This window comes from Styela clava, chromosome 6 (genome assembly GCF_964204865.1).
Source record: "Styela clava chromosome 6, kaStyClav1.hap1.2, whole genome shotgun sequence".
Lineage (NCBI taxonomy): Eukaryota > Metazoa > Chordata > Ascidiacea > Stolidobranchia > Styelidae > Styela > Styela clava.
In genome coordinates this window covers 18,856,819-18,928,907 of record NC_135255.1, presented here as the reverse complement: position 1 = coordinate 18,928,907, position 72,089 = coordinate 18,856,819, and the positions used below count along the sequence as shown (strand labels likewise).

At 36.1% G+C, this 72,089-nt stretch overlaps 4 protein-coding genes and 1 long non-coding RNA gene across 6 annotated transcripts; 1 reads left to right on the top strand and 4 right to left on the bottom strand.

Annotated features, from left to right (window-relative positions):
* Window positions 1-27,447: 27,447 nt before the first annotated feature.
* On the bottom strand, window positions 27,448-29,593 carry LOC144424576 (uncharacterized). Of its 2 annotated transcripts, none has more exons than XR_013476794.1 (3): window positions 29,410-29,593; window positions 28,688-28,916; window positions 27,448-28,237 (listed from the first exon to the last, which is right to left on the bottom strand). It is a non-coding gene; the product is annotated as an uncharacterized LOC144424576 (long non-coding RNA). The 2 variants fall into 2 exon arrangements; XR_013476793.1 differs by lacking the exon at window positions 29,410-29,593 and adding an exon at window positions 29,083-29,248.
* Window positions 29,594-31,892: 2,299 nt separating this feature from the next.
* Window positions 31,893-32,657, bottom strand: LOC144424252 (uncharacterized). The gene has a single exon (XM_078113374.1). It carries the CDS (start codon window positions 32,655-32,657, stop codon window positions 31,893-31,895), a length of 765 nt encoding a protein of 254 aa, XP_077969500.1.
* A 19-nt stretch (window positions 32,658-32,676) lies between these two features.
* Window positions 32,677-34,518, bottom strand: LOC144424251 (uncharacterized). Its single transcript, XM_078113373.1, has one exon. The coding sequence runs from the start codon at window positions 34,516-34,518 to the stop codon at window positions 32,677-32,679; it is 1,842 nt and encodes a 613-aa protein (XP_077969499.1).
* Window positions 34,519-34,641: 123 nt separating this feature from the next.
* On the bottom strand, window positions 34,642-35,855 carry LOC144424640 (zinc finger BED domain-containing protein 4-like). Its single transcript, XM_078114115.1, has 2 exons — window positions 35,727-35,855; window positions 34,642-35,297 (listed from the first exon to the last, which is right to left on the bottom strand). The coding sequence occupies exons 1-2, from the start codon at window positions 35,829-35,831 to the stop codon at window positions 34,875-34,877; spliced, it is 528 nt and encodes a 175-aa protein (XP_077970241.1). The 5' UTR covers window positions 35,832-35,855; the 3' UTR covers window positions 34,642-34,874.
* A 24,146-nt stretch (window positions 35,856-60,001) lies between these two features.
* LOC144424607 (uncharacterized) lies at window positions 60,002-68,476 on the top strand. Its single transcript, XM_078114046.1, has 11 exons — window positions 60,002-60,100; window positions 60,610-60,661; window positions 61,020-61,102; window positions 61,850-62,115; window positions 62,584-62,745; window positions 63,377-63,550; window positions 64,202-64,387; window positions 64,866-65,042; window positions 65,380-65,544; window positions 66,992-67,165; window positions 67,473-68,476. Exons 1-11 carry the CDS (start codon window positions 60,016-60,018, stop codon window positions 67,491-67,493), a joined length of 1,545 nt encoding a protein of 514 aa, XP_077970172.1. The 5' UTR covers window positions 60,002-60,015; the 3' UTR covers window positions 67,494-68,476.
* The last annotated feature ends 3,613 nt before the right edge of the window (window positions 68,477-72,089 follow it).

Sequence of the window (72,089 nt, the reverse complement as noted above, 5' to 3'; positions counted from 1 at the left end):
TTGAAACCCTGGTTAATTAGATGAATTTGGTAAAAAATATCATTAAATGTTTGCGATATTGACGCTTCATTGAAAGAAAAAGTGAAAGTTTGGCGTGGGAATATTGAGTTCAAACAGTTTTATTGTGTCACGGGAGACATGCACATTTCTGCCACTTACAAATAATGTGGAAAAACAAATGGGGTATCGCTTGATCTTCAGGGTTTACTTCAAATGTTCTTGAATCGCAAACAAAGTCTATATGGCGTAAGCGGCCTTCGCCAAAAATCGTAAAATAATCTATGGAGTCAAATTCGCCGCAAAGATTTGTCCGTGATAAGTAACAACCTGTACAATAAGTGGGTTTTAATGCAGCAAAACTCATTGATTTGTTATTCTACAATATTTGTAAGTTGCAGAATGTGTATGTCATAAAGTCATGAGAACATTTATACGTAAATGCGACACTATGATGTCACATGCAGGCGTTTTACGAACAAATTCAAATATAACATCGGAAATCATTGGTCACACGAAGATAACTTTTAGCATAGTAGTTAACCATTTTCTACTCTTGCAACATGAAATATTAAAAGCACTCGTAAAAATGACGAAATGTTTAGTTAGCGTGAATTTCATATTTACGCTGCAAGTCTATAATATGGCAGCGATAACGTATTTAATAAGTTCAGAATAATGTGTTAATTGTAATGGTGCGGTAACTGTCTTAAAACGCGTTATTGACAAACTGTCTTAGCAAATCTTTTTAATGTGATGTTTAGCAGAAACACTTTCAGTGTGTTTTAGCTACAGTAATATCAGTGGAATACCAATGAGTGTATTAACGTATACCATTGTCGTGTTAGTTGAATTATATAGATATAGTAAAATGTATAATTTTTTTAATGTACGTAATGTTATTTATCATTCTAATAAACTATATTGTTTGGTAATCCTACTTTACAGAATTGCATTTTTTCAGCACACTCGCATGATTAAGGTATATCTATTGCTGTCGTTTCATCTACTATAGATTAGAAATGCAATTAAATCAATGGCTAAACAAATGAATGACATTAGATATTGTGGAAATGGCTCCAGTAACAGACTGTATAGAGAATGTTTTGAAATGTACCAATAGTCATTGAATTACTTTTTAAAATTCCTCCGTTTAAATGTTAAATTTAGAATTGAATTTACTCTTAAATTTTTTAAGATGTCGCAAATGTTGTTACAAAATTCAATTTTGTTTCATGTACATCGTACTAATGCTTGTTAAAATAACAAGACACTACATTACAGCGTTTCCCAATCTTTTTTGGTCGCGGACTATTTTCTCACCGGCGAAAACCATTGCGGACTAAAGGTGCGTTTATTGCAACCGTACTCTGTGTAAAGAAGCAATAGCACCAAACAGCATTTTAACGAGTTTTAAAATCGGAAATTCACCGCAATTACGCGTTCGTTAAAAGAGCCGACTTTTTTGGTGTATAATGGACTTTTCTGTCGCACTGTATTCAATTCATGACAACGACGAGAATTTAAAATTGGTTTCTATTTTAATTTAAATGTGTTCATCGTGGTAACTCGCGGTTAATAAATAAATTAATAAATTAGTGTGTTATAAGAAATAACATTAAACGACAACGACAAGATCAAAGCATTATTTTTTTTCAAATTCCACTGCCATCTGCAAACATAATAATGAGAGAATATATCGCCTGATTATATTCAGTTTGATACATATTTTTTGCGATCTTGTGAATTTGTTGTCGCTGTTAGAAAAAAATCATGCTATCTTCTATAAATTTCCAGAATGTAAAACTTATTTTAGTATTTATTAAAAATATATTTAAAAATTTATTAAGCATATATATTAGTAAATCGAAAATACATATTCATCGCCTTGAAATTCTCGCGAACAACTTTTTTGAAGTAATCGTCGCGTATACGTCACTCGTTAAAAGAGTCGACTTTTCAATGATTTTTTCTGTTGCATAGAATATTCAATCCATCCACATATGTGATTCTATTAATCTGCGGTTGTGTTGACGAAATAAGAGCAATTCTACAATCCGTGGACGCAAAAATGCGTCCGATTATATCTTGTTTTGATTCGTATTTCTGTGAATTCGACAAATCTGTGTGAATTCGGCATTACTACTGTGCGTACTCACTGTGCGGCATGACTGATATGGAGGCAGTGAAGCAGAGAATCCTAAAGGAAAATGCCCTGGTACGTATTACGGTAGCACCCAAAATTTTGCGATTTGCCATGTCTAAAAAAGCGTTTTTAATCGGTCGCAGACCGTTTTTCAAGTTAGAAAATTTGGGTTGACAACATTTACCCCTACCAGAAAAATAATTTATTCCTCGTTGTTAGAACTCGCGAGAAACACCTATTACGAATCTATCGAAGCGTGAACAGACTCTTGTTTTCGTCGGAAATCCACAAGTGAAATCCAATCGTTTGATAAAGCGACTGGCAAGTGACCTGTCGCGTCACGTGTTACCAAATTTTCGATCAGTAAATGTGCTATTCTAATAGTTGAATATTCGAATATATGCCCAGCCCTACTCGGTAACCAGTATTATTGACGCGATCAATGTCATGTGAATAAATTGCCTTTTTATGTTTTTTTTTGTAAATTCTAACGCAGATCCTAACTTGGCTAATGGGTAATTAAGTTTCGCAAAAACGTTTGCGGCCTGCAGTGAATTCCTGACTCGTTGCGGACTCATTTAAATGCTCTGCGGACTCATTGGAGACCGCGGACTCGGGTTGGGAAACACTGCACTAGAAGATGGTTTAAAAATAAATTAGTGTGTTATAAGAAATAACATTAAATATTTGTTATAAAAATTATATTATTCATTTCAAACCTCGGATGAAACTTGGAAATAGGCATATTGTGATAAAAGTGAAGTAGTTACATTTTATGTCTTACAAGAAGAGTTCAATTTTAGTATCGCTAGAACCGTATCTTGCATGTCCTCTAAAAATGTTCGATGAGCTTTTGTTAAAATTTTTTTACTCTATTGGTGCACAGTTTGATAGATTTAATGAGGAAGAACAGAAATTCATATATATAGCAAACAATATCATTGCAATTTATTGCGGCAGTTCATAGGATTGTAGTGTTCATTTAAAACTACAAAAGAATTGAGAAAGTGTGGGTATTTAGGCGGAAATCGCATTGAAAACAGATAGTTACGTTAATTAGCGTATTCAAATCAGAAACTTGCCGTATGCAGACGTTCAAAGATACTGTTTGACATTGCTAATAGAGAGACGTGTATTTGAATGCTGTGTCAGATTTTAAATGTGTTGAGGTTTCTATTGAAGTTGTATAAAAGAGTGGCTCTGCACAGTTCTGTCATGAACATGGCACTGAAATAGCTTCAATATATTTTTCACTGGTAAAAATCCGACTTATTATAATTAATGAAATTTTTGTTCTGATATGTCAGATTAAAGAGATATATGATAAGAGTGATAAGACAGTTAGTTGTTTACGGACTACGGACAGTTAGTTAGAGCGGACTTAAAATGAGTTCGTCACTCTTGAAAGCAGCCTATTAGTTCAGACAAGCAAAGAATCGCAGACTATTTTATAACATCTTTAACTAAGGTGAAGTAGGTATGAAATGTAGTTGAGGTACAACGTAAATATTAAAATATTAATTACAAATCATTCCGCAATAATTATTATGCAGGTTTGAGGAAAATCATGTTGAAAATTCATCTATTATCATATACCGCAGAACAACATACATACCTATATGCATCGATTGGGGAATTGAACTTTACTAAAACATTGCATCTTTGAAGGCTTTGCCATGTCGTTCAAGGCATTCAGCAATGATATTTACGTGAATTTCGATTAATTTGCATAAGTTATTAAAAGTATCATATTTTGTCTACTCTAGATTGTTGTTTAGTATCGAAAAAATAATATTGTATATCGGGGCTAGCATAATACATTGCCGGTATTCTGGTGAAATTGTAGAAGTATGTGAAAATATAACGCAACATTTCTTTGGCAGAATATATTACAAAGTATAAACATTTATGAGAATTTGAGTTATGATGATATGTATTTAAAGGAGATGCGTTGAAAATGGTTTTGAATATACGTATATCATTTACGCATTACGAATAAGATCCGTTTGATGGTGTTATTCATTGTTGTTTGTGAATTAATATTAATTAAGCCAAATCCCGGGAAGAACCAAGCATATGGTCAATATTTAACAATTTGCCTTGAGCCTGATTAACATTAATGATTTGCAAAGTTTCCATTCACACGAGAAAATTGTCATGCTTAGCCAGCGTGATAAATGTCCCTGCGCTGAAACGGTTGGAGTTCATGTCAACAGTTATAATTAACAATGCAACCCATGCATACAATCTTTAATTTCAGGTTAGTTTATTATATAAACAATTTTAAATGATTCAGCGTATAATAAATGTTTTGGAGATGGAAAGGTTCGAGTTCATGGGAAAGACCATGTAAATAAAAATATAACTCATGTGTACACTTGCACACTCGTTAATTTCAAATTAGTTTGTTTTGTTGCAAACTTTAACTAACTGATGGGCAATACACTGACTCATAATGAGCTTCACATGGCTTTTTGTACGACTTAAACAAAGCTATTGTATGGCATAGAAGCTCATAACAAAGCTGTCGTTAACCTAATACTGAAACAGCCTCATTATCGTCTGTTTAATGGACTATTATCGGGCCGCCACAATTAAAATAGACTCTAAAATTTTTTCCTCTGTTCAAAATTTATAAATATCACTTACTGACAGTATCCTTCTCAAATGAGAGATGAAATGTATATATATGATTAGACTGTGCAATCTGTTAAAGCGTTCTCAAATAAGTGTTTTATCTCATGAAACCAACTGAGAAGTTATTTTTCAGATGAAAGAGTCTATTCTAAAAGAGTGCAGTCTTTTAGTCAAATGTTAATGCGTTTGTGTATTATATTGCCAGTTCGAGAGATCGTTTTATTAAATTTGGCGGTTGAAAGTTCGAGGAAAATAATATTGAATTGAATAAAAAGCATTGACTGTTCATTTCTCACAGACGCGAAACAACATGCGTATGAATCAATTGACGAATGTAAGTTACACAAAGCATTGCTTCATTGGCTGTTTTAAATTATGTTCATGAAGCTCCTAAAGTTTCAGAATAACGGCAGCTTCGTCATGAGCTACTATTTTTTACAATTGCATGGTTTAGGCCGTATACGACGTAAACGGATATCATGTATAAGCCGGTGTGATTTCAAGTTTTCGACTATTTCAGCAAGTAACAGACCAAAACGACTTGAGATTATATTTGAGAGAGATAAAGAACGCAACACAAATTCGTTAATACATTGTTCTAAGACAGAGTTATATAAAGTGTTATAATTCATATAATTAAATAAACTTAATTCACTAACTGGCAATTACTTATGCGAACAAATGTAAATGTAAATAAGAACTTGTGCTTGATTGCTATTCTTTATAAATGTTGTATTACACTAGGATTTCAGCTCGAAACAAAGCTGTAATCGTCGTAAAACTTAACCAACTTCGAGTAGCCTACGGTAAGCTTCCTAAATGTAGTTAAGCTTCCTAAACATTTAAAGGGAAGTATCATAAAAAATCATGCCGTGGTTATTACGTTTGAGGTTTGAGGGAGGTCATGTTGAAAAGGTTTCATGAAGTACATGTACTAATAGCTTCTGATGGAAGCAACATGCCTATGATTCGAATGAAGAATTGCAGTTGACCTGTTATTTAAATGTCGTTAGAAATTCGTAGTTTTGCGTCGCCTTTTTTATTTATCTGTAAGACTTTGATTAAAATATAAAATTATGTTTATAGATTTTCTTAATAACACTTCAAATACTTACCTATAGCTATGTCTGTATTAATTATGGAGATGGATTTTCATGGATATGAGCACATACAGCAACTGGTTGATTCTGAGTACGAAGAAAAATTGTTCGAGGAAATAGAGAGTTGTCAAAGGCCGATGGAAGAGGGTTTCAAGATAGTAGGACAGATTCTTCATGCCAAGAAACCAAACAAAGCGTTAATAGCAACGACCGTTCAAGCGAAAAAAAATCAATCCAAGAGATATAGCCAGTCCAATGTGACGGTAAACTATTATCGAATGCTCTACCTCAGATTTGGACTCAAAATGGCCGTTCTAATGATTAAAGCAAATATGGAATCGATAGTCCTTCGCTTGGAAGAAAAGCTCCGAATAGGTCAACACATCATTGTGATTGACCCAACATGTGATAGCGAATGGAGAGGTTTGCCTGTTATAAAAACCGCACACCCTCTTTTTCCTGCAACAGCTCCTCCGGTTCCTATACTTGTTAAACTGCCAGTTGGGCTATTATCAGAGACGAACATGAAATCGTATTGTTTTGAAGTAGAAAAGATCAGCATAATTAAAGCAACTTTTGTGGAAAGCTGCGCCCACACTTACTGCGATGGTCGTTATGAGAGTGATTGCCCAGGAAGTTTCGCAGAGAAACGAATGCTTGTCGTCAAAATTTGGATTGACATTCCAGGAATGGACTATGATTGGCAACCATATAGTAGCAGGACATTGACGATGAATTTCTTTGATCTGTCGTTGCTAGCAGTGACCTCCTCAAGGAAATGTAAATATCTCACAATGCTGCGTTTCCTTAAAACTGAATTGAAACGCCACAAAAGCTTCCGAATACTTGGTTGGTTCAGGCCGGAACAAAGCTCTTCTGATACGGTAACCAGCAAATTTAAATTGCACATCAGTGATCTCAAGATACTGGGTGACAAATTACCACAGTTTCAACATAGGGACTCTGTGTCGGAAGAAATTCCATCTAAAAGAACTAGAATTGATGAGCCATCAACTTCGGGAAATGCTTGAATATTTTACTTTGCTTAATTTTTCTTTACACGTTTGTTCTATTATTGTATGTGTTTGACATTGCATTCTTTTTAAAGAATGTGTTTTGTAGTAATTTTTTTTGTGAAATAAAAAACTCATGCTCTAATGGTTATCGTTTAGCTAAGTTTCCGGGGCCGTAAAGCGTTTGCCCGAGTATTGGGAATTTTGCCAAGTATTTTTGGGGGTGGGTGCTCTGCCCCCACTTCCTCTGTGGTGAGAAAACTCGTGCAAAGCCACGCCCACTTAGGTCCTATTGTTTTTAGGCAATTATGAGGCATGTGAATAGGGTTTTGGGAAAAGTAATGCCTAATTCTTGAAGAACATAACTAATTGTAATTTTCTTTACCGAATAATCGGTGCTTCCACCTCCCAATCGCCATCCAGTGGCGTAAGAAGGTTGCGCACCTAAAAATGGAGCTATCGTGAAATAAAATAGATAGGTATGGTTGGAAAAATTAGTTTAACATTTTTTTGACGAAATTTTATTTCTTTCACTCCCCACTCACGCTTTAGTGATTTTGGCTTATTGCAGGCCTTATTAAGAAAGTAAAAGCTTGGGCATGTTTGGAAAAATTATTTGAATCCATTTTGAAAGGATTTTTTTTCCCCCGACTCCTCAGTCATGCTCCAGTGATTTTACGTTATATCTCGAGAATGGTAAAAGGTAGAGATGCTATATTTGGGTCATACATGGTAGTTGAGGTCTAGTTTATGTCAAAAAAATTTCGTCACGGTTGAGTGATCACGGACCTTAAAATTGGAAAAATTCGACTACGAATGGGTTTGTAACCATATCGAGGATGTCTATTGTTCAAGTAAACGATTGATTGTCTGACGAATTTAGCGGAAAAATTACAATTGAACGACTCCATGTTGACTTTGTCGCCGAATATTAATTTCATTGCCGTACATTTGGAATGGGATATTGCCGAAAAAAGTAAATGTTATGTCGTGCACCTTAATTTTGCAATGGTTTCAAGTGATTAATCACAGAGATACAGGAATTAAACTTAGTTTTTATGCGTAACAAACTTTTTTAACATGTTACAAAGTACCAATTACACATCATTCACACAAACAAGGTTTGAAACTTTACAATAGTTGAAATTGAATTTGAAAATGTTACTTTGACAATATACCAAGTCCGTACAGTCTTACTTTCCAATAAACAATGTTGTAATGTCAACGTTAAAGACTCGACTGATGTGCATTGCCAAAATGTGTAAATTGTTAGAGTGTTCTATTTAGCACTATAAAATGTATCTGATTTAAATCGCCCGTAAGGAGCAGGCTATGTTAAATATTCGTGATTTACTAAATTTGAAGTTTTAAATTATTAGTCATATTCGCGTGTGTGTGTCCATGCCCGCCATTTGGGTAAATCAGCCGAATTGCAATGACAGATTTAATTGAAAGCCTATGAAAAACACGCAAAGTAATTGTAAACAAGAATGAAAAATAGACAATATCTTATTTAATTCGCAACACTGATATTGTGCCACCACGAAACCACGACCGTCAGTAGGTAATGAAGCAAGAATTGCACTGCACTAAGCAATGACCAAAGATATATTGCGATTTAATTTGTTCGCTCTTTCTCTTTGTAAAAGCTTAGTGTATAAACGGAGCAAACGTATTAAAAATATTATAACAATTTCAGTAACATTTCAATTAAGAAAAGCTTTTTAATTGAAGAAGAAGCAGGCAAAATTATGATTTTTGCCTGTGTTGGTTTGAGTTAATGGTTAAGAGTTTAGGTAAAGTTTCAATCAGGCTTACAATCGTTTACTTTATGATTGTTTGTTCTGTTGACAACAAAACTTATCGACAACATACTGACTTGTAATGAGTGACATTCACTCCCCTTTACAACCGTAACCTTAGCAGTTATACAAGAGCCACTCACAACAAATATTTATTTAACCTGAAACTGAAATAGCTTCAATATCGCCTGTTAACTGATTACTATCGGTTTGACACAAATTAAAGACGGTACCTATATTTCAAAACCTATATATTTTAATCGCTGAAAGTTTTCCCCTCGAATTTCAAATGGAATAGATATGTAATAAGACATTTGCAGTATCTTTTACAGCTCAATGAAATGAACAACTATCGCAGGATGCAATTTTAAGGTTTGATGTATATCATATTAAAAGATTGTGAGATAACTTTATCGAATTTCACCGGTCAATTTTATTGCTGTGTGGCAAAGCATTGCTTTTTTGTATGTTTTGTGATGCCTAATCAAAATCCTAGTATAGTCCGAAACATTCAAGTATGGCAACCTATTCTAATGGTAAACCGACTGTCTTGAACTGCTGTTGGGCCATCAGTTACTAAATTTTAAGTTTTAAATTATTATGTATATTTACACATATTAATGAGCGTTAAATAAAAAAAAGATATTGCAAAATTATAAAATTAATTTATTGAAATGATGTCATCTGAAGCGTTTCATGGAAAAATTTACATATTAAAAATGGCACACAACCTGTTGATAAATGTAACAAATTGCAAAAATTGCAAAATTTACAAATATTTTATAACTGTGTCACAGGTGCCCACCACTAAAATAAATATGTAGAGCAGTTGTAGAAATATATAAATGGACTTGCAAAAAATAGAGCTGTTAAAGTGAGTCCCCGAGCCCCGGGTTGGACTGTTTTAGTTGACCCTTTCCCTCGCGAACTTTCAGGCATGGGCGACCCTTACAGGAGTTGGAACTCTAGGCAGCACAGTTCGTGGGTTCACTAAAGGGGATTAAAGCCTACCTGCCATGACAAGGCAACAAAATTTTAAACGTGCATTTGTCATAAACCTCAGGTCTGACTTTAAACTTTAAGCCATGTTGTTTAATTTAGAACGATCTTATCTTCGATAGTTCCTCGCGGATGTCATGTTTTCTTCTCCGGCATTCGGAGCATCGCTTGGAAGATATGATAAGGAAAAATAGACATAAGTGTTAGCATATATACTGCGTTTTAATAATTCAACAATAAAGCGGCTATGAAGTGCATGTTGACTGTTGAACTTCCCTTACAAGAAGGTTGGGAGATTTCAATCATAATGTTCAGATTAGAACCATGACGAATGTTGATAATTTAAAGTTATTTATACGCAAGGCGAGAGTTGTTGCAATTGTTTAAAAAACCAAGAAAGCGAATGCTAATTAGTTTATCGTCGATTCTATTTTTGATCTTACCAGTTCGTTGTCAACAGTAAATTTACGTTACAGATAAATGATAAATACTTATCTGATCGTATTCAACTATTATCTGATTTAGTTGTAAAGTTGAAGGTGAAACGAAAATATTACACTTTTCTTGTTGTTCAATATTTAACAAATAATATAGTTAATCGGACTAACATAATAGAGTAATAGTTTGTATTCTGGGGATAATGTTAAGGCGTCTGTTAAAGTGCGGAGTCAGCGTATTGAATGTCGTGGAACTGAAATGGTTTGAGTGAATGTTAAATACATTTAGTTTAACTGATCAATACGAACTGAATTGTAATTTACTGTATTTGCTCCCTTTACGACATTAAATTTAACAGTGCATAAAAAAAATGCAACATGAAACTGAAGTAGCTTTTATTTTTTATTTTTCGTTTAAAACCGATAAATTCTAAGCAATGAAGGTGTTATCCGTAAATTGCAGATAAAAGAGATATATTATAGGAGTGATAAAGTAGTTGTCTGTTGCAATTTTTTTAGGGATGTCCTTTTGATAAGAAGTGCATAAAAGAGTGCAAACGTCACATGGGCACAATATTTTATTTATTACAGGGATTAATAAAAACATGTCCATAACATTAAAAGACTTTAATTTTAGTGCTTTGTAACATTTTAAAAGTATAGGACACGATGGCTACTAACGGAATACATTCACATTATGGGCCATCGCGAACACACGCACTGCATAGGCGTCGGAAAGTAGTACAATTGCACTTTTTATATGTGAAAACGAAACTGAATAACAACTGATAACTGATAGAGTTAAGGTCCTTAGTTCAGCTTTCTGAAACCCGTCTGTTGGCACTCGCAAAATACCCAAGTATTGAAGCAAACTGCAGTTAGAAACTATTTTTCAGGATATCCTTCTGATAGTAAGTACTTAAGTAGTTGAAACGTCACATGAACACAATATTTTAAATTTTACAGGAATAAAAAATGTCCGTCATATTGAAAGATTTGAATCGTAGAGGTTTAGCACACGTTAAAAGTGCAGTACGCGATGGCTACGCAGAGGTTAGCTTGGACGACATCACGTTGCTAGATGAAGAAGACACAAAACCCAATATCAAAATTATCGGTGATATTCTGCATGTAGCAGTTCCTGCGGAAAGTTTAACGTCGGAAAGCGAACGGAAATTTGTGGGATCATCGGACACCAAATGGGAGGATGAAGGCTGTTATCGCTTAATCTACATCAAATTTGGTCATGACATCGCATGTGTCGTCGCGCAAACCTCGATGAAGTCTGTCACGCTACGACTTGAAGAAACGCTGTCAATTGGGAAAGCATGTATTGTTCTTGAGCCAATTTGTGTACGGTACTGGGGTTATGTTCCCGTTCTTCGAACAAAACATCCAATTCTACCTGCATCTGTAGAATCGAACAGTTCTATGTTTGTAAACTTACCAGTTGGCAGATTGCTGCGAGGAGTGATGAAACCTTTTTGCATATACCAGGAACGTCTTAAAGTTTTAAGTGTTGGGTTCGTCGAGGTTTGTTTACACGAATTATGCGATGGCCGTTATGGGAAAAACTGCCCAAGCAGCAGTTCTGGTGCTTGTGAGCTTGCTCCCGCGGTTACGCTAACATTGGATGGCACGTACAACACCGTCACGACTTATATAAGTAGAAAGTTAGGACTGCTAGTATTCGACAGAGAATATTTATTAAGTAGTTCTCATCTAAATCGAAATTACTTCGATATGGGTAAATTTCTAAAGTTGGTTTTGACGCAGCATTGTGGTTTTAAATTAACTGGATGGATGAAAGCCGAAGGCGATGACTCAAACAATGCCGTAATGCTGCGCCAGGTTAATATTAGTCTACTTCATGTTATCGGCTGCGAACTTCCTCGTTACAAAATGCAAGATGAGGCAACTTAACTCTTTGAACTCTGAATCCCCAGAACGACGCTACTCTCTCACCCTGACTTCCCACGGCGTCGCATCGATTTGACGCGTAAAAAAAATTGTAACATCCGTAATTTTAAATAAACATAACTCCTAAACCATTATTTATCAGATGGTCTGTAATATGTCACATAAAAGCTTATCTAGTCTTTTATTTTTAAACAGCTTCATTATCGTCTGTTTAATGTATTATTTTCGGGCCACCACAATTAAAATAGACTTTATAATTTAATCAAATAAGTTTTGTGAAACCAACTGAGAAGTTGTTTTTCAGATCGAAGAGTCTCTTCCGAAAGATTACAGACTTTCATTGCTATGTCAACGCGTTTGTGTATTATATTACCAGTTTGAGAGGTGGTTTCATTGAAATTGGCGGTTGAAAGTTCGAGGGAAATAATATTGAAATTAATGAAAATCTTTTAATTTTTCACATACGCGAAATAGAATGCGTATGAATCAATTGAAGAATATCAGTTGCACAAAGCATTGTATATGTTGGTGCGTCATTCGTTCGTATGTCATTCAAATGGTTTACCCTTGATATTAAGCCGTATTGTATCCATAAAAGCGAACGTTCAATATATCATTTTAATTTGTTAACGAGAAAACGTAGTTATCATCTCTCATATTTTCAGCTATTGGTCAGTCTTATCAAATTTTCCAACTTTTCATCTCAAACCAGACATATCAAAATGAAAGCAACTTCAAAAAACTCCCAATTATCAGAGAGGGAAAGAATAGTTAATGTGATAATAGTAATCGTTTATTCAAACGTGGATTTGCTAATCACCTCAGATATGCAGCAATGCCTTGGCCGCACTTTAAGCCATGTTGTTTAATTTAGAAAGACGTTACGCTCTTATTCGATAGTGCCCCGCAGATAATTTTTTTTTCCGGCATTCGAAGCATCGTTTAAAAGATATGATGAAAAGGAATAGAAGTGTTAGCATATATACGGAAATTTGTTATGTCCACATTATAGCGGTTATGAAGTGCCTGTTGACTGTATAGCTAACTGTACAAGAAGGTTGAGCTATTTCAATGATAATGTTTAGATCGGAATCATAGCGAATGTTTGTAATTTAAAGTTATTTCTACGCTTAAAAGACGACAGTTGTTGCAATTGGTTAAAAAATACGTATGCTAATTCATTTCCATCCATTCTGTGTCACGGAAATGCGCGATAATGCGAATGATAAATTAGGATTCAATCCGTCAAGTCTGCAATTATGAACTCGTTGGGAATTTAAATTAAACGATTTTATGTCCAAAGAAAGGGGAAGCCTATGGTGAACCCATTGTTTTATATTAGGTCACTCTGTGAAAAATGAAATTGCATGCTAAGTTTCCGCAATCAAAAGTCGTAAAGTTTTTGTTTTGCCCTTTTTCACACTACTTGGTCAAGTGCGAATAATGTGATAAATTGGAATTCAATCCGTCAAGTCTGCAAATGCGAAATCGTTAGGAAATTAAATTAAACGATTTTATGTCTAAAGAAAAGGGAAGCCCTGTGGTGAATCCATTGTTTTATATTAGGTCGCTATGTGAAAAATAAAATGGCATGCTGAGTTTACTCAATCAAAAGTCGTAAAGTTTTTGCTTTGCCCTTTTTCACACTACTTGTTCACAGTTCGACATAATTAATCGTGAGGCGTGGACATCGGTATATATAGTGTGATTTAGTAGTGTTTGGAAGTATAGTGTTTGTTTACAACTGGAAAAGGAATGTCTCGTACTAGTTGCGCAAGTATCCCTATTTATCGTTAACCGTTATTTAGAATAAGTATAGGTATATTAAAATAAGATTCTTATTAAATTCTAAGCTAATATTGAGCATTGGTGGTATAGTAGTGTATTTTTGGTACTTTGTTTTAATTAATATGTTATAAGGTTTTTGGTTCAAGTAAGGCACTGCAAATAATATTAATTCAATCAGTGTACCTCATATGTACATTATATTACTTACATTTTTTATGTACGTTTCGTTTTGCGGTATTATAATCTTTGTTACGTAGTTTTGAACGACAAATTTAGCGTGAGAAATTCTCATAAGAGTTTGTTTTATTGAATCAAAGTTGATGAAAGAAACACACGATCGGAGTAACATTTCATTTCAATTTGAAGTCGTCGATTGTTAATAGTTGGTTTAAAACCTCTCTATCTATTATAACGGAAAAGAATAAGTGAAGTAAATAATTTTGGGCAGTCATTGAACGTTCAACATCAATATATTTGTGATGTTTGTTAATTTACAATATTCCATATATGAATAAGATAAGTTGACAATAATTGAGTTGGCAACATATGTAGTAGGAGCAGATATTAATCCGGTTGGAATGTAAATTCGTCGCATACGAAATGGCGGTGACATTTTGCGTAGACTTTTCTGCAATGACATAGAAATTGAAGAAATATTAACGAAATGTTACGAAGAAACGTATTTGAATGAAAAATGAAATGCGTACATAGAGATCTAGCATTAGAATACGGTTTCAGAGTTGTTTTGATTAAGCAGCATTTTGAAAACGCGGTATCATATCAATAAGGGTTTTGATTTTTTAAAGATATCTTAACAAATTGTGGTGCTGTCAATGATTTTGTAAATTGAAATCTCTTCATTTTGTGGTGTGATAATATGTTATTTTTAATTCATCGATGTAATGTCTCCAGGAGGACACCGTATTGAAACGCGTAGTGCAGTTTGTTCGTATGTTCATATTTGAATGAAGAAATGAAATAATTCAGCTTTGAAATGTTGTCAACCCGCTTTTAAGAAATAAAACCGAATGATGTTATTAATGTGCGACATGAAAGAAATGCGTTAAAAATGAAATGAAGCTTTGTAGGTGTCGCACATACTAAAATAAGAATAAAAATGTGTGTGTTACACCCATAAAAAAAGTAAAGCACTAAATGTCGCGTTCAAACGTAAATAGTTTAATATTATTATAATGACTGGTTTCATTTAAGCGAAAACGTACGATTCTCGTGAGAAATAAGAATTAACATATTGTAAAACAAAGGAAATAGTGTGTATGTTTACTTATAAATTGATTAGGTTTATTGTATGATATGAGTTAGAAAATACTTTGAAACCCTGGTTAATTAGATGAATTTGGTAAAAAATATCATTAAATGTTTGCGATATTGACGCTTCATTGAAAGAAAAAGTGAAAGTTTGGCGTGGGAATATTGAGTTCAAACAGTTTTATTGTGTCACGGGAGACATGCACATTTCTGCCACTTACAAATAATGTGGAAAAACAAATGGGGTATCGCTTGATCTTCAGGGTTTACTTCAAATGTTCTTGAATCGCAAACAAAGTCTATATGGCGTAAGCGGCCTTCGCCAAAAATCGTAAAATAATCTATGGAGTCAAATTCGCCGCAAAGATTTGTCCGTGATAAGTAACAACCTGTACAATAAGTGGGTTTTAATGCAGCAAAACTCATTGATTTGTTATTCTACAATATTTGTAAGTTGCAGAATGTGTATGTCATAAAGTCATGAGAACATTTATACGTAAATGCGACACTATGATGTCACATGCAGGCGTTTTACGAACAAATTCAAATATAACATCGGAAATCATTGGTCACACGAAGATAACTTTTAGCATAGTAGTTAACCATTTTCTACTCTTGCAACATGAAATATTAAAAGCACTCGTAAAAATGACGAAATGTTTAGTTAGCGTGAATTTCATATTTACGCTGCAAGTCTATAATATGGCAGCGATAACGTATTTAATAAGTTCAGAATAATGTGTTAATTGTAATGGTGCGGTAACTGTCTTAAAACGCGTTATTGACAAACTGTCTTAGCAAATCTTTTTAATGTGATGTTTAGCAGAAACACTTTCAGTGTGTTTTAGCTACAGTAATATCAGTGGAATACCAATGAGTGTATTAACGTATACCATTGTCGTGTTAGTTGAATTATATAGATATAGTAAAATGTATAATTTTTTTAATGTACGTAATGTTATTTATCATTCTAATAAACTATATTGTTTGGTAATCCTACTTTACAGAATTGCATTTTTTCAGCACACTCGCATGATTAAGGTATATCTATTGCTGTCGTTTCATCTACTATAGATTAGAAATGCAATTAAATCAATGGCTAAACAAATGAATGACATTAGATATTGTGGAAATGGCTCCAGTAACAGACTGTATAGAGAATGTTTTGAAATGTACCAATAGTCATTGAATTACTTTTTAAAATTCCTCCGTTTAAATGTTAAATTTAGAATTGAATTTACTCTTAAATTTTTTAAGATGTCGCAAATGTTGTTACAAAATTCAATTTTGTTTCATGTACATCGTACTAATGCTTGTTAAAATAACAAGACACTACATTACAGCGTTTCCCAATCTTTTTTGGTCGCGGACTATTTTCTCACCGGCGAAAACCATTGCGGACTAAAGGTGCGTTTATTGCAACCGTACTCTGTGTAAAGAAGCAATAGCACCAAACAGCATTTTAACGAGTTTTAAAATCGGAAATTCACCGCAATTACGCGTTCGTTAAAAGAGCCGACTTTTTTGGTGTATAATGGACTTTTCTGTCGCACTGTATTCAATTCATGACAACGACGAGAATTTAAAATTGGTTTCTATTTTAATTTAAATGTGTTCATCGTGGTAACTCGCGGTTAATAAATAAATTAATAAATTAGTGTGTTATAAGAAATAACATTAAACGACAACGACAAGATCAAAGCATTATTTTTTTTCAAATTCCACTGCCATCTGCAAACATAATAATGAGAGAATATATCGCCTGATTATATTCAGTTTGATACATATTTTTTGCGATCTTGTGAATTTGTTGTCGCTGTTAGAAAAAAATCATGCTATCTTCTATAAATTTCCAGAATGTAAAACTTATTTTAGTATTTATTAAAAATATATTTAAAAATTTATTAAGCATATATATTAGTAAATCGAAAATACATATTCATCGCCTTGAAATTCTCGCGAACAACTTTTTTGAAGTAATCGTCGCGTATACGTCACTCGTTAAAAGAGTCGACTTTTCAATGATTTTTTCTGTTGCATAGAATATTCAATCCATCCACATATGTGATTCTATTAATCTGCGGTTGTGTTGACGAAATAAGAGCAATTCTACAATCCGTGGACGCAAAAATGCGTCCGATTATATCTTGTTTTGATTCGTATTTCTGTGAATTCGACAAATCTGTGTGAATTCGGCATTACTACTGTGCGTACTCACTGTGCGGCATGACTGATATGGAGGCAGTGAAGCAGAGAATCCTAAAGGAAAATGCCCTGGTACGTATTACGGTAGCACCCAAAATTTTGCGATTTGCCATGTCTAAAAAAGCGTTTTTAATCGGTCGCAGACCGTTTTTCAAGTTAGAAAATTTGGGTTGACAACATTTACCCCTACCAGAAAAATAATTTATTCCTCGTTGTTAGAACTCGCGAGAAACACCTATTACGAATCTATCGAAGCGTGAACAGACTCTTGTTTTCGTCGGAAATCCACAAGTGAAATCCAATCGTTTGATAAAGCGACTGGCAAGTGACCTGTCGCGTCACGTGTTACCAAATTTTCGATCAGTAAATGTGCTATTCTAATAGTTGAATATTCGAATATATGCCCAGCCCTACTCGGTAACCAGTATTATTGACGCGATCAATGTCATGTGAATAAATTGCCTTTTTATGTTTTTTTTTGTAAATTCTAACGCAGATCCTAACTTGGCTAATGGGTAATTAAGTTTCGCAAAAACGTTTGCGGCCTGCAGTGAATTCCTGACTCGTTGCGGACTCATTTAAATGCTCTGCGGACTCATTGGAGACCGCGGACTCGGGTTGGGAAACACTGCACTAGAAGATGGTTTAAAAATAAATTAGTGTGTTATAAGAAATAACATTAAATATTTGTTATAAAAATTATATTATTCATTTCAAACCTCGGATGAAACTTGGAAATAGGCATATTGTGATAAAAGTGAAGTAGTTACATTTTATGTCTTACAAGAAGAGTTCAATTTTAGTATCGCTAGAACCGTATCTTGCATGTCCTCTAAAAATGTTCGATGAGCTTTTGTTAAAATTTTTTTACTCTATTGGTGCACAGTTTGATAGATTTAATGAGGAAGAACAGAAATTCATATATATAGCAAACAATATCATTGCAATTTATTGCGGCAGTTCATAGGATTGTAGTGTTCATTTAAAACTACAAAAGAATTGAGAAAGTGTGGGTATTTAGGCGGAAATCGCATTGAAAACAGATAGTTACGTTAATTAGCGTATTCAAATCAGAAACTTGCCGTATGCAGACGTTCAAAGATACTGTTTGACATTGCTAATAGAGAGACGTGTATTTGAATGCTGTGTCAGATTTTAAATGTGTTGAGGTTTCTATTGAAGTTGTATAAAAGAGTGGCTCTGCACAGTTCTGTCATGAACATGGCACTGAAATAGCTTCAATATATTTTTCACTGGTAAAAATCCGACTTATTATAATTAATGAAATTTTTGTTCTGATATGTCAGATTAAAGAGATATATGATAAGAGTGATAAGACAGTTAGTTGTTTACGGACTACGGACAGTTAGTTAGAGCGGACTTAAAATGAGTTCGTCACTCTTGAAAGCAGCCTATTAGTTCAGACAAGCAAAGAATCGCAGACTATTTTATAACATCTTTAACTAAGGTGAAGTAGGTATGAAATGTAGTTGAGGTACAACGTAAATATTAAAATATTAATTACAAATCATTCCGCAATAATTATTATGCAGGTTTGAGGAAAATCATGTTGAAAATTCATCTATTATCATATACCGCAGAACAACATACATACCTATATGCATCGATTGGGGAATTGAACTTTACTAAAACATTGCATCTTTGAAGGCTTTGCCATGTCGTTCAAGGCATTCAGCAATGATATTTACGTGAATTTCGATTAATTTGCATAAGTTATTAAAAGTATCATATTTTGTCTACTCTAGATTGTTGTTTAGTATCGAAAAAATAATATTGTATATCGGGGCTAGCATAATACATTGCCGGTATTCTGGTGAAATTGTAGAAGTATGTGAAAATATAACGCAACATTTCTTTGGCAGAATATATTACAAAGTATAAACATTTATGAGAATTTGAGTTATGATGATATGTATTTAAAGGAGATGCGTTGAAAATGGTTTTGAATATACGTATATCATTTACGCATTACGAATAAGATCCGTTTGATGGTGTTATTCATTGTTGTTTGTGAATTAATATTAATTAAGCCAAATCCCGGGAAGAACCAAGCATATGGTCAATATTTAACAATTTGCCTTGAGCCTGATTAACATTAATGATTTGCAAAGTTTCCATTCACACGAGAAAATTGTCATGCTTAGCCAGCGTGATAAATGTCCCTGCGCTGAAACGGTTGGAGTTCATGTCAACAGTTATAATTAACAATGCAACCCATGCATACAATCTTTAATTTCAGGTTAGTTTATTATATAAACAATTTTAAATGATTCAGCGTATAATAAATGTTTTGGAGATGGAAAGGTTCGAGTTCATGGGAAAGACCATGTAAATAAAAATATAACTCATGTGTACACTTGCACACTCGTTAATTTCAAATTAGTTTGTTTTGTTGCAAACTTTAACTAACTGATGGGCAATACACTGACTCATAATGAGCTTCACATGGCTTTTTGTACGACTTAAACAAAGCTATTGTATGGCATAGAAGCTCATAACAAAGCTGTCGTTAACCTAATACTGAAACAGCCTCATTATCGTCTGTTTAATGGACTATTATCGGGCCGCCACAATTAAAATAGACTCTAAAATTTTTTCCTCTGTTCAAAATTTATAAATATCACTTACTGACAGTATCCTTCTCAAATGAGAGATGAAATGTATATATATGATTAGACTGTGCAATCTGTTAAAGCGTTCTCAAATAAGTGTTTTATCTCATGAAACCAACTGAGAAGTTATTTTTCAGATGAAAGAGTCTATTCTAAAAGAGTGCAGTCTTTTAGTCAAATGTTAATGCGTTTGTGTATTATATTGCCAGTTCGAGAGATCGTTTTATTAAATTTGGCGGTTGAAAGTTCGAGGAAAATAATATTGAATTGAATAAAAAGCATTGACTGTTCATTTCTCACAGACGCGAAACAACATGCGTATGAATCAATTGACGAATGTAAGTTACACAAAGCATTGCTTCATTGGCTGTTTTAAATTATGTTCATGAAGCTCCTAAAGTTTCAGAATAACGGCAGCTTCGTCATGAGCTACTATTTTTTACAATTGCATGGTTTAGGCCGTATACGACGTAAACGGATATCATGTATAAGCCGGTGTGATTTCAAGTTTTCGACTATTTCAGCAAGTAACAGACCAAAACGACTTGAGATTATATTTGAGAGAGATAAAGAACGCAACACAAATTCGTTAATACATTGTTCTAAGACAGAGTTATATAAAGTGTTATAATTCATATAATTAAATAAACTTAATTCACTAACTGGCAATTACTTATGCGAACAAATGTAAATAAGAACTTGTGCTTGATTGCTATTCTTTATAAATGTTGTATTACACTAGGATTTCAGCTCGAAACAAAGCTGTAATCGTCGTAAAACTTAACCAACTTCGAGTAGCCTACGGTAAGCTTCCTAAATGTAGTTAAGCTTCCTAAACATTTAAAGGGAAGTATCATAAAAAATCATGCCGTGGTTATTACGTTTGAGGTTTGAGGGAGGTCATGTTGAAAAGGTTTCATGAAGTACATGTACTAATAGCTTCTGATGGAAGCAACATGCCTATGATTCGAATGAAGAATTGCAGTTGACCTGTTATTTAAATGTCGTTAGAAATTCGTAGTTTTGCGTCGCCTTTTTTATTTATCTGTAAGACTTTGATTAAAATATAAAATTATGTTTATAGATTTTCTTAATAACACTTCAAATACTTACCTATAGCTATGTCTGTATTAATTATGGAGATGGATTTTCATGGATATGAGCACATACAGCAACTGGTTGATTCTGAGTACGAAGAAAAATTGTTCGAGGAAATAGAGAGTTGTCAAAGGCCGATGGAAGAGGGTTTCAAGATAGTAGGACAGATTCTTCATGCCAAGAAACCAAACAAAGCGTTAATAGCAACGACCGTTCAAGCGAAAAAAAATCAATCCAAGAGATATAGCCAGTCCAATGTGACGGTAAACTATTATCGAATGCTCTACCTCAGATTTGGACTCAAAATGGCCGTTCTAATGATTAAAGCAAATATGGAATCGATAGTCCTTCGCTTGGAAGAAAAGCTCCGAATAGGTCAACACATCATTGTGATTGACCCAACATGTGATAGCGAATGGAGAGGTTTGCCTGTTATAAAAACCGCACACCCTCTTTTTCCTGCAACAGCTCCTCCGGTTCCTATACTTGTTAAACTGCCAGTTGGGCTATTATCAGAGACGAACATGAAATCGTATTGTTTTGAAGTAGAAAAGATCAGCATAATTAAAGCAACTTTTGTGGAAAGCTGCGCCCACACTTACTGCGATGGTCGTTATGAGAGTGATTGCCCAGGAAGTTTCGCAGAGAAACGAATGCTTGTCGTCAAAATTTGGATTGACATTCCAGGAATGGACTATGATTGGCAACCATATAGTAGCAGGACATTGACGATGAATTTCTTTGATCTGTCGTTGCTAGCAGTGACCTCCTCAAGGAAATGTAAATATCTCACAATGCTGCGTTTCCTTAAAACTGAATTAAAACGCCACAAAAGCTTCCGAATACTTGGCTGGTTCAGGCCGGAACAAAGCTCTTCTGATACGGTAACCAGCAAATTTAAATTGCACATCAGTGATCTCAAGATACTGGGTGACAAATTACCAGAGTTTCAACATAGGGAGTCTGTGTCGGAAGAAATTCCATCTAAAAGAACTCGAATTGATGAGCCATCAACTTCGGGAAATGCTTGAATATTTTACTTTGCTTAATTTTTCTTTACACGTTTGTTCTATTATTGTATGTGTGTTGACGTTGCATTCTTTTTAAAGAATGTGTTTTGTAGTAATTTTTTTTGTGAAATAAAAAACTCATGCTCTAATGGTTAGTCATTTGCTTTTTCTTTGGGTGGCATATCGACAGGGATTTCAAACGAAAGCAGATTAAATCGTTAAGATATAAAATTTTTTGAAATAAATGTTGTCGAAAAGTGCAAAATTTAATGCAATCTAATGATTTCTAATGTTCTTGTCTGCCTTGAAATGAGTTACAACTCGAAATCTTTATTTTTGTTGTTCACAAACGGATCCTTATATGCTTTTTGGTGACACTTGAGGTTATTGTCAAAAAATTTTAGTCACGATTGAGTGATCACGGACCTTAAAATTGGAAAAATTCGACTCCGGTTAGTGGTGATCAGTTTATTACGTGGTGTTTAAATTTCTTAACGGACTAGAGGGATCGGGGGCAGAGCGCCGGACGAATTTCCGCCATTCGTCCGGCGCAACGACCCGGGTCCTCCAACAAACTTCAAACAAACATATGCTTCTTGATTTACTAAAAATATTTCAATAAATTTCCCCTCGCGGGTAGCGTAGCGACCTCCCCTGGATGGTCAGGCAACCCGAGAGCACTGAAAGTGCGTATGCACAGTATAGAATCAAATTTCGTTGCACGAAAGTCAATAGCTAAAGCTAACTACTCTAAGCGACCGTGAATCACTATTATCTGAAGAACCACAGGGCCGATCCGGACGAAACTTTGCATGTAGCGGGGACTAGTTACCAAACGAACACAGAAAATTTTTGGGAGCGATCGGGCCAAAGGAAGTGGGCCAAAACGGGATTTTAGTGGCCCGACGCTGCTGATTGGTCAATCGGCTGTCCGTCAAGTCACGCGAGAGTGAGTTTGGGGTTTAGAGGCCGTTTAGCTCCGTTTCCGGGGTCGGAAAGCGTTTGCCCGAGTATTGGGAATTTTTCCAAGTATAATTGGGGGTGGGGGCAGTGCCACCGCCCCCCCAGTGGTGAGAAAACGTTTGGAAAGCCACGCCCACTTAGGTAATATCGTTTTGGGGCTATTAGGAGCACTTGGAATTGGTTTTTGGGCAAAGTGATGCTCAAATCTCAAAGGGACCAATATATAGAATATTTCACCACCTCAACTTTGGGAATTCCCCCTCCCAATCGCCCTCCAGTGGCGTAAGAAGGTTGCGCACCTAAAAACGAAGCTATCGAGAAATAAAATAGATAGGTATGTTGGGAAAATTTAGTTTAATGCCTTTTTCAAGAAATTTTTTTTCTCCCACTCCCCAGTCATGGTCTAGTGATTTCGGCTTATTGCAGGCCTCTGAAAGGACCTGTTGAGAAAGTAAAGGCATGGGCATGTTTAGAAAAATTATTTGAATCTATTTTGAAAGAAATTTTATTTCTCCATCTCCTCAGTCACGCTCCAGTGATTTTACGTTATATCTCGAGAATGGTAGTAGGTAGAGGTGCCATATTTGGGTCATACAAGGTAGTTGAGGTGTAGTTTATGTCAAAAAAAATTCGTCACGGTTGAGTGATCACGGACCTTAAAATTGAAAAAATTCGACTCCGGTTAGGGGTGATCAGTTTATTACAGGGTATTTGAACTTCTTAATGGACTAGAGGGGTCGGGGGCACAGCGCCGGACGAATCTCCGCCATTCGTCCGGCGCAACGACCCGGGTCCTCCAACAAACTTCAAACAAACATCTGCTTCTTAATTTACTAAAAATATTTCCATACATTTCCCCTCGCGGGTAGCGTAGCGACCTTCCCCTGGATGGTAAGGCAAAAGGGTAGCACTTTAGTGCGTTATGCACAGTTGAAATCAGAAGTCTTTGCACAGAAGACAAATAGCTCCATTATAAAGCGATAGCACTGTGAGATTGACTATTTCCCAGAAAACTGGAGGGCCGATCGGGACGAAACTTGGCATGTAGCGGGTGGAAGTTACCAAACTAACACACAAAATTTTTCAGAACGATCGGACTAGTGGAAGTGGGCCAAAACGGGGTTCTAGTGGAAAAATTAAAGGATGCGCGACATTGAGCTGTCAATCAAGCCACGCTATGTGATTTTGGGGTTTAGAGGCCGTTTAGCTCCGTTTCCGGGGCCAAAAAGCGTTTGCCCGAGTATTGGAATTTTTTCCAAGTGTAATTGGGGGTGGGGGCACTGCCACCGCCCCCCCAGTGGTGAGAAAACGTGTGGAAAGCCACGCCCACTTAGGTAATATGGTTTTTGGGCTATTAGGAGCACTTGGAAGTGGTTTTTGGGCAAAGTGATGCTCAAATCTCAAAGGGACTAATATATAGAATATTTCACCACCTGAACTTTGGGAATTCCCCCTCCCAATCGCCCTCCAGTGGCGTAAGAAGGTTGCGCACCTAAAAACGAAGCTATCGAGAAATAAAATAGATAGGTATGTTGGGAAAGTTTAGTTTAATGCTTTTTTCAAGAAATTTTTTTTCTCTCACTCCCCAGTCATGGTCTAGTGATTTTGGCTTATTGCAGGCCTCTGAAAGGACCTATTAAGAAAGTAAAGGCATGGGCATGTTAAGAAAAATTATATGAATCTATTTTGAAAGAAATTTTATTTCCTCATCTCCTCAGTCACGCTCCAGTGATTTTACGTTATATCTCGAGAATGGTAGAAGGTAGAGGTGCCATATTTGGGTCATACAAGGTAGTTGAGGTCTAGTTTGTGTCAAAAAAAATTCGTCACGGTTGAGTGATCACGGACCTTAAAATTGGAAAAATTGGACTCCGGTTAGGGGTGATCAGTTTATTACGTGGTATTTGAACTTCTTAATGGACTGAAGGGGTCGGGGGCAGAGCGCCGGACGAATTTCCGCCATTCGTCCGGCGCAACGACGCGAGTCCTCCAACAAACTTCAAACAAACATCTGCTTCTTAATTTACTAAAAATATTTCTATACATTTCCCCTCGCGGGTAGCGTAGCGACCTCCCCTGGATGGTCAGGCAACAGTGTAGCACTTTAGTGCGTATGCACAGTAATGGTCAAAAGACTTTGCGCGTAGGGCAAAAATAATGTGACGAAGTCTCTTGGCTAAGACCCATCGGGTTACCATTTCCGAGAAAACTGGCGGGCCGATCGGGCCGAAACTTGGCATGTAGTAGGGGGCAGTTACCAAAATAGCAAATAAAATTTTTCAGAACGATCGGGCCAAAGGAAGTGGGCCAAAACGGGCTTTTGGTGGCCCAAATTTAAGGTTGCGTGACATTAATTATTTCAGGCTGTCAATCAAGTCTCGCAAGAGTGATTTTGGGGTTTAGAAGCCGTTTAGCTGCGTTTCCGGGGCCAGAAAGCGTTTGCCCGAGTATTGGGATTTTTTCCAAGTGCAATTGGGGGTGGGGGCACTGCCACCGCCCCCCCAGTGGTGAGAAAACGTGTGGAAAGCCACGCCCACTTAGATAATATGGTTTTTGGGCTATTAGGAGCACTTGGAATTGGTTTTTGGGCAAAGTGATGCTTAAATCTCAAAGGGACTAATATATAGAATATTTCACCACCTGAATCTTGGGAATTCCCCCTCCCAATCGCCCTCCAGTGGCGTAAGAAGGTTGCGCACCTAAAAATGAAGCTATCGAGAAATAAAATAGATAGATATGTTGGGAAAATTTAGTTTAATGCTTTTTTCAAGAAATTTTTTTTCTCTCACTCCCCAGTCATGGTCTAGTGATTTTGGCTTATTGCAGGCCTCTGAAAGGACCTGTTGAGAAAGTAAAGGCATGGGCATGTTTAGAAAAATTATTTGAATCTATTTTGAAAGAAATTTTATTTCTCCATCTCCTCAGTCACGCTCCAGTGATTTCACGTTATATCTCGAGAATGGTAGAAGGTAGAGGCGCCATATTCGGGTCATGCAAGGTAGTTGAGGTCTAGTTTATGTCAAAAAAATTTTGTAACGGTTGAGTGATCACGGACCTTAAAATTGGAAAAATTCGACTCCGGTTAGGGATGATCAGTTTATTACAGGGTATTTGAACTTCTTAATGGACTAGAGTGGTCGGGGGCACAGCGCCGGACGAATTTCCGTCATTTGTCCGGCGCAACGACCCGGGTCCTCCAACAAACTTCAAACAAACATATGCTTCTAAATTTACTAAAAATATTTCCATACATTTCCCCTCGCGGGTAGCGCAGCGACCTTACCCTGGATAACCAGAATTGGTTTTCGGCGTCTCCTTTCACCCTGGAATGCGGTCTTTTATATTTCCTTTATTTGTGTATGTATAATTCGTACTTTCAGCTTGGTGAAGAAATAAATTACTGATTACTGATAATCGGGCCCTTTACCACGCATTTTTGTGTCCACGGATTGTCATGATATTTTCTGAGTGGTATTGTTTTTATTTCGCCAACACAATCACAGATTAAAATGATCACAATTAAATCGTAAATATATACTACTACTGGATGTCCAACTCCGCTCGCCGTATAATAAACAAACAAAGGCGATGTTGCACCTCCAAGTGGTGGGCATCACGGTTGGTTTTGTTCAGACTAGATGCTTAACGACGACGACGCTCCTGCATCACAGCTCGAAAACTAGCCCTGTTCATTGATGACCGATCGAAATATTTGCTGAAGGACGAAGAAATTCGATAAAAATGAACAAATAATTGTGAAAATGAAGACACAGTCTGTCTTGCAAATGACCAGGATGATGTGACAACTTCCTTGTCAAAAGAAAGCAAGGCATCAAAAATGCGATGCATTGCAAAAAATGTCAGTCAGATGTAGGTAAAGTGGTGACAAAAATGAATACTTTGCACTTTATATAAAAAAAACGCTCAGTAGCACAGCATTTTGTTCTCACTCCATCTCAAGTATTGTAGCTTTCACAGAAGTTTTTTCTCCACTTGACATATAATCAGGGCTTCCACAACGTCCTTATTTTTAGAATTTGTCCTTATTTTGAAGGTCTTTGTTTTAGGAAATGTTTTTGTCCTTATTTCTAAGAAACGTCTTTATTTTGACGTGTGTCCGTCCTTATTTTTAACCTTATAAATGAATATACCAGTAAATTAAACTTTGAATTTAGCTTAGATCTAGAACTTCATAAGAGATAAAATGAGTAAACGTAAAAAATTTGCTGTGATTATGAGAAAGAATTCAACGGCGTCGAACGAAACGAAGGGCCAGTGATTTGCGCACTGCAGCTTTTGTGAATGTGACAACATTCTGGAATGCATAGGTAGAGCAGCAATTTCTGTTAATAATGCAACCCAAAAACACAAGGCTCTGCTCAAGAAATTAATCAAACCAATCTATAAATAACATTTTTAAGAGTCAATGATTATACAAAGGTTATCTCAACACATGCAAGCAGCTGAAATTTATTTCCATCATCACATCATTGAACATCTGACACTTGATATAAAAGAAAAATATTTTCAAATCATTCATGAGCGAATACCTATTAAACAATGTAACTGAATGTCAAGATGTAACAACACTACTTGAGAAAGTATTCAAAAAATTTGAGCAAATGTATACGCAAAGTACTGCAGCCAAAATAATAACAACAAGATGGACAATAGGACTCATGGAATACGAAACCAATTGAAGAAACACATCAGCTAGAACGAAGATTAAGATGTATGTGATTACTGATTACAGTCAAGTTTCCGTACTCCTGAAGTATGCGTACCAAGAAAGGAGGACACCGGAACGTAGTATGTGTACCACGTTAGGGTTAGGCCAAAATGTCCTTATTTTAGTTCTATTACGAGATCGGGGACTAACCAAGTGAGTTTCGTAGTATTTGTACCTAAAAGTATGGCCTAACCTGGTACACATACCATGTTCCGGTGTCCGTCATCTTGGTACACGTATTTCTGGAGTAACCAAGTTTTTTTCTCAATAATCCATAGGAATACAAATTATTATTTTAATTACTAATGTGAATAAACACTGAATATCAAGTTATATTAATAGTGGTATTGATGTTTTTAAGGCTTTGGGAGTGGTTCTTAGCTGGAGTAAAAAGGCAATTTAGGTTCTATCACGTGGACATTGCTACATATTTCTTTTTTTTTGCTGCTTTTCAATCAACTGGAGCACCGTTGGATTCCCTGCCACGCGACCTGCAAAATATGCATCTTTTAAACTGAAAATCTTTTGGCGATTCATTCAATATTTAGGGTGAGGCCCTACGGGCATAGCTGAAGATTTTGAAGGGGTGGGGGGGGAGGGGTCTGAAATCTTTAATTGACAAATTAGACCAAAACACCTAGCAGGTCTGATCGCAAATGTTAGTTTATAATAGTCCCGATGGTCTAACTCTAAAAAGTGTTTCACGCCACGAAAAATTTATATGTATGATATAGTAGAACAATTTGAAGACTTTTACCTCACACTTTAAGGGGGGTCTGACAGATGTTTGGTCTAATATGGTATATCACATGTTGAAGGTACCAGTATTTGAAGCCCTTCATACTGCAATGAATTGTTGTTGTTTTTTAAAAAGGACTACAGAATGTGTTGCATGTAGCTGTATAGCATTAATTTTGTTAAAAAATCCTTGAGCTAATCACCTGTTGTAGACTTCCAGTGTGTAACATAATTTATGAAATTTTAGCTGATCTACTGCAGTCTTTTGTCTCCAGATGTTTCAGAGAGTAGTATTAGATTTTTCATTTTTGAGGGAAGCCACGTCAGTAGTGCTGTTGCATATGTCAAAAAAGGTATTTTGCAGTTTGCAAAACTTGGCTTTGCTTCAAATTCAGACATCTCCGAAATCCTAGCAACAGATGCAGGAAGAACCTACAAAAAAAAAAATTCCCCTGTTCATCTGTTATTAATGACCTGAATACTGTTGGTAATTTTAGAAATAATAATCATGATCCAAGTATTTAAATGCTCAATAGAAGATAGATCTAATAGGAAAATACAAATGAATTAATACCCAAAACAATTCTTTATGCGATACCTGTGCTTAATATTTAACAGACATTTTTATCAAGCTATCGAGTTAAACATGTTGGTCTGTTAGTTTACATGGCTGTTTCAAATGTTTTTTTAGACATATCTTCATAAATTCCCTCTAGATGTGTTTCCATGCCAAAACCCCATCTGGTGACAGCAAATCATTCTTCAAAAGTAAAATTTACATTCCTCGACAAATCATTATTGTATTGGGTACCTATAAGAACATTTACAAATTACTCTTTTTTATGCTGAACAATCGTAGCACAAAGCGGCTCTCTACTAGACTACATCTACTCATGGGAGCTTTAAAGTGAATTTAAAATCTTACTGTCAATGTGCTTTCGAGTGCTGAACCGGTCCTAGGGCCTTCCCACTCAATTGATTGTTCCTCAATTTTGTTTTGTAATCTGCATTCTATCAGTTCTATAGCCAAGTATATCGTGTAATAATCCATGTGCACAACTAACTTGAATATCAATTTTTTTTTTTATGGGATAATATAATAAAATATAACTAAAAAGTATATAACCATTCGAGCGATCATAAGAAAAATAATCCAATATTAATTATTCATATGTCCATTCCATCAGTGTAAAGTTGGAACGTGAATTCCAATCCACTCAACGTTGTTGTAGTGGAGTCCTATTTGCACCCGCACCCGCCTTGAAGAAATATGCGCAATCTCCCAGCTTCTAGTAACTGCACAACCACAGTAAAGAGGCAACGAGATCCTTAGAAAACGAACTGTATTCATCAATCTCCACATATGAGTAAAATGTTGCTACAGCACAGAAACTTGAAGACCAACGATAAAACTGATAACGACACGGATGCACTATAAACAACCAATGAAAGAATGACAAAATAACATTCACAATGACAAGCAATAATAACCAATACTAAATAGGACCTAACTGAGCTAAATTAATATAACAGATTTCACGAAACCCGCACGCACCCCTAATGTAAACTATATCCAAGACAAATCTCAATACTAAACGACACTTTTGCAATCCCACAGTGCCGTATAGAACAAAGAATCAGAAAGCGTTATCTCAAAACCCGGGGAAAAGTTTCACTCCCTATTTCTTCACTATGGCGCAATAATGAGTCACCGTCAACAGGAAATCAAGATAATAAAGATAGAAAATAATTCGTCTGGGATTGTTAATATAATAGAGAAATATAAATGGACGAAAGTGTGAGGCGTGCGAGGTCAAATCTAACATTCCGGCCCCAGATAATTTAGACTTATAATTATCTCAATAAAAGAGGTGATCGAAGTAGCCGAACACAAAGCATATAAGTAAACCAAATAGGAAAATGATGAATACGAAATTGTGTATGGAAAAATGTGAAATGTAATATACAGAAACAAAATGAATAATCATCAATCAGACATTTAATCAAGTGAACATATCTTCCTAACATCACGCATGAACGTAGATTTAGAGGTTCGTACCTTCACCCTACGCACAATGCCTCCTAGTCTATCAGGATAAACCTCATCCACAACAGCCATTGGCCAACTACCACGGGGAAGTATGTCATCACACATAAGTACTAAGTTACCAGGCTTCAGGTTAGGGGAGGGATGAAACCACTTTGAGCGTTTCTGAAGCAGAGGTAAATATTCCCTAGTAAATCTCTGCCAAAATATATCCAACAACTGCTGGACATGTCTATAGCCCTGTCTATACTCATCAGCTCGCAGAAAAACATCAGGGGGTAGATCAGGATCTAATTTACTTAGTAAAATAGAATTAGGTGACAGGGCATAGAGGTCTCTGAGATCATTACTTACTCGGGTAAGGGGTCTGTCATTTAAGATGGATTCCACTCCAGCCAGAAAAGACCAAAGTGAATAATCGGTTAATGGTTTATCATTAGGGATGTCCGTATCCGAATACTAAACTATTCTAGAATGCTTCTGAAAAAACATTTCGAATGTCGTTTAAACTAAATTACTAGAACCAAAGTAATACTTCACAAGTGTTTCAGTAACTTTATTTCACAACATAAGTGGGTGAAATGAACATGTGACATAGTCTGTCAAACTAAATCTCCGAGAAAGTTATTTCTCTGAATTAAAAAAAACATACTGTTGCCTTCACAAGCTTCTAATCAGAGCTGGGAAGCTGATTCTTAATCATAGTGGCTTTGGCTACAGCTCCAGGGACCACAGTTCCTTTTTAGAGCTCCTGAAGTATGTGCATGGCTCACAACCTGAACCCTAAACTGGTACACATAATAATGTTCATGTTGTGCGGCACAGTGCCGTATGACTGTACTAGTACCGTAGCCTACTGGCACAGATAAACTCCGATTCCATTAGGCTACCGGTACGGTACTGCTGCACTGCTATTCAATCAAACGACACCTTACCGTACCCATCTTTACCTTTAAAACTTCCACCGTGCGTTATGCAGTTATGATAAACTCGCAATAGAAAACTAATCACTTCCATAACACAGATACCGGTACCGTACCGGTTGCCTGCACCGTCAACATCAGATTGTCGGCAATAATCGCACAAGTCTGGACATGCCCGTTTCGTCACGCTTGATAGAAAGCAGAGGTCACTATGGTTCACGCGACGGACGATTCAGCACTTTCATTCACTTACTAACGTACTTTGAAAAAAAAAATACCGAAAAAGATCGTGTGCGCGACGTCGCAAGTTTTATTCATGTTAAATTACGATTAGCCGAAATTGGAAAAAACTATTCGAATACAGCTCGAAACGAAAACGATAAGGACATCCCTATTTATCATCAAGCATATTCCTCAGAATCTTCTTAACTTCTCTGATCAATCTTTCAACAACTCCATTCTGGTGACTTGCAAGAGGTGGTGAAAATGCCATTGAATTCCCTTTTGTGCAAGAGCATTTTCAATTTGTTTCTTATTCCAATTTGTAATTCCATCCTTGAGAGCTTTACTTCCAGCAATAAAATTCGTACCATTGTCAGAGTACATGTGAGCTGGTCTTGCACGTCGCGAGGCAAAACGAAAAAAGGCTTGTAAAAATGCAGAGGTATCCAAACTCTCTGCAACCTCCAGATGAATTGCTCGAGTAGAAAGACAAGTGAATATAACTCCGTAACGCTTATGTTCGCTTCTGCCCAACTTGACCTTTATAGGACCAAAATAATCAACGAAGCTGTGAAAGAATGGTCTATTTCCTGTACAAAGCCTAACAGCAGGCATATCTGACATCCATTGTTTACCAGGTCTGGCAGATCGAATCTTGCATGGCATGCATTCTCTAAGAACTTTTGCCACCGCTGACTGAAGATGCAATATCCAATATTTTTGTAACAAATAAGCCTGTACTTGATTGCTTCCACAATGTCCATGTTCACAGTGGAAATGATCGATCAGAAGTTTAGTGGCATGGTGATATGGGGGTAAAATTACAGGATTCCTTTGATCAGGTTGTAATTCAGATTGACAAAGCCTGCCTCCAACTCGAAGTATGCCATCAGCCACATATGGATTACACTGCAAAAGTTCTTTAGCAAATGGCGATTTAAGTCTCTTTCTGTCAGAAGGTGGAGGGCCCGAACTCATCATATCTTTAAAATAGCAAAGCTCAGCAGACAACGAATCTGCTTGTATAAGTTTCACAATATTTATAGTTGCATTTTCCCGTTCTGCAACAGTAAAACAACCAGTAACTGGAGAACCAGAACGATGTAGCAATTTCCCAATCATGTAAGTCTTGAATCTTTGAAGCCATATCACAGACGAAACAAGTCTTTCCAAGTCTTTCAAATTTAGAGTAACGTTTCAACAACAGCATAAGTCCAGGTTGGTGTATTGTAGAATTCTTGTCCTTGTAGGAAATCTCATTATAATTAACTTTCACTTCAGAACATATTTTAGAGTCCTCAATTGTTTCAGAAATATGTGAATTTCTCAATGGTTCCTTGCTTCTCAGAAAAGAAGGTCCTTTAAACCAGCAATCAGCTTTGTGGCACTTGTCAGGCATTAGTCCACGACTGGCAATATCTGCTGGATTAGACTTAGTGTCAACATGATGCCATTGTCTAGGTTGAGAAAGCAAGTGAATTGTATTCAATCGATTAGCAACAAAAAATTTGAAACGTTCAGATCGACTGTTTATCATTCGAAGAACTGTCATTGAATCCGTATAGAAAAATACATCTGTTATCACTTCATTCAATTCCAATTTTATGCATCTCGCCAATTCTGTAGCAGCAACCGCTGCAGTCAGTTCAAGACGTGGTATCGTTACAACTTTCTTTGGAGCCACCCTTGACGAGCCTTTAACAAATGCAGTGTGAATGTTTCCTGCATCGTCAATTATTTTCAAATAAGCACAAGTTCCATATGCAAAAGAACTTGCATCACAAAATACATGTAACTGAAAAGTAGATGGAGTAAATCCTTTTGGTCTGTAGCATCTACAAAATGATATCCCATTCAATGAAGGTAATTTAGATGACCATTCTTCCCATTTGTCTCTAAGAGGGCCAGTAATTGTATCATCCCATTGCAATTCTTCATAACAAAGATCTTGCAGAATGATACGAGCTGCAAGTACAAATGGTTGAACATACCCAAGAGGGTCAAATATCTGCGACACCATTGATAATATGCCACGACGAGTAGGAGGACGTTCCTGAATTCTGACGATAACAACAAATTGATCAGTGGCTGCATTCCAATTCAATCCTAAAGTATGACTCACCGCATCATCGCCTAGTTCCAGAGCATGAGCAACGGGAGCCTTGTCTTCCTCAGAAACACATTGTAGAACTTCTGGTTCAATGCCTAAAAATTTAGTTAAGTGGAAACCTCTTGTTGCCAGTAAATCAATAGTTTGTCGAACTAGTGTAGAAGTCTCCTCTACAGTATCCTTTGAAAACAATCCGTCATCTACATAAAAATTAGAGCAAATGCATTGAACAGCGGTCGGATCAGCATTAGATAAATTATCTTCTGCAACCTTTCGTAGGGCAAAGGTTGCAATAGAAGGTGAGCAGGTAGTACCAAAGGCATGAGATAGCATTCTAAATTGAGAAACAGGTTTTGTAGGATAATGTGTAGGGAACCATAGAAAACGAAGAGATTGTGTATCTTCAGGCTTCACGAATATTCTGTGAAACATCTGTCGAATGTCACACGACACAGCAATGGGGTTCAAACGGAAGCGTAGAAGAACTCCAACTAATGAGTTATTGAAATCAGGTCCTGATAGTAAATTCTTGTTCAGTGATTTTCCATCAAACTCTGCTGAACTGTCAAAGACAACACGAAACTTCGATTGTCTTGTTGCATGGTGTGGAATGAACCAGGTTCTCTCTGTAGGTGCCAATTCATCTTCTGGTATCTGTTCAGCATATCCATTCTTTATATATTCATCCAGTTTCTCAATGTACTCTGTGGCAAATTCAGCATCCTTCTCCATTCTTCGCTTGACAGAAATGAGACGTTTGAGAGCTATGTTATAGTTGTACGGTAATTTAATATCATCATATTTCCATAATAAACCAATTTGCAATTGTCCGTCAACTAGGGCTGGGCATTTTCGAATACCTGATAATTTCAGAATCGAATCGAATATTTTTTTCGAATCGAATCTCGAATACTTATAAAAATTTCACCAAATTATCAACTACAAAATTACATGTGACTTTTTTATTGCAATGGGTTCTCCAGATACATGAAATCCTAAAAACACAAAACCTATCACTCAGTCATTTGCTAAGTTGTCACATATGATAAGAAACATGCTTCATCAATAAGTCAGTGGGAAGGAAAAAGTCATATGTCAGAATTGCATTTTAAAAATACAAGAGCTTCCACATGTGATCCGGTGAGGCTTGATCTGAGCTCAGTGGCAGTGTTTCCAGCTGCAGAAAATAATCGCTCACTTGGGGTTGATGTTGCTGTTACACACATATATTTGCCAACAAGCTTGCTCAAGTTTGGATAATTAGCGTTTTGCTCTTTCCACCAAGTGAGGGGGTTTGAACATTCAGAAAGTACTTTGGAACTAAAAAATTTGTTCACTTCATTGGCAACCACTGGGACCTCAGTATCTGCACTGTCATCGGACTCTGATGATTCGAAGGCAAGGCTTATGATGGATGTCGATTGCTGAACTGAAGAAGATGAAGGTTCAGCTTTTCCAACAACTGTCTGTTCAAATAAGACTGTGAGTTCCAATTCGATTGCACTTTTGAGCTGGAAAAAAAGTAAGCATGTCAAAAAAGAAAACAAACTTTAGCCAGATCAACTAGGAATCCTTATTAAGTATGGCCAAAACAAGCAACATTTGGATAAATTTGAAATTTTATGCATTCAATAAATGACAAGTTTTGAATACAGGAATAATTTAGATTAGTTTTCTTATGAAAATCTGCGATTTAGGAACCACAATTGACATCAAAGTCATTGTTCACTAATGTTTATTATACAGTGGGGAAAAAGTCAACTCTATATCTTTAGATATGGTCACTGCAGATATGTCATGAATTATATCTAATCCTGTTGATGCATTTGAAACATGAAGATACACGAAAATTCAATTTGACCTCATTCCAACCAAAATAACATGCTATATTGTTTGTCATGTAGGGCAACAATCTTATTCAGGAAGAAATAACGAGTTACCTGAAGAGACTCCACAGTACGAAGTCCCCGCAGTTTATATCTGGGATCCAGAGCCATTGCCTTCGAGCTGATATCATTAAGATCAATAGGAAATCGCTCCTCCATTTCGCCTTTTCCTTTTTGTCGGAACTGCCGGATTACCAAAAGTTCATCATCTTTCTCGCGTGACAAATGTTTTTTCAATCCCTTGATGTATGGATTCTTTATCGATATCGAGACATATTTCTCGCCTCCTCAAAGATCAGTAGCCTCTGCAAAAGGTTCAAGTACTGGAATCAACTGCTTGAAAATCTCCCAGTCCCCAGGCTTGATTGTAAGAGCGGAGGCTTTGGCGGCATTTGTGATATTTTTATTTCCAAGTATAGCCAAAATTGGCCATTGCAATTCCTGCAACCTTACAAGCATGTTGTAAGTACTGTTCCACCTTGTGGATACATCTATTATGAGTCTTTTGGAGGTAAGCTTCATTTCCTCACACTTTTTCCCCAGTGCACTGGTCGCCAATTCACTTCTCTTAAAATGTTGCACTAGTCGTCGAGCTGCTGCAAGAGGTTTTTCTATGCCGTTTATTCCCAATCCTTTGTTTAAACAAAGTTGGAGAGTGTGCGCTGCACAAGCAACACTAGCCCAACCAAATTTTTCATGAAAAATATCTTTGGCTGCCTTCATATTAGATCCATTATCGCTTACTGCTGCACAGACAGCGTGAGGACTAACACCAAAGTCATTGAGAACTTCTTCTACCCACTCACAAATATTTTTTGCAGTATGTCTATCATCCAAAGGTTTCACACTTAACACACATGAACACAGCTTAAATTTGGCATCAACATAATGGGCTGTAATGCCCAAATATGCTTCCATTTTCACACTAGTCCAAGCATCGAAAGTCAAGCTCATATGCTTAATGTTTTCAAGAACTCTCTTAAGCTCCATCTTTTTTTCACAATATTCTTCCTCTACACGTCGTGTTATGGTCCTCCTGGATGGCAGTGAATAATTTGGTGCAACATGTCCCATTAAGCGCTTGAAATGTGTTCCTTCTATTGTGCTGAGCGGGCGCATATCCTTTACAATAAAATCCACAACTAGAGAAGTAATCTTTTCTTGCTGAGCAGGGAAGATGGGACGAATAAGTTCCAATTTGGACTGTTTACTGGAGGACTCGTCCAAATCACTTCGATTATCAGGGTTCAAACAAATAGTTACATGCCTTCTTTTAATATGGGCTAATATATTACTAGTGGTAGCATGGTAACTAAGTTTGTCTCCGCATCTCTTGCACACGACGTACTGGCGTTCGTCATCGTCTTTGGCTGGGGGAGTAAAGTGGCGCCAAACGGGAGATTTCCTATTCATCATACTGTTGCCGAGTACCGGTATACATTATTCTAGAAACCCCTTTAAAAATACACAATAATTCTGCAAAAAAAGCACGCAAATTAGTCTTCTATACCTTCTCACTTGCAATGTCGGCAATCACAAAAACATACGCAAGTGTAAAACTGCCTGTCCTAACTGACGGCGCAACCGATCTTCCCGCATTCTGAACAAATTACGCGCCATAAAAGCGTGCGTGACAAAATCACGCCGGCGTAGCACGTGCGAGAGATAATATGAGAGAGAAGTTCGGCCGTGTGTCCTGCTCACAGCTGAGAGCAGAGAGAGAGCTTTGGAGAGGTGCAAGTCTGGACATGTTCAAACGCCGCCTACAGATGTGAGAGAAAAAAAAAAACAGCGATCGAAATGTCCCGCCGAGAGATGGCTCCACAAAAAAAAGTCGTTAAATCGCCTCGACCATTGGTGGACAGAAAAAAAAACAAGATGGCGGCGATTCGAAATTCCCTTCTGAACCGATTCGAATAATTTACTATTCGATTCGAAATGCCCAGCCCTACCGTCAACACGCTTCAAAGTATCATTCATAATTTGTGTAGCTCGTTCATCATCCAAAGAAGGTTGTGTTGTTAATGGATCTGCATTCATATCAGCAAAATCATTTCCACAAGTTTGACAGACAGCAATTTCACGGTTAACATCACTCTCATCCAGGATATCATCATGCAATGTGGAACAAATAAAGAAAAAATCACAACCATTCAATTTGCTGCTTTCCGTCCTCTGACAATCTGTCACTTCCGGCTTGGCAATGATTTTGCAATATAGTTCATGGTTGTCAATTGTAGGTGTCTGTGAATTATTACATGCAATTTCTTCCTCCTGCAAATTGTGATCTTTTTCTGGAAGACTTTGAGGTGACATGCAAGTATCGCATGAAGTGTCATTAAATGATAGCAATGGAAGAGTAGTAGAAATAAAATTCACAGCTACATCACTTTGTAAATTCTGTACATCAGATATCATAGGCACAGAAGTGTTAATACAATTCAGAGAATTATTATCAGATTTCATTGATGGATCTTTGCCAAAGAGACACCATCCAAGACATGTAAGCAAGGCTCCTGGAGTACCAGGAGGTCCGACTCGGGAATCAGTAAATGAACAATTACCCAAGGTATCTGCCCCAATTAATAGTTCAACATCGCCATCAATATCTGGGAACTTCAAACCATCCAAATGAGGATATTTGTCAATTATATCCGGCTTTGGCAATGAATCTCTGACGTCAGGAATTTTGTCAAAAGTTAAAGCATTGTGTACTTCAACAATGTTAGTATTATTCACGCCATTTAGGTGAAATGATACTCTTTCTCCAGTATGAACAGCAACACCATTTGTAGTGCGGATCATGCAACGCTCTGGTTTACCAGAAAGGCCAATAGATTTCGCTAGACGAGTAGAGCAAAATGATCTTTGAGATCCTAGATCCAAGAAAGCAATTGTTTTCTTCTTATCACTTGCGTCAGGTAAATGTATTTCAACAGCAACAGCCATGAGTCGAACAGGGCACAAAGTGTTGAGTACAGACATAGAATTCACAGAAGTTGTTTCAGTTTGAGGTGCAGGTAATGGTTCCTTAGAACGCGACTGATGCAACGCAGGCTGCTTGGCTACCTGCTCCAAATGTAACAGAGTGTGGTGAAGTCCACCACACCCTTCTTTTAGACACCTCTTCTCTGAAGGACAACTGCTAGAAAAATGTTTCTTGGATGACATGCAATTGAAGCAAATAGACTGGTCCTTTACAAATTGTCGTCTGTTAGAAATGCTCTTCTCTTTGAATTTGTTACAGCGCATCAGAATGTGATCGCCTTTACAAAGATAGCAAAACAAAGCAGATTTGCCATTCTTGCCAGAGTTATTAGTTTTGTTGTAATTTTGTTTGAAGTTAGGTTCCGGTTTTGGCGTACTTAAAGTGGTAAATGTAGAAAACTTCGATGGACGCTTGTTAATGTATCCTTTATGACCAGATGATTTTGTCGCCAATTCTGCCAGAGTGCGACCATAAAATGTGTTGTACAAACGAGCTCTAGACTCAATAAATTTCAGCAAATGATTGAATGACGGGATTGTGAATGAAGTCCATGTGCCATTCATGACATAGTCAGTACGCATATTAGGAGGTAACCGTTCAAAGATAGCAACAAGATATGCTGGGGCATCGAGTAAATTCCCTGCATTCCAATTGTCAAACACAATAGAACAGTTACGCATCTGTGATGATAGTTTGCAAAGTCCTTTGACGTCATTTACACGAATTTTCGGTCCTTTAGTAAGTTGCTTTATAAATGTGCTGATGATCAGTGATCGATTGCCAAAATGAAATTCTAAAGTATCCTTAGCTGCATGAAATGCTTGTGCTGGGTCATCAGCCATTCGCAAGTGCTTAATTACTTCATATGCCTCACTTTTGCAGTGAGCAAACAATTGTGCCAACAATGTAGAAGGATCAGATGTGAGACGTCCAATTGTGTTATAGAAAGATCTTATAAATGCATGATACTCTAATGCATAGGTTCTCAAAGTGCTCCGTACGGAGCCCCAGGGCTCCGCGAGAGAAACCCAGGGGCTCCGCGAGCTATTCGATTACTCTTCAAAATACTGACTCAAAATTTTGTAACTGTTCAAAGAAGCAATGACAGCTTTGATAAAATCTGACAACAATATAGTCTCGGAATATATGGTAAAGAGGCGGAATTAAATAATGACATTATTTATAAGCAGTGTCGCAGCCAGGATTCTTAAGAGGGAGGTGGTCTAAAATTGGAATCGGAAATTTCCGCGCAACATTCTTCGCGATTAAAAAAACGGATAACGAGATTTCTGTTGCGTAAAATATTCAATCCATGACCGATGGAGCATTTAACGTGTCTCGTCGTTATAATGTCGTTACTCACGTTTGATTCGAGATTACTATTATGATTACTAAAATGAAAGAATACTATTCTAAAATAACATAAAATATGTCATAAACTGCCAACTATAAATAAATTGGGGTCGTATTTTTGCGATCTTGGGATTTGTCAAACTTGATTGTTCTTTCGCACTTGAGATTATTTTTAAGCAAGATATCGCCGTTTAAAAAATCACAATGTCTGGGCAAAATACGAACAATTGAAAATTATTTTATTGCATTCAGCTCCGTCGGTAGTTTCAGAATGAAAAAAGGTACACCGCGGATCGCGCTCACAATTGATTGCGTGCGGCTGCGTCGGTAGTTTCAGAATAGGGAAAAAAAAAGGAAATACGTGGGAACAATTGACTGTGTTTCGATTTCGCAGTTACTACGCTTACATAACACCAACTTTTGTGATTTACAATGTCTATAAAAGCGTTTTCAATCTGAGGTAAGTCTGCTGAAACCTGCTGTGTCTGCTGTGATCTTCCATTTTAAATTTCAGTTGTAATATTTTAGAATGCCATTTTTCAATCAAGAAATTTGAGTTGTGGATTTACCTCTTTATTGATTATTATTTTTAGCATTTCGTCGCCGATGACAATAATATGGTAACATGTTTTTCACATTGAACTCATAATTCCCCATAAGAACAAAAAAGCAATTTTACGTCGTCATTGTGTAACAATACATGTATATGCCGAGGGAAATATTTGATTTAGGGAGAATAAACACCGGCGTAAAGATGTTTAAAACACGCCATGCTGACGAAAAAAATCGGCGATTGTAACAAAATGAAATCGCGAACGTTATTAACGGCCTTTTATGTCTTCCAAAAATGTCAAAAGAGAAAAGATTCGACCCCTAATTTATTAATATGTTCGTCAAGTGTCAAATTTACAGCTTTAGTATGAAATTTAGATTTATTTATGACTTGTGTTAACCCTATTAAAAAAGGTTCAGCATTTAAAATAAGTAAAGTACATTTAACTTGCTCAGGAATATTAATCTGAAAGTAACAATTTTAACATTTATTTTGGGGCTCCGCGAATAATATTCAACCTTTCAAGGGCTCCGCAACATCAAAAGTTTGAGAACCCCTGCTCTAATGGATCACCAGCAAATTCTACTTTATCCAATGCTGGCAAGCGGAATTCTTGTTGAATATTTCTTCCCAGAAGGTACAAATCATCTTTGCTGGCAGCTTGATGATGGATAACGTTAGGGGAAGGTAAGGAAGGTTGTCTCATAACGGTAGGATGAGGTAATTGTGAGCTTGACATATAAGGAGGTATGAAAGATGGAATTGTGGCAGTATTTGTGCACGAGGCATTTGAAATGGTAGGATGAGGAAAGTATGGTCCTACAGGTCTTGTTAAGGGAGGTAACACTGATGTTATCTGCTGAGATGAGTTTGTATAAACAGGGCCTGGAGGCAAACTACTAACAGTGGTAATAGTATTTGGCCCAGCCTGTGGAAAACTACTACAAAATGTTGAAAAATAAGCACTAGTATGGGCCTGCGATACAACAGGCATAGTTACATTAACATGAGAAAATATGTCTGGCCTATTGTAATCTAAAGACATAGTATCAGCTGGCGCAATACGCCGCTGTGGGACAGAAATTATAGGTTGTGAATACACCGGCCCCGTAAACCTATCAGGGACAGTAATAACAGCTGTGCTAATCACAGGGGTAGGTATAATGGCAGAAAAATTATTGTCAACAAAATTAGGTGCACTGTATGGCAACTGTGAAATATTTGCATTAGAAAATTGGTTAGACTCTACAACACTGCATGGGGTTGAAGACTGAACTGCATTAACAGTAGAGAAAGAATAAAACGATGGTTGTAAAACATTAAAAGACGAATTCAAATAAGAACGTATACCTGAATTTTCCAAATTACTGTTAGACAAAAGTGGAACTGAACTAGGTCTCTGACTCACTTCAGTTGAATGTCAAAAAGTTACATCCCGTGCTGAGATGACGGTGTCAACATCCAAAACCGAATTGGAAGTGGAAGAGTCTCTGTCACTTGCCAGTTCATCAAGCAGTTGAGCTTGTTGTTCTTTAAACTTTGCTTTCATCTCTGCTAATCTTTGCTTTTGCGCTGCTAGTTGTCCTTCTTGTATTGCTAGTTCTTTTTCTTGTAATGCTTCAAGTTTCAACATTCTTGATTTCTCCAATCTTCTATAAGATGATGAAGAAGATTTAGTTTTCGACGAATGAGATATTTGTCCATGACCCTTCTTTTCAACACTGGCCTCCCACTTCAGAGCACTTCGATGATAATGCAGTGAAAAAATCTGTACCAAAGTTGCTGGTTCAATTCATTAGTTGGATTACTGGGTTAATCTCTGATCCTTTTTGTGTAGAAGTAGAAGAAAGAATGTCAAAAAAAAATCTACTCCATCTGCCAGGATATTGTTTACCTATCCAAGGGCGGAAGAATGCACATGCCCAAGCACATGTCACTTGCTATGGCAGTCCGTCATTTGACTGGATCAGCCTCGTTGATTACCCTCCTCAACGGTCTGGGGCACTGTGTGTCCAATACTCTTGTTTTAGAATACGACACTGCTCTGGCCACCTTACAAGAGCTGAAGGGTCCCATCTCTATTCCATCATGTATCAAATCGGCCTGTGACGCTTGTGTGGGATAATAACGATTTTGGGGAAGAGTGGAAAGGGCACCACTCATAATACTAATGGTATAATAGTACAGAGAACTATTCCTGAAGGTGAACAAGTATCTGGGTATTTGGAACCTACAGCAGGACTTTCACGTGATAGAAAACGCTCATTTCAGCCTTCATCTTCTGGTCTAGTTGCATATCGTGGACAAAAGAAAGCCGCACCGCAACAGATTGATGAGAGCGTAGTGACAACTAGATGCAGTTTTGTGGTACAGGAATATGCCCGAAAGCTTGACCAGGCCTATATTCTCACAAGGATTCCAGGGGACAGCGAAGAATCTTTTTTTTCCTACATGGACAGGATTTAATACAAAGCTGGTGCAAAATATTCCCCTTTTATCATCTGTAGGATATTTGCCTGTAATTGATGCAAGCCCTACAGAAATGGACACGGTCTTGACTGTCCTGGAACGAAGTGTTCAGATTGCAGATAAACTCAAGTTGCAGACAATAGTAATTGTTTTCGATCAGGCTATTTACTCTAAGGCTCAGACAATACGGTGGCAGACGAAACTATTTAAAAACAGAACCGTTCTTCGACTTGGTGAATTTCACACTGCTATGACTTACTTAGCTTGCATAGGTAAGTGGTTTGGCGATGCAGGCCTTCGTGATATAATCATCGAAGCAGAACTTCGTGCAGAAGGTTCTCTCACTGGGGTGCTAAGTGGACATCATTATAATCGAAGCGTAAGGTGCCACAAGCTGATTTATGAAGCTCTTCATCGTCTTAGATGGCAGTCTTTCCTAGAGGAAATTTCAGAAACTGATTACAATCTTGTGAAAAAAGTCATATCTGACTTGAAAGAACATTTCCCTTCGCATATGTATGCAGAAGTTGCTGTCTCACCTGAGTACAACACTGTGTACCAGAAATATGTTGGATTTATCAAGTCAAAATCAAAATGCCCAACTTTCAGGTTCTGGTCTTCTTACCTTGAGATGATTGAAAGTCTTCTTCTTTTTCTGCGTGCCACAAAAGAAGGGAACTGGGCATTGCATTTGCCTGCTGTCCGTGCCATGTGTCCATGGATGTTTATCACTAACCGCAACAAATATGCCCGATACTTACCAATATATTATCTTGAGATGATGTCTCTTCAAGAGACCCACCCAGATGTTCATAACATGTTTGTAAATGGAGAATTTGTGGTTCAGAGACAAGCACGCTATGGATTTTCACAAGTTGCATGCGATATGGCAATAGAGCAAACGTGCAACAGAGATACAAAAACGAAAGGTGGAATGGTAGGATTCACCCTCAACAAAGGTGCTTCTCAGAGGTGGATATTATCACACCCAGAAAGGGCACAAATAACAAAGGCATGCTTTGGGTATGCTGGGAGAGACTCGCAAGGGCGTGATAGGAAAGATCTTGATAAACCTTATTCTGTACGAGAAGAATCAGCCATTTGTCGCATTATTGAGTGTATGGAAGGTTTTATAAACCCCTTTTCACGTGAATCTGAGGATCTTATACATATTGTTTCAGGAGTCGTAGTTCCCGAAATAATTGCCAGTGATATTATGACTGCTGAAGAGAGAGGAAGATTCTGCTTCACTCAGTTCTGCAAAGATCGGCTTTTATCAAACAAGAAAAGTTTTCATGATACTATAAGTAATTTGAAATTAAAATCGTTTTCAAGTGTTGGAAAATAATTAAGACCAAATGCAGTCAAAAGGAGATGGATTTAAAGTCTGAAAGAAATCTGATGGCGCGTCTTGCAATCATAGGAAGAGAGAGAGGTATCAAGATTGAGGATTTGCTCAAATACTCTCTTGGCCCTTTGCCCTTGTCGTTGGCATACACAGACGGAGGCCTAATGAGGACATCCAAAGCAAAACTGATGCGTATACCATCTTCTATTGCTAAAGGATTACCAAGCGAATCAGTTTGGATACTAGATGCAATGGCTGTTCTACAAAGCATCAACCACAGGAATATTCCCAAAACATTTGGAGATCTTGCAGCACTATACCTTTTGAAGTTGGTGAAAATTGCCCAGGAAAGTTGTGCAAAGGTTGTGCATCTTGTAATGGATAGATACCCCTCAATAAGCATTAAGAACGCAGAAAGACATCGGAGGGCTAAGCATCAAGCTGTTTGCCAAACAAGAGAAAATGAAATTTATTCAGAGAGCCAGAGGATACCACTCCAGTGGAAAAAGTACTTATCCTGCGGAAAAAACAAGGAGCTCCTGATGGAATTTTTTATTATATCTTGGAGTCAGAATGTCCAAAGTCTTGACTTCACACTGTTTATCGGCTATGCGGAATCTTGTCTGAAAATTTGCTTTGCTAGTACATCGCATACTCCAACAATCGCAAGAGTAGATGAATTGGAATGCTCTCATGAAGAGGCTGACACCCGCCTAATGCTTCACGCTAAGTTTGCCGCTAACTCTTGCAACTCTATAGTAATCCAGTCACCAGACACGGACGTGCTCATACTGTGCATTGCAAAATATGACAATTTGGGTTGTTCTCTTTGGTTTGAAACTGGCGGTGCCAAAGGTAGACGGGTTATTGATGTTGGTGCCATACATTGTTATCTGAGCCAAATCCACCCATCGGCTCCAATGGCAATGGTAGGAGCACATGCATTCACTGGCTGTGATAGCGTGTCCTCCTTTTATGGAAAAGGAAAAGTGAAGCCCATCAAACTGGTGTTGGAGGAGTCAAAATTCATTGAGTTTTTTGCTCAACTAGGAAGATCTTTTGACGTTAACGAGGCATCAATGAATAGAGCTGAGGAATTTGTTTGCTCGCTGTATGGAGAGAATATGAAAAATGTAAACGATGCCAGGGCACGTCTTTTCAAAACAGGCAAACACATGGATCACACCCTTCCACCCAACAGTGATTCACTAAAGGAGCATGTTCTGAGGGCAAATTACCAGGCAGCAATTCATCACCTTTGCCTAGAACCAAAGCCAATTATTCCTTCACCTATTGGCCATGGATGGGTTCTTGATGATGGCGTTTTGCAAGTTAAATGGATGGATCTACTTCCAGCCCCCAAATCAGTTCTTGAGTTGGCAAACTGCAAGTGCAAGAAGAATAGGTGCCAAACTAATTTATGCACATGTGCCAAAAACAACCTCAATTGTACAGAATTTTGTTTTTGTGTTGACTGCCAAAACCAGTGTGAACTAATAGAGGAAAAGTCGATTTTCGAAACCGAGACAGATGAAAATGAATTAGATATTGAAATTATAATTTATTAGATTCTTACAGATATGTGATAGTGTCATTCATTCATTCAATTTTCTTGACTTTTCGGTGTCAATTTCTCTTTTTTCAGTATTAGTGTTTTTGTGACTTCATTGCATAAAAATAAATGCGCTTGATGGCTTTTATAAAATAAATGCAACATCTTATACCGTTCTTTGTTGCTTGTGCGAGGGAGGCTAATTTTGGTCAGACAAAACGCTGCAGAAGTACATTAGTGTTAAATGCAGCTGGGCTCTTGAATTGCATAGTTCTTTTGCTGTATTGTAAACCTATGGTTATTGATTTTCTGGGAACCACCTTATATCGAATTTAGCACCAGGGTTTTAACCGATTAACTTGTGTTTTTGTGCTTAAGGTGATAATTTGTGATTTTATCGCATAAAAAATTGATGCGTTCGATGGCATATATGAAATGAAAGCGACGTTCCATGCTCTGTCATTTTAAGCCTATGATCTTTGATTTTCGGGGAATCCCCTTGATATCCAACTTCTGCATCACGATTTTTGAAGCCTGATTTACAGAAAATGTGCAACTTCCGTTAGTGGGAACAAGCTGTAATGCGTTCAGTATGTTCATTTTGATACAAAACTGAAGAATAAAAATAGTTACCAGATGTGCGCTACGAAACTCAGTTTCTAGGCGTTTTTCAGGGCCTCGGCTCGCGGCCTATAAGAGCTAATGTTAAAATTGTTTGGTTTACATCACTTTTCTTTTTGCGCGTAGGATGGGTTTTTAATGAATAAGGTATATTACGGTAATCAACGTCGACAGAATTCAGATACTTTTTTTCGTCATGCAAGAAACATTGTAAACACAAACAATATTAAATCGAGGCAAAAGAAAAAAAAACACAATGTTTCAACTGCAATTAAACGAGGAGCCGCGAAAGACTAGTCGAAAGTCATCGACACCATAAATGCTGAGTTAAGCAGCAGCTATATTCTATCTATATATCCCTCCTAACTTTTCTAGCCGGTGTTACATTAGACCAGGGGTCACCAAACTTTTTTGACCGCGGGCCGGGTATGACTCAAATTGTGTTGAAACGGGCCGGATGAATATTTTTGTCAATGCAATACAATAAATTCACAAATGTTGGGAATATCGCAGAATATAGATCGAGAACATCCTAGGAAAAAAAATTAACAAGATTTCTATATCTAGACAATTATCCTGAGTTTAGCTGTTATCAAAACGTTGCCGTCATGAATTAGAAATGTTACAAAATCCGCGGCAAAAAATGTACGCATCACGTCTGCTCGTAAATATATACTACTACGGCCTGCTAAGTACCGTTACGCCGAGTTGAAATACCTCTCATAAAAACGACTACCTGCTGTAGCTTGGAATTCTATGAAATTTTGACATAATTTAGATAAAATAAACAACTATTATCTGGTATTTGATTTTTTTCATTAGCGCATAAATTTCCCAACATTCGACGCTTTTAAAAATTACGCTCCAGTTATACGTAGTGCAAATTAATGATATTGTCTATGGACACCAATAAAATGTATGTGGACGTGTGTATTTCTTTCCTAACTTGATACAATTTTTATGAAGTTCGTACAATCAGCACATCGTTAATTATTACCCACAATGAACCACTGTCAAACTATCATGCACAACTCCAGCGTTTATTTGCGACGATCTTTCGGCGGTGTCAATGATCGTTGCCAGAATAAAATTCTGAAATAGTCTCAATATACCATAGATGTGACGCACATCGAAAGATTAGTGATTGATATGTGTTATTTTTCCATATTTAGTTCAGTTCTTATCGAAAAAGTAATACAATCATTATGGAAAAAATTGACCTGTCGGGCGATACTAAAATTCCGATATCTCCGTTATTTCTTGACCGTTTATTATAAACTTGGTATTGTTTTCTATTTTTACTCAGATCTTTCAACTGAAGCAGTTTTTATTTAAATCGGATGGACTTCAATTTTTTTGTAACATACCTACAATATCCTCATTAAAGCAGTACAAAAGTTAGTGTGGCGTTTGAAATTGGAGCAGTACGCGAGGGATTACAGTACTGCACAAAATGCACATTCGACGTTTATTTTATCACAAAAAACAAACAGTTTCGTCGAAAGCACGCGCCACGAGTGTAGAAGTGTATCGCAGAAAACGTTACGTACTGGTAGCATTCAAAGTCGCAAAAACGAAGTTTTGTTTACAACCACGACTGAAAATCTGTCAGGGTGACGAAAGTGTCTGAGCGGACGCGGAAAGGCCTATTATTACGTCACTTTTTTGCATCTTGCCGATTGGCAAACGTTACGAAAAAACAAAGACGACGATGCTCGTGAAAATCTCCCTTGGAAAAAAATTTAGCCATTTTTGTGTGTTATTGCGGACCGGATAAAATGACGCCGCGGGCCGGATAAAATGACGTCGCGGGCCGGATCCGGCCCGCGGGCCGTAGTTTGGTGACCCCTGCATTAGACCATAGGTTCTCAAAATGCTCCGTACGGAGCCCCAGGGCTCCGCGAGAGAAACCTAGGGGCTCCGCAAGCTATTCGATTACTTTTCAAAATACTGACTTGGCTAATTTAAAACTGTTCTAAGAAGCAATAACAGCTTTGATAAAATTTGACAACAATAAAGCCTCAAAATATGGCAAAGTGGCGGAATTAAAAAATGACATTATTTATAAGCAGGAGCGCAGCCAGGATTCTTATACTTAAGCAAAATATCGCCGTTTGAAAAATCACAAGGTCTCGGCAAAATACGAACGAATGAAATTTGATTTAGTGCATGCGGCCCCGTCGGTAGTTTCAGAAAGAAAAAATGGTACATCGCGGGCATAATTGACTGTGTTTCAATTTCGCAGTTACTACGATGAATAACCAAAGAAAACCTAACATAACACCAAATTTTGTGATTTACAATGTCCATAAAAGCGTTTTTATTCTGCGTGAGTCTGCTGAAACAAAACTTATGGTGTTATCTTCTATTTTAAGTTTTAGTTCTAATATTTTAGAATGCCGCTTTTCAACCAAGCAATTTGAATTGCGGATTTACCTCTTCATTAACTATTATTTTTAACATTTCGTCGCCGATGATTATAATATGGTAACATGTTTTTCACATTGAACTTATAATTTCCCACGAGAAAGAAAAAGCAATTATCCATCGTCATGTATATGCCGAAGGAAATTATTTATTTAGAGAGAATAAACACCGGCGTAAGGACGTTTGAGGTTGAAAAACACGCCACGCTGACGAAAACAATCGGCGATTGTAACAAAATGCAATCGCGCACGTTATAGGACGGCCTTTTGAGTCTTCCAAAAATGTCAAGCGGGAAAAAGATCCGACCCCTAATTTAATATGTCTGTCATGTGTCAAATTTACAGCTTCAGTATATACAATGTATCTTTGAAATGTAGATTTATTTATGACTTGTATTAACCTTATAAAGGTTTAGCATTTAAATTGAGTAAAGTACGTTTAACTTACTCAGGAATATTAATCGGAAAGAAACAATTTTAACATTTATTTTGGGGCTCCGTGAATAATAGTCAACCTTTTCAAGGGCTCCGCAACACAAAAAGTTTGAGAACCCCTGCATTAGACGATCTAACATATATCCAGCCAATGCAAGCGTGGAAAATCTAGTTAAAACACCTTCAGATCAGGTTCAAAAAAGCGCCGATTTTAAGTCGAGATTTGCGTCACAGAAAGTTAAACTGCCTTTCTGATCTTGACTTGAACCGCCGATTCGAGGTTAAAGTACCTTTTTGATCTCAACCCTAAGTAAGAGCGCAAACAAACGGTGAAAGTTGAATATAAATATTTTCTGACTTTGGAAAAGCCTGTATTACTGTTTTTTCATATTTCAATAAATAGCGGAGAGCGCTAACGGCATCCGCTAAATTCATGTAGGTAGACCAAGAATAACTACTTTGCAAATGGCACCAATGACATTAATCAATGTTTAATGTCATTGTTGGTACTTTCGAAGTGGCCGATCATCCTGTTGATTGATAACATTCTGGATTGCGCACCACACCCTAAATTGTCACACCCTAAATTGTCGAAATAATATCAGTAAAACTAATGATAGACCAAAGTATAGTCACTTTGTGACAGACGACAATCGAGAGCTTCGTCTGAAGCCTAGCAACGAGAGCGACACTTGGCGATGGCTTATTACGTGTACACGTTTGTAAATTGCGTGTAAACGTTCAAAACTGACTGTTTTTAAGCGACACTACAACTAAAAAATTCTATTGATTGGGAAATAATAAAACATGCGAAATCAGCATTACGAAATTTGACGTTTTTTTTTGCAAGATTTCCACGTCAGTCATCAAGCAAGCCTTCTGCGCATTATTGATCCACTTTTATGGTTTCAACTTTAGTCTCCGTTATCAGCAATCATTCCCGAGTCAAATGATACATATCCCTCATATCGTGCTTCAAAACATTACACTTTAACGGAGTATGGTTTTCCTTCACCCATTAAGACATGCGTCGGAACAAAAGATTAGTCGATCGTTTACTATCTGCAGCATAACAATGGTCATTTTGATCCATTGTTGAAGATAAGGATAATTATTGATGCTTTGACCACTGGCTCGCTAAGAAGGAGAGGACCAATTGAAATTAGGGATTCATAAATACAGTGCGACTTGGATTCTCTCTGGTGGTTAGCATGTTTCGAACCATTTATTTGTATTCAACAATATATATGATAACAAAGGTTCATGTATTGCAACGGTGCAAACTCATAACCTTTATATCAGTAATCTTTCACTCTTTATTTTGTGCTTCCGACAAAGCTATGAACAAACTTGCAATTCGTTCATTCCAATCTGTCCTTCCCCCCTTCTCTAGTTGGGATTGGTAACCTTGCTTTGGAAAACATACAAATGCACAGACACAGGATATATAATAGGTATCCTGGAAGATTACACCATAAATTTAGTTAATATCAGCGTTTCAATTTATTAATTAAAAAAATATTATTGTATGAGTGGGACATATACTGTGTGGCCTTATTCTCCATGCTATTAAACATACTTCAGCAAAATAATGTATAGATTTTTTATTTTGAAAACTCCATAATACAAAAATTAAAAAGTCGAGAATTCTGGAGAGCGAGCACAACCTTTACCACATGAGAAATATAATTTCAAGTATCACTCAAAATAAACACATACCTGACTAAAAGCAAGCTCAGGCCTAAAATAAATGTACAAAAAATGATAGACAAATCCAGAAGATGACCAAATACCAACAGGATAAACAAATAGTATATGGAGAAGAAGTTCTTGCTATATATGGTGTTCCTATATTTATGCAATAAATAATGTTAGTTAATAACTTTAATACTCCATGGATGAGAAAAAATAAGCAATACCTAATTCCAAACAATGTAATATATGCAAGTAAGCACTACAGTGATGAAGTTAGACCACAGTTTTTTAAACTGGCGACAGAGGAGCTTGACAAATATGTGAAATGTGGTTCTATCTATCTCCCCTTGTGTTGCTAGTATAGACCAGAGTTGAGTGCGGGCTGTAGTTTGCCCATGTCAGTCATGTAGCTTCTTACCTCTCCTCGCGAGTCTGTGACAGATCTAACATTGCATAAAACGTGAAATGAATCATAGGCATGCAGACAAGACACACACAAAAACTTTTTACAATTTGTTCTAAACATAGTTTTGGTTCCTCGACTAGAATGAAAAGTACAAAATTCTCATAGAAAAGGGGGGCAAAGGCAATAGGCCATTCATTTCATATCAATAGAATAAAACAGTTTAAAGCAAGTATGCATCACTGCTAAACTTTTGAACAGGCGCTTTGAACAAGATTTCGACTCTTTAAGATATTCAAGGCAAGATGTTTCCAGTACAAAAGTTATTTCGGAACAGGCAGCTCAAAGTGGTTCTTAATTACAGAATGAAACAGCTTTATGAAAGACGCAAAAGTGCTTCTCAAAGCCCAAATAAAAAACATTTTTGTTTGTTTTAAATATTCACTCTGAATAAGATTTAGGCTCTTTATGACTTCAAAAGCAAGATAATTCAGGTGCAAAAATTTCGGAATAAGCAGCTAAAAGTGGTCGTTAGGGGTTTGTAAAGGATTCTCAAGAAAAACCTTTTTGGGATGTTTTGAACATTTACTCTGAAAAAACTGCTGTCTGAATTTCAGATTCAAAAGAAAAGGTAGTGAGATAAGTTGATTGATTTAGCAGCTATCACAATTATATATTATATGAATTCATTACAAGATAGCATAATAAGAACACTTTTCGGTAGAAGATATCTAATAAAATGAAAAACAATTTTGGGATGTTTTAAACATTTACTCTGAAAATGACTTGGGCTCTCTGAATTTCAGATCCAAAGTTATCTAAGCAGCTGTCGCAATTTTATTTGATATGAATTCGTTACATTATAGCGTAATAAGTACACTTTTCGGAGATCCCGAAGTATGTGCACCAAGATGGCGCACAACCTGAAAAAAGCTTGTGTACCAGGTTCGGGTTCAGGCTGTGCGCCATCTTGATGCACATACTTTAGGAGCGCTCACTTTTCAATAGAAGATATCAAATAAAAATGAATACCCAATACTAGCTCAAAACTGTATTATGGCAAATTTTCTTATTAATATATTCTTTCAGTAATATTGCACCCTCTTTTGAGTATTTGGCACTTGAAAACGAAATTTTGTTTCAACAACTTGGAAATGAATAATTTTGCGTGTTGAGAGTTTTTGATGAAGTAATTTAAACAACACATGATAAGGATTCCAAATCACACATATATAAATTGTCATGGACGTTGCTTTATTTTGTTATTTTTTCATTCAATGTTATTATTGGTTTTCCCTAAAGAACCCCATGTGCAATAGTATAACATTCTTTCGTGAATAATGAGCATTACCGTATATAACAGCGGTTCCCAAACTATGGGTCGCGACCCACTTTTTTTTTTGGAAAAGGTCTTTTGTGTTCATTTATCAAAAATAAAATTACATTGTAGAAAATCACGAGATTATTTAGTAAACATATAAAAACCGACATCAATTGTTTTTATTTGTATTTCCTATACAAAAATCAAGTGACAAATAACATAATTGTGATTGTGATATCACACAATCTTGAATAGTGGTGTGATCTTCACCTTACTTCAGGTCATTGAACCTTTCCTCTCCCACACACCTTAAATTTATTTTAAGGGTAGGGTTTAATTAAAATCACTTTTAAAATTCAAATTAGGTCTTGTTTTCAGGCCAGGTCTTATTTTCGAGGAAACACGGTAGTTTTGCGATGATTAGCCATTGCTGTGTTCCGTGTTATGTCATAAAAAAAACAAAAGAAAATAGAACCAACAAAGATATTTTGTTGTGTAGGTGCGCTGCAACTGGCAGTTGTAGTTTTGACTTTACTTAGAAGCAGTTGTAACTTTACTTTTATATTACTTAGTCCTCAATATAATGGATAATGGATTTATAAAGGTAAATGGGTCGCCATTAGCTGTGGTAATAAATAAGGGGTCCCAGCTCTGAAGAGTTAGGGAACCACTGGTATATAATCTATAAACTTTGAAATTGTATAAATAAAAGTGAGCCTAATACTGCTAAAACAAAATAATCCATAAATAGTTGCAAATTTGATATTTTTGGCTAACTTAATAGACATATTATTAGATTTATATAATAGACATACAATATCAAAAACATGTATCATTATGTAATATAATATTATAACCCTCATATAGGACTGGCAGTAAATTGTTAGTCTGTTGATCAGTCAAGCACCAATATGTAGCAAATGTACAATTTAGTAATAAATAGGTAGCACAACCTATTTCGATCTACACAGTAACTGAAATGTTGAAACAGTTACATGTACGTCAATAAATTAAACAAAAAAAATATTGTAAAAATTGACGGAGAAATTGACTGTGTAAGATTTACATGCGTCAGTGGTTCATGTTGGGATTGAAGAAGGCTGGTAGAAATAAATCAAGAATACAAAATTTACCTAATGTAAATAATCAATATACAGAATGTCCATAAAGTCCCTTCACAATTTCAGATTTGTTATGATGTCAGTTCTCAATATATCTTAACCGTTTTTATTCAGTAATTGTTTGAGTATTTTGACTTCATTTGATACATCTATGTGCAATCATTGACAAATTTTAAAAAAGGGTGCCGGTATAAAAGGTGCCCATAACTTTGATCAGAAATAAGTTTCCTTACTACCGAGTGTCTCCTTTACTTCTGAGTGAGTGCCTGTAACTTTGCTCAGAAATGAGTCTTCTCACTAACGAGTGAGGGTCCATAACTTTGCTCAGAAATGAGTCTCCTTTACCTCTGAGTGAGTGCCTGTAACTTTGCTCAGACATAAGCCTTCTGTACTTATGAGTAGGTGCCCATAACTTTGCTCAGAAATTAGTTTTCTTTACTTCTGAGTGAGTGCCCATAACTTTGCTCAGAAATGAGTCTCCTTTGCTTTTAGTGAGTGCCCATAACTTTTTTCAGAAATTAGTCTCCATACTTTTGGGTGAGTGCCCATAACTTTCATCAGAACGGAGTCTCCTTTACTTCTGAGTGAGTGCCGATAACTTTGCTCAGAAATGAGTCTTCTTTGCTTTTAGTGAGTGCCCATAACTTTTTTCAGAAATTAGTCGCCATACTTCTGTGTGAGTGCCCATAACATCACTCAGAGATGAATCTTTTTTACTTCTGAGTGAGTGCTCGTAACTTTGCTCAGAAATGAGTCTCCCTGCTTCTGGGTGAGTGCCCATAACTTCACTCAGAGATGAATCTTTTTTACTTCTGAGTGAGTGCTCGTAACTTTGCTCAGAAATAAGTCTCTTTTACTTATGAGTCAGTGCCGATAACTTTGCTCAGAAATTAGTCTTCTTTACTTATGAGTGAGTGTCTGTAACTTTGCCTTAAAATGAGTCTACTTTACTTCTGAGTGTGTGCATATAACTGTGCTCAGAAAAGAGTCTCCGTTACTTTTAGTGAGTGCTCATAACTTTGCTCAGAAATAAGTCTCCTTACTTCTGAGTGTGTGAGACTTTGCTTTGAGTAGATTCGATTCACTGGTGGCTGGCTCTATCCATCATCAAGTCCATGAATGAACAACTGGCTACTTAATCTCATACCCTACATGGACTTCATCTTCAAGTCAATTAGCTGATTATGCCTGACCTTGCTTCGAGCGAATCTTCACAAATTATATAAACTATTTTGGTTTGAACATGATTTTATCATAGATGATTTTATCATGTTAAACCCAAGAAATAAAATTGATTGGCATACCGTCTTGTAGACTTGCAGTACTCTCATCTATGGCAGTTGTGGAGGTCTGTGTATTCATAGTGGAATACTCTAATTCACTTGTAATTGATTGATCGAGGATGCTGTAAATAAAATATTAAACATAAAACTACTGCTTTGTAATACTATCTCTATCAGGCATCAATGTAACAATGGACACATTGGGATTCAAAGCAAGTAGTAAACAAGGAATAACGACTTGCAGTTTAGTACACAATACTCCAAAATAGTTAGATACCTTGATAATTTCCTAGGGATTTATTATATGGCATGATTATACACCTTTCACTTCAAACATGGCTCTGCATAAGCAGTCAAGTAAGTGTAGTACCTCATCAGTAGTAACTTTCAACGAAGGGGCTCCATTTGAACTTGTGCTGGACATAAGTACTTTAATTCGAGTCTTGGGTCAAGTCGAGCCACAAGTTGTTCGAATCTCAAGTTGTGTCAATCACTGAGTAAGTGTGAGGTGGTTCATCGAGTTCGAGTCATTCTCTTGATCAGGGCTACTCAACTATTTTTATCGAAGGTACGCAAACAAAACTTCAAAATTATTTGGGTCCGGTCTTTCCCGAAATGATATTTCGTCATCCTTAAACGAGCACTTCTTCGACCGACTGATGATTAGTAGCAAATTAAAAGTGTTTATTATGATGTTATAGTTCTTTTCGTATACATTCAAAACTATGAAATTCATTTTATAATAGGAAATTCAAAAAGTGGGGCTAATGATCCAAAATAAATAATTAGGTGCGGTCCAAATCCAATACTCGAAAGGTCCGGATTCGGACCGCGGTCCGCCAGTTGAGTAGCCCTGCTCTAGATCTCTCGAGAGTATTTGATGAAGAATAACTTAGTCAATAATTTATGCCTCCATAACAGTGGTCTATATTGATGAAAAAGTTGGAAACAATTCCTGACTTAGTTGAAGAACAATTCAAACATTCGTGCAACCAAGATCCAATATTTTGTTTACCTACTGCGTTCCCTAAAATAAGCTCTCCCCTTAAAAAAAGACCTAGTCGCTAGCGCAATATTTTTTGGCCTAGTCCAGGACTACTCAAATAGCGGTCCGCGGTCCGAATCCAGACCTTTGATTTGAAGTATTCGATTCTGACCGCGTCTGATTTTTTTTATTCTTGAGTATTGTCTCCATTTAACTCTAGATATGTAAAAGAACGTGGAATATTTTGCGGTTACTCAGTGTTCCACAACTTGCGTTTCCTCAATTTTTTAACCGAAAAGATAGAGTCCCTAAAATATAGTTAGGCGCAGTATGAAATACATTTTCTGGCCAGACCGGACCCCAAGAAATTTTAACTTTTGTATACGGACCTTTAGCAAAGATAGTTGAGTAGCCCTGGCCTAGTCGATAGCAAGAAATCTTTTCTACATGTTTTAGGTTTAATATTCTGAATAAGACTCACTCTGAACAACTATTAGGGTATTCAGGCTTCAGATTCTCTTGATCATCGGGACATTTCTTGCAGCAATCTTTTGCAATTTCTTGTTTGCAACCACTGAAATATATATTTTAGTAATCAGCAGTTTATACAAGAGAATAATAGGAAGCTACTGCTGGAATCTAATTATTTGCAGGTGGTAGGCGGGATTTGATCTCACAATTAAACTTAACACAATAAAACTGTGGAATGGAGCTATTGAGTGTCAATAGCTAAGCATTTGAACAAAGAAATTCATATACTGCACTTTTGTCTATTAAGACCAGCACGCTGTGCCTAAATAGACAGACCAAAGTAACCTATTAGATAAACATTTGTGGTCACGAGCTACGCTAAAATGTATCACAGTCATAAAACTGATGACATTGATCAAGCAAATAGTAATTTTTCCATTTTAAAATATTATTAATGTGGGTTTTTTCTTAGTAATAGACATTTATGGTTTATTTATGCTTATGAAGGCAAAGTCGCAATCGCCTACCTAAAAGAGGTGTGTATGATGATATACTATCCCTTGTTACAATATATATTATGGGTATTACCAGTAAGATATGACATTCTTGGATTTGACACAGTTTTATCTGAGTTAGTTAAATTGTAATACAACAATGCGAGGAACAACAAGGAAAATCTTTAGGATATAGTACAAAGCAATATCAAAATTTTTATGTGGGCAATACCGTAAATAGTTTACGACTGAAAATTGGCAAGTATCGAGAAAATGCCCATTTGAAACTTTCAATAAAAAATTTGTGTTTTACACAAACCAGATTTAACTTTGATCTAATATTCTACGGTTATTAGCAGTTCATCAAGTTAAAATCCTTCTTTATAATAATAGTAATACTAACCGCACAATCAAAGAATAACCTAGCAACAAACAAAATTACTTGTTGAACTTTGCACTATGACAATATATTCTTTAACTGGCACTCAGCAATATATATTGACTTTATAACTTCAGACAGACTTTCTGGAGCTTACTATTTACATAGTGTGACATTTGATGATAAAGCCACTATTCCTTCACCTGAATAAACATGCGTAAAAAGCTTTATTCAAACACAATGTGTAGATACCGTACATGAAGGTACAATAAAAGGACAGTGACAGTCATTGCATTTAACAGTAATATTTTCATCCGAATTAGACTTTGAAAAACATGTTTTAGCAATAACGCATTAGAGTGTTTTTTATCTTGCAAATAAGAAGAATAAACGTGATTTATCTCCAATTTCTTTTTTTTAGTAATTACTTTAGTCTTGTTAGAGAGAACTATAAATGCACAGTCCATATTTTGTTAGTTGTTTTTACAGACCTTACTTTGTAGTATTTGACACTTAGGGCACTTTTGACTGTTGATTGTAGTCCTCAGTGACTTCACTAGAAATCTATACCTGTGAATCTGCATTTTATAAAATATTAATATTTTATGTATGTGACATAGCATGCAAAATAAAGTATTATCTAGGTAAACAGATTTTAATAATTTTACGCATAATGTTCAGGTGAACAAATAACTCTAATGTGGTCACAAATTTTTAATGGCTTCCCAAAGCAAAAGAATGTAATAGGCTATAAATATACGTCAAACAAATGCTCTTTATAATTACAGTATTGTTAAAAATTTATGTCTCCCATTACATCGCAAAAACATGTTATACGAGACATTCCATTCACTCATTCTAATGGCATGAGTCTCATAAAAGCAGGGTATTCATATTTTTAAAAATATCAGACCTGAAACCATAAATCGAGAGGATTGTATAAAGAAATGAGAGAATAAGATTTTTATGTGAGAAATTATTACACTGTGTAACAAACAAAGAAGCTTCTTTGTTCCCAGTTTTTTACGTGGAATTACTGTGAGCTTTTGATATGTACCCTATTTGAGAGTGAATGTGTTAACAAAATCTATACTATGAGGCCTTTGCTTATACTGAGACTAGTTTAGAGTAAACGTTTGTATGATCATTCCATGCTTTTCAGTAGTTGTTTCATACAGATTCTTGTTCAGAGAGAACTATAGGTATTTTGGTAGTCATTTATGCGGAGCCAACTTTTAATGGACTTTTTATATGCTTTACTATAAATCAACATCTGTGTAGCTCGGCGTTGTGGCGCATCGTGCTAAGCGCTGGGAATACGCTCGCCACTGCGCCTCTGATTATTGTGTGTGGGTTCGCAACTTTGAATCCCATGCGAGAGGTTTGCTGGACTTCTCTCTGCTGTAGGGTTCACCTAACCGCTTGTCAGTTATGGCTTCCCCCACCATCAAGGCCATGCTTCCAAAAACAAATAACTGACTAACTAAATCCCATACCCAACATGGACTGGTAACAGGACGAGATGTCGTGGTTCGCCATATGATAAAGCCATCTAATCGGCTTTCATCTTCATTGGTATAAATATGTAAATCCTAACAAAAAATTTACAAGCAAATAAATCCATATCTAATATTATGTAAAAAAAATTGCAGTTGAAAACTAGCAAATAGTGTAACATGCTATGAATATGAATCACAAAGAACAAATCTCATATATATGAGATTGCAATATTAAATTAATCCACCATCATATTGCAATGTTATATCGCATGTTATATGAGATATATAAAATAAGAGCGTCTGGTTTTTGTATTAAACAAGGTATATTCTATGCACCAAGAATATTAACTGATGACTAAGAGCATAAAATTTGGTATTCCCATAGTGTGTGAACCAGGTTAGGGTTAGGTCATAATTTTATTTCGATTTTACAAATTTCAGGTCTATTACGAGTTCGGGCACTGTCTGTGTTAGCCATGTGAATATACCCCCATAGGTTTCAGTCCGTTTACACTACATGATGTAAAGTAGGCGAACAAAATTAGTTACCTCCATATTGGTGCACACTTCTGGAGCACCTAAAATTTTGGTATATCAAAATTATATATCAGCTGGTTACTTTTTAGTGATCCCTGCACCTTGGCATTAAAATTAAAACCTTCATATGAAATAAATATACTCTATATTATTATACAGCTTTTGTGTTTCTGTGAAAATCTGATCTGTTATTTGTAGTTTGAAAGGTTGTTATTCAAAAAGAACTTTGAATCTGAGTTGACTGAGGAATACTTTTATCTTACTTATCTTATTAATACTAGATAAATACATATTTGCATAGAGATTCTAGATTTGTATTTGTTGCAAAATATTTTGTTATTCCCCGTAATTTATTATGATTCTATAAGATATTCAACTGTATTTTGCATTTGTCTTAGATATAATTATTATGCTAGAAATAACGCGTTCGATCTCTGAGAACTCATTGGTTCCAATAAGTTTTGTTCAACCATTTAAAAAGATTTTAAATAAAGGTTAGTTATTAGCTACCTTTTTTTAAATTCAAAGATCGAAGTTTAAACTGCAGATGACTCACAAGAAATGTTCAGATAATTTGTTATTCAAAATACATTCTAAAGATGTATAAAATATATTTTCAACTGAAAATTCAATCGATATCTTGATAAATGCAATTTCTATTTGATGATATATGAACGCTAATGGTTTATTCTAGTAACCAGTACCAGTATCTTTCTGGTTAGGCATTGCCTGTCCAATATAAGACACCCTGGATGAGGTGGGGAGCTTGAAATTTGAACCTGTGGTGTGTAATCTAGGATGCAAACATAGTCTTAATTTACTTGTTATTTTAATCAAAGTTGATAGACAGAAAGACCAAGACCCATTTTTAATTTGTGGGTTTTTTCAAATAGTTTGAATAGAGAATATTTAGATGGAAATATAGGGTCATTAGAACAATAATCCCCCTAAATTATTTATTATTACCTTAAATCATATTCACTGGATCTGAATTTATTTACAGATGGAAAGAAAAATCAAGAAGATTGTGTCAAAATTAAAACAGAAATACAGAGGTATATTGAGATGTACAGAATAATTGGTGCTTCTGTAGTATGTGCACCAAGATGGCGCATAACCTGATAACCCTAACCTGGTATACATACTATGTTCAGGTTGTGCGACATACTGGTGCATATATTGCGAGAGCACCATTAAGTCATAGTCAAGTTTAATGTAGCGCATCCTGCCTAATCTCTGATTTCCCTGCGTTTGTTGGCTGGTTGGAGTCAGTGGAGATTATTATGTGCGAGAGGATTGCTGGACACTTTTCCGCCAGACGGTGGATCACATAACCGCATAAATCACTTAAATTTTGAGAACCCCTGGTCTAAACTGTTTCTGTCGTTGTATATGTTGAAATCATTCTTGCAGGGATGCAGCATTGAAAATGGGAAAAAGTCATGAGATATTTGGAAAGGAACAATTGAGTGAGGAAGACAAAGAACTGATCAGAGGTAAGATTACTGTGTATGGGATGGTGGAGTGGTAAAGTTTTTTTTTCTATCTTCTACCGTATGTCGTTCACCAATTCACAACTACTCCGGCACCAAAGTACTTTACCACAGTCCTTGCTTTGTCCCCATGCATTTTATTCCAAACTGCAAAAAAACATAACAATGTCATCGAATAGGATTATGTTGCATTATCAACTTCCCCTCGCAAGATAAAATGAAAATCCTATTATATTAACTACAAGTCTGGGTATCGGTATTCTGTTGCTGTACAGACTTTTGCTGCTGTTCCCATGATTACTTGCATGATGGTGTTTGGAGTCGTTATCTGTTTCTCTTTGTATCTAGCATCATCTGGATATCCAGGTCTCCTCTACGTACTTTGACGTAAATTTCTTTTATAATTGTTGTTTGATTTATTCTATTATCTATTACTATTAGACTTAATCATGGGTGTCGCTAACCAGTCAAGTCCATGCATCTGAACAAATAAATGGTGAACTGCTCCCATATTCGACATAAACAGCTAACCGGACGAGAGTCCAGGGTTTGTCTTATTGGTTTTCGCCTTGCTGGTATAAATATGAAAATCTTATACTATTCTAATCATGGACTGTCTAATTATGTCAACTAAGCATGCTAAACTAAATAGAAAAAAATACTGTCGAGAAGCCGCGAATATGAATATGCAATGACAGTACAGTTAAATAATTTGATATAAATACTAACTCCAGTTTTAATGTTTCCTAGATTTCAGACAGGGCCTCAGTGGAGCAAAAGACACATTTGACCTCGTGGAAGTGTTCCACAAGTATAGAAATGCTCCAGAAATTGTGGTACAAGAGTGTGTACACGAAATATCTGTGAAAAATTACAATTTGAATAATTCAAATATAAAAGTATTTTATGGAATCATTTCAAAATGTAAAAAGCTGAATTCGTTGACTATTCACAATACTGGGAAACCGCAGGATCTCAAAAACTTCTTCAGAAAAATAGAAAAAACTGATTGTCAGGTAACGGTACTGTTGTTTTATTTTTTCACTGTTATTCCACTTCTACTAACTAGGTTTCAAATCCGTTTTGCATGGGATAAACTAGCGGCAGTTAGTGCTAGCGTTGTTTGGGGTCTAAATCAAATAATCAAAAACATTAGAAACCTTAGTTAGAAACCAAACATTAGTCATATTTGAAATAAAATCTTCTTATTTGCAAGGATTTAAAATAGGTTACATTCCAATTGAAAGAAGACGATACAGCAGATCTTCTTGAACTACGTCCCAGACATAATTTCACCTCAAAATAGAGGTTTTGTGATCTGATACTTTTTTAATTTTTAGTATTATGCCGTAATTGACACTGGATTTACTTATGCATTCGGAACCATTGACTTGGGTACTAGTTTGCTATATGAACTTTACTTGAGGATAAACAGGTAAAATCCATTGTTCAAGAATTTGAAAAAATAATATGTTTATTTTCAGATTGCTAAAATTCATGTTTGGGGAGTTGAAAATCTTCAGCAGTACTGCGACTCTTTGTTATCACTTGTGGAAAAGGCAAACACTGAAATTCTTGAGATTCGGGCAGTTAGGATTCAAAATTGTGATTTAGAAGTCATGAAAGAAACTGTTGAAAAACTTGAGGTATGTATTTTACTTCTGGGGTCTTATTGTGGTTGGAGGCTTAAAGCAAGTCTATTAGCTTATTTTGAAAAATATCACAGACTGTGTTAAATTTGTGATACTTTAGCAATTGCCGAATACATTGACGATACTGATATGACCTTCAGCATTTAGCAGCTGGACACTTTTGATGTTGGCTCCAAATCATTCTCTCAATAAGCTGTTTTCTGAGCTTTTTCTGTTGTCCACTAATGCTAGTAACTCGAAACTGAAACTTTTATAACTAATTTTTACGGGCGATTTAAATTTTTATTAGAAACATGGGGTGCTTAAATTGAGATTAAACTTCTTTTTTGTCAAAGAGTATCTAATTTGCAACCTTAGTACTGTGAATGCTGATGGCTGCACTCTCAAAGTTCCATAATCCATAATCTATATATTGCCCGAAAATGGGAAACTCTGTATTCAACTCTACAGCCCGTAAATACTGCAATAGAACGCCAGTCATATTTATGAAAATTTTCAGTTTTGGCATCTCTCATCATAAGAGAAAGTTAGTTGTGAATTTATTGTCGGGCTGGCTTGAACTTGGACAGGGTTGTTAATCTGTGAAACTCTCAGGCCAGTATATCTTTATACTTTTATTCAACAGATGACAGGTATCAAACTTCGCAGACTGGATATGAGCCGAAATAGACTTCTAACCAATTTTGATCATCTGGGGGAAGTTGTTCGAATGCTTCCAGTAACTGAAATTGTGTTGATGGATTGCAACTTGAATGATACAAAAGTTGAAACCTTTTGTCAACATCTTGGTGATAAAAAGGTAAAAAAAAACTATATTATAATAATGGCATGATTACCAAATTAAACATACTTCGAAAATCTGACATGAAGTATTCATATATATTTAACAATTACATATTCAAGATGTATGAAAACTCTTTTGGCCTTTTTTAGAATACTCAAATTTTTTAGTTGTTCACATATATATCTCATCTAAATTCGGAAAAAGTGCTGACAGATTGACAAATAGGATGTGATTTTCGAGTGTAAAGAAGATAAGACCTAATTATATGACAAAGTATAACCTCTTATCTGATTACCAATCCAAGTTGGGTATGCGGATAATTTCCCGGTTATTTGTTCAGATGCAAGGGCTCTGTAGTTGAAGAAACATGAAATACTTTTTAACAGCTATGGCTCCAACAATCCTTTTGCACACAATTATTCCCCATCGGATTCTCTTCTTTAGATTTTCCTGTGGTTTATAACATTCTATTATACATTCTATTTTTAGTGTGTCCCAGCTAGAAGTTGGTTCTGACAAAAAAAAACAGCTCTTAGAAAAGCCAGTCAATGAAACCATATTTTGGTTAAATGTGAGCTTGATCACTTCACCACCAGAGTGTAGATAAATATCCAGTGTGATAACTATGCAGACATGGCGACAAGAAGATCTATTAACTATTTTTAGATGGAAGTCCTAAATTTCAGTGGAAATGGCAATATTACAGCAACAAGCTTACAAAGAATTGGACAACTGTTATCTTCTGAAATATGTGAAACTTCACAAATATACAGGGTGTTATCTCTTCGATGCTGTGATATCGATGAATCAAAATTGAATGTGTTACAGAAGTTTGACTATCAAACTACCAAGGTTTGTTATATGGATTTAATCATTATCTATGGTTCCTACATTTAGTTTTACGATATTTCGAAACTGATTTCCAATATTTTCTCCCAATAACTATTTTCCCATCTTGTTGTTTATTAATGGAAAAAAAACTTATTACGGTAGATTTAGGATAGCTTTGTAGTTCATGCATGAACATGCTAGACTTCGACATTGAAGAAATCCATAACCAACCAGCAGTTTTTAAACCACATTGTGGCGGCCAAGAGTTCAGTAATTTTCTGACACTTGACCATTCTCAAAAAAATTCCAAATTGCGCATCGATGAAGGGTATGCGGTGGTGTGAGCGCGAGAATGCTTATAAAACTTGGCATAATTTACCAAGAGTTGATGTATTTTATTGCCCAGACCCGATAACTTTTATTTCTTGAATCTCAAACATCATTAAAAGAGATTTCAATATTCAAGATAAAAATGTTATTTTTTGTTTATTCATTCAAGATTTTTGAGCTTGATGTGAGTTACAATGCTTCTCTACAACCAAGTGGTATGTCTGTGGTTGGAACATTGGTTACAAAGTTTGAAGTTAATTACTTGGGAATTGCTGGCTGCAGCTTGAATTCTGAACATATGAAAATGTTTACAGAGCCTTTGGAAAATTCCATTAAACCTCTGAAGGTGAATTTTTAATTATAAATACAGTAATAAATTTTCTGGAAGTTAGAAATTATGTTACATGGTGTAGTTGTTGTTATATGTCTGGTGAATCTGATCCATAGAAGGCATCCTTAGAAAGAAGTCAAAAATATATTATACTTAACAACACAATTTAAATATAAAAACCCTGTTTATGATTGGAAAAATTTTCTTACTAGCCAAATTGAATTGAATTTCTTAATTCAATTCCTTTTAGCGACATTTTGATGGTTCTCATTGACTGTTAGGTAGCAACATTATAAACCCAACATTTGCCTTGACCACGAAGATCTCTAACACAATTTTGTTTCTATAACAGCTCGAAAAACTGAATATATCTGACAATCCTGTACTTGGTAGAGGCGTCGCTGAAGTTGCACATTTAATGAACATCTGCAATCTGAAAAATTTGAACTTAAGTCAATGCATGCTTTCAACAGAAAATGTGTATGAGTTTGTCTGCGCGTTGGATGATAAAGCAGAAGTAAGAGTGGATTTTTGTACACGATGCCCCGAAAGTAAGACTTTATAAATAGACTCGTATTGGTCGTGGATTGAATATTTTGTGCGACTGAAAAATCATTACCCGATAAAATAGACCTTGTAGCAAGTGACGTAATCGTAGCAACTGTCTCAAAAGCACTTTCATGGGGATTTAGAGGCGATAAATATGTATTTTCGAATCCTTTCTGCTAATCAATGTAAATATCTCCAATAAATTATCAATTGTACCAAAATAAATTATAGAGTCTTGAGGTTTTACTATAGGTCTTGGGAATTTTCTCACCAAGATTTCTTTCAACCGCGAGATACCAAAATTAGATTAATACAACTTAAAGACACTTGAAATGCTCGTATCGGCCGTCGATAGAATACATATTCGAAAAATCGTTGTCTGTCGAGAAAGTCGTCTCCTTTCACGAATGACCTGATTGCGACGACTGTTACATGGGAATTTCCGGATTCCGCCAAAACATTTTCACAAAGTAAGGTTACCCCTTCGTCCATTAACCTCTATGCGTATGCTGATAAGACAATGTGACAATGGTCATTTTGATCCAATGTTAAAGGTCACAATGGTTCACCAAAACAATATGTAAGTATTGGTAATAGCTTTGCCAGTAATACTAGCGCTCCCGTTTTTCTCGGTACAGTCCTGAATGGTTCGAGGGCCGCATGACATTCTTTGGCAGGCCGCATGTTCGTCATCTCTGCTATCGTAGTTCACTTTAATGTTAGATTGAAATAAAGCCGGGTTTATTATATTTTATCAATAAATTATGGGAATGTTTTTGCCATGATGCGTGACTTGACGGGACACTGAAAAGACTTGGTGGGTGACATTGTGACCCATGGATCAGTGGTTCACCATCCCTGATCTAGAATATGTTTTCCAAATTTCCTGGGTTCGGTTTTTTTGTTATTGTCCTTTCCCAACATATATGTTTGTATTCGAGAATGAGAATGTATCACGCTCTCTCTTGTAACGAATACTCTCGTGCTTCATCTTAACGCAATTTAACTCCTGCCCGTCTTCATGTTTAGGATAAGTTATTGCTGTTAGTCTGCAATAATAATGTCGCTCATCGTATAGGTAATAATATACGATATACGTACCTCAAAGGTAGATAGCTGGATATTACGAATTTATCAGGTTTCCGACACTGGGGTGACACCTGGTGGCGTTGCTACTTATGTTGTGGTTGCACTGTGTCAATTCCGGCCAAACACCCCCCTTCCTGTTGAAAACGGCCTGGTTGCGCCACTGGCGAGATTCGAACCTGCAAACTATATTCACTATAGTAACAAAAAAATTTCAAATATTGCACATGTCTTAAATTGCCAGTCAATCAGCCAGTGCTGAAAATATTTAATAAATAGAACAAAATGAGTCCGCTTTAAAGTTGTTTTAAGTTTATTGTTGAATTTAGATTGAATCACTGAATTTGAGTGACGAACATCGCTCGGTTTCACTGGAATATGTAAAGGCTGTCAGTGGTCTCCTACGACATGTCTCAAAGAAGCTCATCATTAAATTCAAATCAATGACTCCTTCATCCAAACAATTTCTACAAAAAATGTTGGAGGAACTTAACGTTTGCAATGTAAGTAAAATTAGTTTTTCATGGATCATTGTATATCGGACCTGCATAAGTGGATAACTCAAATAATACCAAACCATTATCGTAATTTTCTGCTAAGTTGAAGAATATTTGAAATACAGCGGAAACTGTAATTCTGTTGTAAATTCTTCCATTTCTTTTTTATCTTTAATACAATTATTTTTCCTAAATTTACTTTCTGCTTACAAATAGAATGAACAAATATTTTTAGCCACTTGATAAACAATCTTTTCTGAAATATCCAATTAGTTCAAATATATTTGAAACAATCATTTTTTGTTTTGTTCAGAAACCTGCTTTGATATATTGAACTTCAACTTCACTCCGCATCAACTCTTCCACAGTATTTTTTACAAAAAACTTTACATTTGACAAACTTTTATATATATTCAATTTAGCATTAGCACTAATTTTCATAACTATTAAACTATTCTACTTCCATTTGATATATAATTTTGCTTGAGTGTGACCCCAGTATTACATAGTTGCTATGCAATATGCAATTATGACATTTATGCAATTTTCAAACTTTATAATTAGGCTTCCCGCTGCTTGTCAGCAGGGAACCTATTGTATTCCTGTGTTTTATTAGGCTTCCCGCTGCTTGTCAGCAGGGAACCTATTGTATTCCTGTGTTTTATTATTAGGCTTCCCGCTGCTTGTCAGCAGGGAACCTATTGTATTCCTGTGTTTTATTATTATTATTATTTATTTATTATTATTATTATTTATTTTTATTATTTTTTTTTCAAATTGGTCCTACAAACTTGAAATTCACCTCAAATGTGCAGAAGTTCTCAGCTAGCAATAAAATGCAAATTTTATGCATGACTGACCACGCTTTCACGCTCCAGTGGACAAAACGCGTTTTCAGTTTTTTTGCGATTTCTCAAAATTGATACATGCTATTGGGTTGAAATTCATAACAATGATTGATGGACATGTTCCGGATACGATATGTCAAGGATACGCATGAGTGACCTTGGCGATACGCTCCAGTGAGCGATATAGGATTTTACATTTTCATCTTCTTCTCGACAACGACACTACTTAGAGACTTGAAATTTACATCACATGCAGATAATAAGTCCCCCATCATAAATTGCAAATTTTATGCATGACTGACCACGCGTTCACGCTCCAGTGAGCAAAACGCGTCTTCAGTTTTTTTTACGCGGGAAGCCTGTTAAAGCTGCACGCAGCTCTAGTTATTATTATTATTTAGTTATCATTATTATTTATTTTTATTATTTTTTTTTCAAATTGGTCCTACAAACTTGAAATTCACCTCAAATGTGCAGAAGTTCTCAGCTAGCAATAAAATGCAAATTTTATGCATGACTGACCACTCTTTCACGCTCCAGTGAGCAAAACGCGTCTTCAGTTTTTTTGCGATTTCTCAAAATTTATACATGATATTGGGTTGGAATTCATAACAATGATTAATGGACATGTTCCGGATACGATATGTCAAGGATACGGATGAGTGACCTCGGCGATACGCTCCAGTGAGCAATATAGGATTTTACATTTTCATCTTCTTCTCGACAACGACACTACTTAGAGACTTGAAATTTACATCACATGCAGATAATAAGTCCCCCCATCATAAATTGCAAATTTTATGCATGACTGACCACGCGTTCACGCTCCAGTGAGCAAAACGCGTCTTCAGTTTTTTTTACGCGGGAAGCCTGTTAAAGCTGCACGCAGCTCTAGTTATTATTATTATTTAGTTATTATTATTATTTATTTTTATTATTTTTTTTTCAAATTGGTCCTACAAACTTGAAATTCACCTCAAATGTGCAGAAGTTCTCAGCTAGCAATAAAATGCAAATTTTGTGCATGACTGACCACGCTTTCACGCTCCAGTGAGCAAAACGCGTCTTCAGTTTTTTTGCAATTTCTCAAAATTTATACATGATATTGGGTTGAAATTCATAACAATGATTAATGGACATGTTCCGGATACGATATGTCAAGGATACGGATGAGTGACCTCGGCGATACGCTCCAGTGAGCAATATAGGATTTTACATTTTCATCTTCTTCTCGAGAACGACACTACTTGGAGACTTGAAATTTACATCACATGCAGATAATAAGTCCCCCATCATAAATTGCAAATTTTATGCATGACTGACCACGCTTTCACGCTCCAGTGAGCAAAACGCGTCTTCAGTTTTTTTTACGCGGGAAGCCTGTTAAAGCTGCACGCAGCTCTAGTTTTTATTAAATTCATGACAGTATTTGTACCAGATCTTTTGAAGTATTATTTTTGGTTTTTTCAATTAAAATGGAATTTTTAAATATATTTTTTTATAATAGCCGTATCATCACTGTTCTCCTTCCCTTTTACAAACATGCTCACCCAATTCGATGGAGTACTTTTTATTATTATATGTCACTTCAATTGCTCCGAACAGGGTCATGTGTAAGCTTCCACTGGTTTTTAACAATATGTAAAACCTTACTGTTGAATAGAAGCACTGGAATTTTTCCAAGTTACATTTTGATTTATAACATGTCTCATTTATAACATTTATCAACAATTCAGATTGGGTATAGCAAAATTGTTAATTGACCTGCGTATCCAGTTTTGGTGCCACTTTGGTATGCGTTCAATCACATAGGCAAATTGTCATAGAATTAAGTTCCTAACCCTAACTAAAATCACTGAAGTAGCGCCATTGCATGCATATTTCTTACATGTCATCATCAACAAAAAATATATATTTCTTGTTTAGTCTCCAATGCCACGATAAAATGATTTTTAAAAATTGTTTATACTGTTACTTGCATCTGTTTTTGTTTCTATCATCACTGTTACTTTTCTTAGTGTTTTTTTTTCGATAAATTCCTCCTTTTGCTAGGCTAGTGCTATGTACAACTCGCACTCTGGCTTTTGCTCAGTTTGAATAATTTATATATAAATACGTACCGTAATGAATAACTAAAAAATATCTGTGAAACTACACCAAATACAAAATGATATTTCCTCCTAATTTTGAGAAACGTTGTTCTAACAGAAACAGCCTATTGTGCATAAATAATATTTCTGAGTGTTTAAGTGTGGTGGGATTTGCTGAAAGGTACTAAACTGTATTACTTGGTTTCAGGGGGAAAAGATTTTAAATGGATTAATAACTTAAGGTACCATGGCCTCTCGTCATATTACCAGTTTAGGTCGTGAATGAGATTAGTTAGTACGGTAAGTTATTTGTTCCAGATGCATGGACTTGATGGTGGAGGAAGCCGTAACCACCCAGCAGTTACGTGAATCACACTACGGAATTCCCTCAAAGGATTAGAACTTGTGAACCCATGCAAAGTTGTCATGAGGGATGACAATATTTCTAACGCTTCACACGATGCACCAGACGCCGAGTCCATCTTAATCAGTAACAAGTCATGAATGATCATTTTAAAGTGATTCATGGAGAGAAATGCATATTTTATTACACCGTCTATGTTCAATTTTGTTGACAGCCTACTGTCCATCTCTCTATAATGCAACACTGCGACCTTTAAAAATGTGACTTCGAAAGATAATTTCATGCAATTGCTTATTTAATGCGATTTTAGATTCATCTCTTTATGTTGATGCCAATTCGCAAGACTCTTATGTCATTGTCTCTTTCATTTCTCTAAAAATAGACAACTTTTGTGATAATAACATTTCGCAATTTAGGGAATCCTTATCGGGCATTAATAATTTTTGATAGGGTTGTGCTGATAGTAATATTTCCTCAGGTCATCAAAAATTGACAAGTCTTAAAATTTGGATTGGGATAATTTGAAAAACTTATGTGCCACAGCTAGATTTTATTCATTGGCTTGATAAACCACGGACCAGCTTTCCTAACAGGTGCCTAGAAAAAAACAACGCACTGTTTTATTTGTATTGATGTTCAACTTTTGTATATAAAGCTATTATAAACATATTTAATCTTTCTGTTTCTTCTGTTATCCTCACTGCATATGATTTTTGCTGTTTACCATGAAATCAAAGTTTGTTTTTCAAATACTGTAGAACAGTGGTTCTCAAACTTTTTAAGCCGCACTCTCTTTTTAGAATTTGTCAAGTCTCACCCCCCACCTAGCTTACAATAAGCTACAATTAGCAGATGGTAGGGCGAATGTATTTTTTATTAAAAAAACACATTGCAAATACGTGTATGGAATGTGAAACAAATGTTTTCAATTAGCCTCGAGCTCCTTCAAAAAATTGTGTACGCCCCACTTGTGAGGTACACCTCACAATTTGAGAACCACTGCTGTGGAATGATTAGTTTTGCCTATATCTTATACGCTTAATCCATATCTTTATATTGCCCAGAAATTATTGATAAGATTTATACTATTCTATCCATGGATAATGATTTGATTGACCGAGATAGCAAAGCAACCACCATTACAAATTTCAAAGATGAGGCTGATGTCATAGAAGTGAAATCAACGAGTCAATCAAACCAAAGACTTATTTACCATTTCATCACCTTTACGAGTGCATCAAAAAAAACAAAGTCGAGTTCTAGCATTCTTGAAGCCAATGTGAATTACAAAGAATCTCTTAGAAAAATTATACAAAGTCAACAGAAAAGTACCACGGTTGATACTTCCATACATGGCATGAACAATAGCAAACAATGTGAGAGATTAACTACTTCGTTTCGTGTGGAACTGCTTTCAAAAATAACGCATTGCCTGTATGATTTGCAAAAGAATAAAGTGGTACATGGACAGTTTGATTCTTCCTGTATTTATCTATGCACTAAACGTAAACAACTGGCCATTGCAGATGCTCATCCATACACTGAAGCCAAAGATTTGAAGTATCTGGCTAAAATTTTTTTGTATGTTCTCTCAGATGGAAATGTTGCGGATCATAGTCCTAATTGTG

What these genes read in the sequence shown, in the direction of transcription:
- LOC144424252 (XM_078113374.1), bottom strand. Translation starts at nt 32,657, where the DNA reads ATGATGAGTTCGGGCCCTCCACCTTCTGACAGAAAGAGACTTAAATCG.
- LOC144424251 (XM_078113373.1), bottom strand. Translation starts at nt 34,518, where the DNA reads ATGGAGAAGGATGCTGAATTTGCCACAGAGTACATTGAGAAACTGGAT.
- LOC144424640 (XM_078114115.1), bottom strand. Translation starts at nt 35,831, where the DNA reads ATGGAGGAGCGATTTCCTATTGATCTTAATGATATCAGCTCGAAGGCA. An exon ending in GTACTGTGGAGTCTCTTCAG is followed by an intron (nt 35,298 to 35,726) that starts GTAACTCGTTAT and finishes CTTTTTTTCCAG; the next exon opens with CTCAAAAGTGCAATCGAATT.
- LOC144424607 (XM_078114046.1), top strand. Translation starts at nt 60,016, where the DNA reads ATGCTAGAAATAACGCGTTCGATCTCTGAGAACTCATTGGTTCCAATA. An exon ending in AAACTGTTGAAAAACTTGAG is followed by an intron (nt 62,746 to 63,376) that starts GTATGTATTTTA and finishes TTTATTCAACAG; the next exon opens with ATGACAGGTATCAAACTTCG. An exon ending in TTGACTATCAAACTACCAAG is followed by an intron (nt 64,388 to 64,865) that starts GTTTGTTATATG and finishes TATTCATTCAAG; the next exon opens with ATTTTTGAGCTTGATGTGAG.